At 35.6% G+C, this 66380-nt stretch overlaps 1 protein-coding gene, 1 long non-coding RNA gene and 2 pseudogenes across 2 annotated transcripts; 3 read left to right on the forward strand and 1 right to left on the reverse strand.

The window, feature by feature from the left end:
* Nucleotides 1-16017: 16017 nt before the first annotated feature.
* On the forward strand, nt 16018-19131 carry LOC113318472 (annotated as a pseudogene).
* A 114-nt stretch (nt 19132-19245) lies between these two features.
* LOC113315283 (DEAD-box ATP-dependent RNA helicase 36-like) lies at nt 19246-24100 on the forward strand (the record flags this gene model as incomplete). Its single annotated transcript, XM_026563583.1, has 9 exons — nt 19246-19707; nt 19793-19986; nt 20390-20593; nt 20713-20794; nt 20942-21061; nt 21279-21504; nt 21755-21937; nt 23504-23591; nt 23771-24100. Coding segments are annotated over 6 exons (1272 nt in total), but the record flags the coding sequence as incomplete, so codon positions are not given.
* Nucleotides 24101-38339: 14239 nt separating this feature from the next.
* LOC113317815 lies at nt 38340-38927 on the forward strand. The gene is made up of 3 exons (XR_003344034.1): nt 38340-38389; nt 38504-38551; nt 38699-38927. It is a non-coding gene; the product is annotated as an uncharacterized LOC113317815 (long non-coding RNA).
* A 10845-nt stretch (nt 38928-49772) lies between these two features.
* LOC113319795 lies at nt 49773-49872 on the reverse strand (annotated as a pseudogene).
* Nucleotides 49873-66380: the final 16508 nt, after the last annotated feature.

The following is a 66380-nucleotide window of genomic DNA, read 5'->3' on the forward strand; positions in this document are numbered from 1 at the left end:
CCATTCTTTCGCCGTTGGCTTCGTCTTTTCGTCCTCTTAGAAATGATAGTAAGAACTCTTAGATTCGAACAAGTTCCACTTGGTATTTAGCCCTTCTTCATTTGTAGCTAATTTCTTTTATTGCACAATTAAGTGCCAATTCATTCCTTTTGGAGATTCACCTAGCAAAACATAAATAAAACAAAACAAATGTAATATACAATAATTTGCAAGAAAGTAAGCAATTACTAGCATGAATTCGACACTAAAAATATGCAAAATATGCACTTAACAGTGCATTAAATCAATCAATTGGAAAATCCAACCTTTGGTTGTTGATTGAAATTGATTGATACTTGAACATTGGTCTTTGGTACTGTTCAAGTGATTTATTTTGCATTCAATTAGACTCGCAGATTTCTATTTACTTGAGTAAGTATTGAATCGAGAAAGAGAGATATAACTCTTTGATATACTTTTATTAAGATTGAGTCTGACTGTCTAGTTGATTCTCTTAAAGTATATTGGAGTTAGTCCATACAGATTGCTAAGAGAAATATTGGGTGTAGTTGTTGGACCCCCGGTTTTTCAGAAATGTCTTTAAAATTCAGACAAAATTATGGAACCAGAAGTTTCCAGAGATGAGATGATGTTAGAGCACTGCTCGGTCGAACTCGCAAGCGTTGCTATCTCAAGCTTGTTTGTCGAGTTTAGTTGCCAAAACTATAAGTCTTGATTTCTAGTCTACTTATAGCTAAGTATCGTATTAGGATCGTAAGTGTAGTTGAGCTTTAGACTTCACGACTTTTATCGAATGAAGACGAAGAACTACTCAAGGGAACTTGTAGAACTTCATCAACAAAAGGTATGTGGAGACTTGAACTCATCTATCACTCAAATGTCTATATACTCTATCTCCTATTTGAGACAAAAGTCGTATTGCTATATAGACTTCAATTATACACATTTGATATTTCGAGCCGAGTTTATCTCGCTTTTCTATCTATCGAAATATGTGTTAGTAAGCTTTCGCTTTAACCAAGTTCATCTTTTATTCTTGACCAAAGTCAAAAGATGATCATGTGAAAATCTCCTTGTAACATTTTACATGATTTGTGTGGGACAACCATTTGATGTAGACTCAGAATGTTTCGTATTGATCATTCGATCACTTGAAAATTTCCTTCAAGCTAATAGTTTGTGTGAGACAGCTATTGTCGTCTTCCAATAATGTTTCAATGATTCAAATGAGAGTTTAGAACATGTATCCATGATTGGATATAAACATAGCATGTATTCACATTTGTGTAAAGTCCAAAACCGAGAACCATGGTATGCGTACCCGTACGCGTACTGCTTGGTTATTGGAAGTCCAGGAACTAAGTATGCGTACCCGTACGCATATTGGCGGAAGTTCAAGTTCCGTGAATTTCTGCTGGAGTTTTGAAGTGTAGTATGGTATGCGTACGCGTACTGGCGTAACCAAACTCAGTCTGGCTACTTAGGTATGCGTACCCGTTTGCATACTTAAGCAGGTTATGTTCTATAGTCGGTTTGTTCATGAACTAATACATTTATATAATAAGGAATGCAATTTTTTGCAAACCGTGGCTATAATTTTCATGAAATGATTCGAGTGAATCAAAATCGATTTTTATTCAATTGTGTATTGTATACTTCTACGAGAATATGAACAATTTGAACAACTTTGTAACTAGTTTCATTTGAGTCGTTTGAACTAGTTGTGGTAAAGATGAATAAGGTTGATATGAAAGTGCTCATATGGCTAACCATTGGTTAACTATTGTTGAACCAACTAAGTGTACACGTTTAGGTACGGTCACCTTTATCTAAATGATGGTACATTTCATTTGTGTATAACAAGCTAAGTTCGATCTAACTGTTGAAAGATATTAGCTTGAATCTAATCATCTTTTCATCTAACGATGAATATTGAATGCTTTTTTACCAAGGTAATATTGATTCCAAACCCTGATTTGGAGACTATATAAAGGAGAACTCTAGCAACTGGGAAACCTAATCCCCACACCTCATGTGTGATACTAGTTGCGACTAGAGTCGATTCTCCTTTAACCTTAGGTTTTTCCAAAACCTTGTAGGTTAACGACCTGAAGACTTCATTGGGATTGTGAAGCCAGACCCAACTATTTTCTCTGTAGTTGCATGTTCTGAGCTTGCTGTTTTCTATTGTGATTGAGTACTATATTCTTTAGGATTTTCTCGACATTTATTTCCGATAGGCAAGATTGAGAAGTAGTCATAAGCATCTTCGTCTCATCGTTTGCTTGTTTCGTTAATCGATTAATATTATTGTGAAGTGATTGATAATACTAGGTTGTTCTTCGGGAATATAAGTCTGGTTTATCAATTGGTTCCTGTTCACCTTAATTTATCATAAGACGGAACAGAACTCGTAGGTTATCTGTAGGAGACAGAATTATCTATTCAATAAATTTTTTTGTGTGATACAAATTTGTTTATCAAGTCTTCGACTTTGGCTCGTAGCAACTCTTAGTTGTGGGTGAGATCAGCTAAGGGAATCAAGTGCGCAGAATCTAACGTGGTTCAAGAGGCGTAAGGAACACAACTGTACCTTGATTAGTGTGAGATTGGTTAGGGTTAAACCACATTCAGTCCGAAGTTAACTGGTAGTAGGCTAGTGTCTTTAACATCTTAATACAGTGTGGTGTTCAAATCTGGACTAAGTCCCAGGGTTTTTCTGCATGTGCAGTTTCCTCATTAACAAAATTTATGGTGTCTGTGTTATTTCTTTTCCGCATTATATTAGTTTATATAATTGAAATATCACAGGTTGTGCGTAAGTTCAATCAATTAGATAATCCAACCTTTGCTTGTTGATATAAATTGATTGACACTTGGATATTGTTTTTTGATACCGTCAAGTTATTTCTTATATTCAATCAGGCTCGCAAAGTTCTATTTGTTTGATTGCGGATTGAATTGAGAAATTGAGATATAACTCTTTGGTATACTTTTCTTAAGATTGAGTCTGACTGTCTAGTTGATTCTCTTGAAAGTATATTGGAGTTAGTCCATACAGATTGCTAAGTAAAATATTGGGTGTGGTTGTTAGACCCCCGCTTTTTCAATTGGTATCAAAGTAGGCAAACATATTTAAGACCTCATAAGTCTGTGTTTGCAGCAATCTGACTCTATGGACATAAGTTCCATCTCTATAAACGTTCCGCCAGTCTTCGATGGCTCGAATTACTTATGGTGGCAAATTTCTATGCGTGTCTTTCTTGTAGCGCGTGATTTTCAATCATGGGTTTACGTTGTTAATGGTTATAATCCTCCGATTGTTACAATAGGCATTGTAACTGCTCCAAAGGATATCGGTGGTTATGATGTTGACGAGATTCTTGCTGCAAAGCAGAATTTTGACGGATTGAATGCAATCATCCATGCCATTATCCCACATCTTCAACACCATGTGACTACGTGCACTCGGTCTAAAGATGCTTGGGATATCTTAGGAACCGTATTTGAAGGGAATATCTGTCAAAAAGAAGCTAGGCTTCAAAACCTAAATTCTGATTGGGAAAACCTTCGTATGGCAGATGAAGATTCATTTAATGAGTTTAATCACAAAGTGCCTGTTAATGCATCTTTTGCGTTGGGTAAGACTATTCCTGAAAAGGACATTGTGATGAAAATTCTCAAATCATTGCCATCTAGATAGGATTCTAAGTAACATGCCATCGTTGAAGGAAATAACCTTGCTGTGCTTTCCATAAATACTCTGGTTGGAAAGTTAAAAGTACTTGATCTTGATCAGAATACAGTCATAACATCTGCGTTCAATGCGGTGACAAACACAAGCGAATTTTTTAACTTTTCTTGGGATGGTGAATGTTGTTCCAATCATGTTGATTTTTATAAATCACTGGTAACACAAAATATCAAGGATATTGTAAAAAGAAGCAAAAGATGTGATAAACGTCTCTCTCTGGTTGACGCTTCAGATGATTCAAGACAACAAAAATCTACCCTGGTTGTCAACATCTTGCATACTTCTGATGTGTGCAATGGACTTTCATCTCTCGCAGCAGAAACCCCCACCTACTCAAATTCCGATTCAGAGGTTGAGTCTGACGCTGAGATTTTTGAATTCTTGGATAAAAATGAAGAAATTCACCAAGAAAATCTTCAACTAAAGGCTTCGTTGAAGAAACTTGAATCATCGCTCCAAGTGAAAAAACTTAGGACAGATTATCTTAATGATGAATTCACCAGAACCCTGTCTCTGAAGGAAAGAGAGATCAATACTCTTAAGGGCGATCTGCAAAGGTTATCTAGAAGTTCTGACAAAATCTCAGCAATGTTATTCGGTCAGAAGTCCTTTGGGAACACAAATGGTTAAGGTTCAAAAGCAAAACTGCGAGCACAAACAACTCCTTTGTTTCATGTGGTTGTGGAACAACGGATGTTGAATGTTGTGATAAACAATATGCAATTCAACAGAACAAAAAATCTTTATTGATTTGTTCGTTTTGTGGAAATGCAAATCATGTTCAAAGTAACTGTTGGAGATTCAAGAGGAACAACAAAAGAATTTCCAAACTTCAAGAGGACATGCAAAGAATGAATCTGTCTTTGGGTAATCAACAGGGTATTCCCAAAGATATGGAAAATTCTAAATAAACCAGAGTCATACAAGGTAAGAAGTCTGTCTATACAACAAACCTTAATAAATCACCATGTGATAAAAGGCGTGAGCACTTTGCTCATTCCGTCGGTATCTAATACTAGTGACATTTGCATCTCAATTATTAACTTGAGAATGTGAGGATTGCATCAAGGTTTCTCAAGTTTTTATTTGTTAATTTCTTATTTTTATGTTAAGAAAAATATCTTCTTAGTTAAAATATATAATGGATGATGAACCATGAAAGACTTTTTCAAAGCTTTACTAGGGTTTGGATGTCCATTGATTTATTTATATTCATTGGTGATAAAAATGCCCTTCACTTCTTTTATCTCTGAAAGATACAATTTTATGTCTCCTGTAACCAGAGGAACCACAAAAAGGGATGCAGTTAAAGCAGTTAATCTGTATCTCTATGAATGAATCAAATCCTCAAGGAAGAAGAAGGAGAGATCTACGAATGGTGAATAAGGTTCTTCCTCTAACTGCCTCTTGTTTGTTTGTCATTTTGATAATAACTTTAGAGGTATGGTGAAGGATTTCATCAACAAAAGAAATGATTTAAAATCTCAAATCATCACCTCTTTAGAAAAGATAGCTCACTATGAAAACATGTTGTCTCTAACAAATAACACCTTGTGTGGACTAAAAAGAGAACTTAGTGAGTTAACTGATATTTTTGAAGATTTAGAGGAATTGAACGATCCCATAATCAATGGGGTTTTCAGTAATGAGAAGGAATTCTCTGAGAAAGCTTAACGATGTCTAGGAAACTTCTTATGAGAATTTGTTCTTGTGTTTTAAGAAGTATAACTAGGATTTGGAATAGCCATTATTGTGAGTACACATAACTATTTCCAGCGATTTTCATCTTGCAATGTTTTTAGATTTATTTATTTAAATTCTAAAGTTTATTTGGAAGATGATTTTGAGTATTAATCTTTTAATATTGCAACTTGTTATGGGATATGTCTGTTTGCGTCCGTGAACTATGATTGTCCTATACGTGGTCAAAAGTTAAGTATTTCGTATGTCATTATGCATATATTGATAAAAGATTGAATGAACTTTTGACAAACAAAAGTTAAGCCTGTTATGTCATTACGCAAATATTGATGGAAGATAAGATGAACTTTTGTTTACAAAGATTAAGTCTATTATATGTTTTATGCAAATATTGATGAAAAATAGAATGAATCTTTGAATATTCCGCATTATTGGTTTTCATAATCCACATCTTTGTGTAAATACTGTGCGGCTCCGTAAGTTTTCTTATGTTGAGAATTTCCGATTAAATTAATCATGGGTTCTCTTGTGTCAATTTAATTGAGTATTTTGGATACAAATTCATGTTTCATGTGATTTGTTAGTGTCCAAAGAAATCCTTCGTTTCTTGTGAAAGTAAGGTCGCTCTTGTTGTTCCTGTGGGGATGACATTTTATGTCGGAGAGTTCTTAATTTAACTTGTGATTAATTACCAAATCTTTGTGGGGAGTGCGTCTGTAGAATATTATAGGGGTTATCTTGTATCTTTATAAACTCCTTGATGAATGCATTTATTTTCGGCTATATGATGGCATCTAAACAAAGTTGATATGTGGTTCTCTTTTGGTCATGAAGTATCTCTATGAAAATTTGATTCCACTAGTTTTAGTACCTTTGCCAATTTATATTGACAAAAAGAGGGAGAATTAATGTGTAGTTCACACTAGAAATACATATGGTTTGCGGATCATTATGTAAGGGGGGGTGGTTTTCATGGGAGATGAAGTATTGTCTAAGGGGGAGTGATACATATCACCATAGTATTGTTGTCAAAGTTGTGATACAATTGAACTTTGATGATGTGTAATAATACTATGACACTGTATAACAATGATTGAGAGTTATTGTTTTCTCATTGTTATAGCTACGGATCTTCAACAACTATGATGCTTAGTTGCACACATTTAGAATCGTTGGAGTACTTGGAAGTGATGAGGATTCCAAGTAACGTTGAAGAACCAAGGAGATTAAACATTTGGATGAGAAGCTACAAAGTTTATTTATTTTGTAATCCATATGTATTGATAGTTTTATCACTAAAATTGAAAAAGGGGGAGATTGTTAGAGCACTGCTCGGTCGAACTCGCAAGCGCTACTATCTCAAGCTTGTTTGTCAAGTTTAGTTGCCAAAACTATAAGTCTTGATTTCTAGTTTACTTATAGCTAATCCTTGGATTAGGATAGAATGTTTAGTTGAGCTTTAGACTTCACGGCGTTCATCAATTGAAGACGAAGAACTACTAAGGGGAGCTTGTGAAACATCATCAACAAAAGGTATCTGGAGACTAGAACTCATATCACTCAAAAGTCTATCTACTCTATCTCCTATTTGAGATAAAAGTCGTATTGCTATATAGACTTCAATTATACACATTTGATCTTTCGAGCCGAGTTTGTCTTGGTTATCTATCTCTCGAAAAATATGTTGGTAAGATTTCGCTTTAACCAAGTTCATATTTTATTCTTGACGAAAGTCAAAAGATGATCATGTGAAAATCGCCTTGTAACATCTTATATGATTTGTGTGAGACAGTCATTTGATGTAGACTCGGAATGTTTCGTATTGATCATTCGATCACTTGAAAATTGCTTTGAAGGTAATAGTTTGTGTGAGACATATATTGTCGTCTTCCAAGAATGTTTCAATGATTGAAATGAGGGTTTAGAACATGTAACAGTGATTGGATATAAACATAGTGTGTATTCACATTTTTGTAAAGTCCAAAACCGGGAACCATGGTATGCGTACCCATACGCGTACTGGTTGGTTGTTGGAAGTCCGGGAAGTATCCGTACCCGTACGCATACTGGCGGAAGTTCAAGTTCCGTGAATTTCTGCTGGATTTTGGAAGTGTAGTATGGTATGCGTACCCGTACGCGTACTGGCGTAACCAAACTCAGTCCGGCTACTTAGGTATGCGTACCCGTCTGCATACTTAAGTAGTTATGTTCTAAAATCGGTTTGTTCATGAACTAATACATTTATATAATAAGAAATGCAATCTTTTGCAAACCGTGGCTATAATGTTCATGCAATGATTCGAGTGAATCATAATCAATTTTGCTTCAATTGTGTCTTGTATACTTCTATGAGAATATGAACAATTGAAGAACTCTCTAACTAGTTTCATTTGAGTCATTTGAACTAGTTGTGATAAAGATGAATAAGGTTGATATGCAAGTGCTTATATGGCTAACCATTGGTTAACTATTGTTGAACCAATTAAGTGTACACGTTTAGGTACAATCACCTTTATCTAAATGATGGTACATTTCATTTGTGTATAATAATCTAAGTTCGATCTAACGGTTGAAAGATATTATCTTGAATCTAATCAGGTTTTCATCTAAGGTGAATATCGAATACTTTGTTACCAAGGTAACATTGATTGCAAACCCTGACTTGGAGACTATCTAAAGGAGAACTCTAGCAACTGGGAAACCTAATCCCCACACCTCATGTGTGATAGTAGTTGCGACTAGAGTCGATTCTCCTTTAACCTTAGGTTTTTCCAAAACCTTGTAGGTTAACGACCTGAAGACTTCATTGGGATTGTGAAGCCAGACCCAACTATTTTCTCTGTAATTGCGTGTTCTGAACTTGTTGGTTTCTATTGTGATTGAGAACTATCTTCTTTAAGATTTTCTCGATATTTATTATCCAATAGGTAAGATTGAAAAGTAGTCACAAACATATTCGTCTCATCGTTTGTGATTCCACAATATCTTGTTTCGTTAATCTATTAAGATTATTGTGAGGTGATTGAGATAATACTAGGCTGTTCTTCGGGAATATAAGTTTGCTTTATCAATCGGTTCTTGTTTAAGGGTGCACAGGAACCGAGCAGAAAAACCGGACCGTCTCGGAACCGGTGGAACCGTACGTGTTTTTGTACCGAACCGAGGAAGGGGGTACAGGTGCTGGTCCAAAAACTGAGAACCGCCCTCTAAGGGGTACACGTACACGGTCTTATTCATGTCCCGTACCGTACCGTACCGTTTGTACCGAATAAAATAAACAGGAAGTGTAAATCTGGTGGATATCCACGATACATTACAGTTGCAATCAAATATGCTCAACGGTTCAACAGAAACAACTCGTGAATTCGTTTTTATAGTTAAACATAGCAATTTAGAAAACGATATTACTGATTCTCAACCATCATATATGCACATGGTCACAACAAGCTCAAGTGGATATTTTTCTTATGAGTAAGTACTAAACCTTGAAATTTCGTCCATGTTTATGTCTTCCTCTTTTATGCCTTTTGGCAATCCCTATTAAAGCAGTATAGTAAATTAAATCATGGGAAGGAAACCCCTCCGGCTGCCCAAAGGTATGAAATAAAAATTTGTCCTCCAATATAATCAATTTTCAAACCTATGGGATGAATCCGTCTGGCTTTTCCAACCCAGAATTCGTCATGATAACCCAATACGAACTGATGAAGGTCTAATTCTTTTACTTCTGGATTCTTAATCAGTTTCATAATTGCCCAATCCTTTGTTGCAGAAGACGTATCTATTCCAGCAAGGGATGGGTTTCTTTTACATTTGAATTCTTTGCAGAGATATGTACAATATCTTCATCACCAGAGAGAATCATACTAACTGCTTGTGAAAAAGTCTGAACCACCACCGGTGCAGAGTCCTGTTTGTTTTTGGTATATTGATTGATGGAGGAAATTCCTGTTGATATAAAAATGGACATTTTGAAAAAGTCTGGAGTCATCTTTTAGGTCCATTACAAGTGCACCAATAGCCAAACCGAGGTCTTGGGAAACCAAGACACTGTAAAGATGAACAAATAGTGTATGGAAGAAGTTTATTGGCGTATGCTTTAGCCCTTCCATCCAGTAGGTTATGGTTACAAATATTGTGGGTAGAACAAGTACATACTGGTACCGGAACCATCCATGGTACCGTACTTGTCTAGAATGGTACCGGAACCGAGGAACAAGGTACAAGACCGGTCCAAAAACTAAGAACCGATACTAGGGAGGTACATGTACTCGGCCTCAGCAAGAACCGACCCGAACCATACCGTGTGCACCCTTATTCCTGTTCACCTTGATTTATCAAAAGACGGAACAAAACTCGTAGGTATATCTGTGGGAGACAGATTTATCTATTCAATATACTTTTCTATGTGACACAGATTTGTTTATCAAGTATTCGAATTTGGGTCGTAGAAACTCTTAGTTGTAGGTGAGATCAGCTAAGGGAATCAAGTGCGCAGAATCCAGCGTGGTTCAAGAGGCGTAAGGAACGCAACTGTACCTTGATCAGTGTGAGATTGGTTAGGGCTCAACTACATTCCAGTCCGAAGTAACTGGTAGCAGGCTAGTGTCTGTAGCGGATTAATACAATGTGGTGTTCAAATATGGACTAGGTCCCGGGGTTTTTCCTGCATTTGCGGTTTCCTCGTTATCAAAATTTCTGGTATCTATGTTATTTCTTTTCCGCATTATATTTGTTTATATAATTGAAATATCATAGGTTGTGCGTAGGTTCAATCAATTAGATAATCCAACCTTTAGTTGTTGATATAAATTGATCGACACCTGGATATTGATTTTTGATACCGTCCAAGTTATTTCTTATATTCAATCAGGCTCGCAAATTCCCATTTGTTTGATTGCGGATTGAATTGAGAAATTGAGATATAACTTTTCTTAAGATTGAATCTGACTGTCTAGTTGATTCTCTTATAAGTATATTGGAGTTCGTCCATACAGATTGCTAAGCGAAACATTCGGTGTGGTTGTTAGACTCCCGCTTTTTCAGATGATATTATTTCCAACATAATCAGGAAAGCTAAAATGCCTCCAGAAGTTGGCATGACAACCGCCACGAGAAGCTAGCGTAAGTAATTAAGGTTGATAACCTTTAAGGGTCTTCCATTTCAATCAGGGGGAGAAAAGTCACCACAAGAGGATGTTGTAAATTATGATAACCTAAAAAGGTTTCCCTCCTTAACCAGGGGAGAAAAATTGCCATTATAAGACGACACGTGTAACATCGACAAACTTACGGGCTCTCCTTGTTAAAGTCAGAGAGATGGCAAACACGTAAGGTTGGAGTAACGACATCGACAAGTAAGTAGGTTATGTGTTTACTATCCTGATCAGATAAAGTTTGGTTACCACGAGAATTGGCGTGAAGCATCTCTTTATTTTTTCCTCACACCAAGACATTTGATGTAATTGAGGTGTTAGAAACTACTCATGATTAAAACACATACGGTAGAAACTCCATTAATTAATACTCGATTATTTAATAAGCTTTCTTAAATAATATTTTTAGCTGGTCCCGAGTTGGGGATAACGTGTCAAAATAATAATTCGCGGAAATTATAAATTAATATATTTTTGATTACCTAATGTAGACCTCATATGGGATATAATATGCTAAACAGTGTGGTGGACGACCGAATTTTCGGTCATCAAACGAAGAAGAACATTCATTAATAATAGTTTGCGTTTTGCAAGGAAAAAGTTAGAAACACATATATTTGTTACAAATACGCAACACATAATCAATTTTGGTTTAATTGGAAACAATTTAGGGTGAAATTGATTGAGTTGATCCGATTTGATGGGGCATAAGTATAATTTGCGACCCCAAATCTTTGATTATCAAATCAATTTTATGGCAGGATGATGAATGGGTCCAATTTGATTGAATTAAATAAAATCGTTGCAAATTTGAATAGGCCACGGTTTTTTGAAGGTTTTTAAGTCGAAAATATTGACTACTGATTCGTGTTTTGATCGAGTTGATGGTGTTTATCGGTAGTCGGAGGTTGTACCCCTCCAATTATAAATCAATTTTGAAAATAAACGATCAATTCCTATTCAATTGGATCGATTAAAAAAAATAAAGCGTCGCATGCAACTACATTTTACAAAGAGAATACTTGAAGAGATGTTCAAAGAAGTTGTTTGACTATTAATACATTCCTTTCAACAAATACGGCTTATATAAGTTCTACTCAAGACCAACATTAACCGACTAGTTTTACAACGCATCTAGAGGAGTTTATTATCAAAGAAAGAAACAACTTCATTTAAGGAGTCTATTAACCGGGCAAAAAATTTTGGGTTATGCTTGTTTATGTGAACTGCACTCTTTTTCCTTCGTCTAGATTTTTTCCATTTCAGTTTTCCTAGAATTGTTTTAACGAGGTAGAACACAATTAATGCAACACTTTTCTAGGTTTTGTACTCTTTTTCCTTCTTTTGGAGTTTGTCCATTTTGGGTTTTCCTGACAAAATTTTAACGAGGCAATGTCGTAGTGGTGTGGTGTCATCTAAGAGGATTTTTGTAAAATAAGCATTTGGTGGATATACACCACACTTACATCACCACCTTAACATCTCCTTCTTTATCATTATATATCCTCCACTACTTTGCAACTCCCACGACTAGTATGATAACTTAGGTTTAATACCTTTAATAACCGACATGCACTCCATTATACTCCTACAATGTAAATGTCATCTTTACAACCTTCTCTTATGTTATCCTATAAATTAAGGCTCATTCTTTATTTTATTTTTACCTATTTCCCATCCCTACTTTCCCTAAATCCCATCCATAACATATATATCAATTTTTATATAACTCCATCTAAATTACTTGAACGAAACTCATCCAATTATATTCCGTAGATTATCTTAATCTTTAATAAATGTATTCGTTCTTCATGTCTAATCCTAAATTTTAGTAAGTTTTAATCAGCCGTCATTCATCGCTAAAACCAACCACCACCATTACTATCTCTTTGCAACTCAAATGTTGTAGGTACATGTTTGATTATTATTGCCCATCTAATAATAGTTTTCAAATTCATGGACTTCTTTATAGACAATGATCAAGTAGTTCAATCAACAACAGAAAAAAATGATCAAGGTAATTTATGATCTCAAACTTAATTAAAATGGTGATTCTTGTATTAGATTTCAGACTTGGTCGATTTGGGGGTGGTGATGGTGATGAGAGATCGGGGTTAACTATGAAAATAATATAAAGTGAGTTTTGTTTACTCAATTTAAAAAAACTTCTATAAAATCTGATTTGTGCACTAGGATGAGATATATGGAAAATATTTTTTTTTTTTTTGTTTTTGTTTTTTGATGCATAAGAAAAATGGGGTCGGGAAATAGGTATGACAAAAGAAAAACCTTTTCAAAATTATTTGGATGAAAAATAGATATAGGCTTGTTTTTTTCAGGGTGACAACCATAGGCCCGTTTTTTTGAAAGTTACCAATCTAGGCCGGTTTTGACCGTTTTATTGAAAAAACGGCTAACGGTGGTTATCCACTTTTTTGGCACCGTTAATGTAAGATAAAAAGAATTATAAATCCTTCAGCTCACATTTAAGTTCTTCAACTCGGTGAGTTTCATTTGCTAACTCAGTTCGGTCGGTATCTTAATGTACAGTTTATGTCCACGTAGACCATGTACTAATCACCATTAGTTGACACGTGGCACTTTAAAATGAGATATCAGATTCAAATGTATGGGATCATTGCACCTGCAGTTATCCATCCGCAACAGCATCAACTTACCACCAGGAGACCAACATCAACTTACCAGCATCAGCTTACCACCAGTTTTACTTATTCACTAATCAACATCAATTCAATAAGAAAGATTATAAAGCAAGACAATTCAATTCAGTTTACAAATTCCCTGGAAGCAAGCACCAGCACCACGCTGCAGCTGCAATGACTCCATTAATGCGACCAACGCCTTTAGCAACACCACTACTTTTCATGATTTACAGCTTCATGTTCTTGACCACGACCAACAGTTCATCTGCATCTCTTCCAGAATCTTGCCTATCTGCATCAACAAAACTGTGGCCATTACTGCAACAACAAGAAATCCACAGCAAACCCATCAAACCCTTCCCTCAAATCACCCACACTCTATAACCTACACCTGTTTGAAAATCCGTTGCAGCATCACCATCCTACCAACTCAACAACACAAACCCACTACAACATAACCTAACTTCTCTAGCTGCAACTGCAACTCTGTAGCTTCAGTTCATACTCTTAGCAGAGGAGAAACATACATCTTCTCATCCCATTCCAACAACACCAATGACATCTTTTATACAGCCTCACGCTTCAACTGCCTGCATCAACAGATTCAATCAACTCCATGTTCATCACCACAAATAACCAACTAATTGGCATCTATCATCTTCTATTGTTAGCAATAGATAAGACTTCAACAAGCCCCAATTCATCTCAGAACAACTCAAACCCCAATCATCATTCTATTAATACCCAGTATCACTGCCACAATCTTCTCAGCAGAAAATCCAACATCAATATGACCCATAATTTCCACTTCTAACACAGATCCGTGCTCTAACTTATAAATTCACCACCAGCAACAGCTCAATCTCGTTCATCCCTGTCCTTAACTTCAGAAATTATCAAACCCCCAAATCAACTCTTTCACACAGCCATCCATTCATATGTTGAGCTTCAAATTCATAACAGATTCAAACCCTACCTGTGATTCTCAACAGCAAACACACTTACCAGAATCCTCAATCCGCTCTTAACTCTGCCCATTTGAAAATCATCAAGAACCCTAATTATTCTTCTGATTCACAACAACCACCTTCAATTACTTCGAAATCAACACCTACAACCCAAATTATAATCGAAACAACAAACCCCTGTTCTGCACCACCAGCCACTCTACCAGAACAACAAAACACTGCAACCAAATTCCACACAAACCTTAAACTTCAGATTCTTCCTTCAATTGAGAGTTTGAATTCAGCCAAAACCCATGAATTCAACACACACGACCTTTCTATTCCAGATTCAGATCTCATTTAAACCCTTGAATCGGACAACACAAGATCAATTCCATCATCTTCACAGCACCAGTACAAACCCTAGACTGTTAACAATTCGACCTAAATCCATGGAAGAAAATTTCATGTCTTAACCCTGTTTCTTCTCGATTTCACCAACCTTTATTTGCTACTTGACCTCAGATTCATGTCTCAATCGATCAACAAATACCCTCAGTTCACCATTTTCTTCAAATTCTTCTCCGCCACTTCTCAAATCGATGGCTGCGATGGCTGATACATCAACAGAAGTGGGACTGCATAGTGAAAAGAAAACATAAAAGGAAGTAGTTTTAATCTAACCCGTTGATTTTTTCCGGGATTAATACTAGAATCCGATCAAACACCGAGATGATTACACGTGTATAGAGGGCAAATGAGTAATTTGAGTATCATTAACTCATCTCATCTGATGAGAAATTGACCGTGTTGACCGAGAAATTGACAAAAGTAACGGATTTGGATGGAAACATGGATGGAGGCCTAGATTTGCAAATTTGAAAAAAAACAGGCCTATGGTTGTCTATCGGGTTGAAAATCAGGCCTATATCTGTTTATAATCCAAATTATTTCATGAAGCATGGTGCACATATTTATTGGGTCCGCGACTATGTCACCTTCCCCCTAGGAGTCCGCTATCTGATGTGCCTGTATCTCATAATTGGGCGTGCTTAACAAAAAAAAGAAAGAAAAAGGACTAGAAAATCTTTTACAGCTGCTGATGTATTCATTCTCTGCCAACCAGACTTTTGTCTCTGCCCCAACTCTTACAAGGGTGCATTGGATCAAGATTTATATGGATAAAAACAGATACTAGTTTACCTGAATCTAGTGGATTTATAAGGATTTTTAAAAGAATCTTATAGATATATAATTTTGGATTATATTGGATTGAGTTAAGATTAATTTAGATTTATAAAAAGTGAAGATCATTTTTCCCTTTAAAAAAAAATACCCATCAATAAAATTGAGGTGGTATGTGGGGCTGGTGGTGTATGGTATTTGTGGTGGCGGTTGTGGTTGTTGTTGGTGGTGGTTGATGACGATGGTCGACAGTGGTGGTTGTTGTTGGCGGTGGTGCTAGTGTTGGTGGTGTGTGGTGGCGATGTTGGTGGTTAGTAGTGGTGGTGGTGGGTAGTTGTTGGTGGTCGGTGGCGATGGTGGTGCTAGTATTGGTTAGTGGTGTGTGGTAGTGATGGGGAAAGACATAGTAAAAAGAAAAAAAATTGTCCATTACAATCCGTGTAACTCTTGTGGTTTGGGTCGAGATTATAATGAGATAATAATATGCATAATTTACCTACAAATATCCATAACAATCCTGATATATCTTCTCCTCAACTATTCTAAGAAAACTTAAATGAATGGAATACCTCGGATATTTAAAGATTCTTGACATATTTGAATACCTCGGATATTTAATAAATTTTGACATATACTAATTGAATACCTAAAAGTTTTTAGGATCGGTAGATATCTATCTAAATCCTAATCCAATAAACCCCCGTTACTTTCAAAATCTCAGGGTTTTAATCTTCTCAATTGAACCAACTAGGTAATGGAGTTAATCAATCGATCTTCTACAGTAACTTGGAGTTTGAACGAACTCGATAGGTAATTGACCCCCTTTTCTTCTTTTCTGATTCTTGCAGTTAAGTTTTCAAAGAATTAGGTTTTCGTTTAGTTGAAATGATGAATGAGGTTAAAGTCTGTCTAAAACGCATGAGGTTAATAGGACTGTGAGTGGATATCAATCTGAGAAGTATCTATCAGATGTTGATTCTATGGTTGCAGGCCTGTAAATGAGACTAGTGGTAATGAGAATTTCGAATGTATGGATGATGATTCTGTTGTTGTTTTTGAAGAGGATGATGAAGAAGATATTTTCAACCACAGAAGGGAAATGTGGCTTTAGTTTGTGGGTTGGATAGTTGGGGTTTCTGTATTAAAGAAGTTAATTGGACTCTGAGTGGATATCAATAATGAGAAGTATCTATCGGATGTTGATTCTATGATTGCAGGCCTGTAATTGAGACTGGCAGTGATGAGAATTTTGAATGTATGGAGGGGGATGATATTTTCAACCACAAAAGGGAAATGTATTAAAGAATTTGCTGAGTTCTATGCTTCGAAGCTTGGGCTACTGTAACTACTTTGCAGAAGGCTTTATGGGGACCTCGTTATCTCAATCCGAAAACAAAGATGATGATCCTGGGGAGGAAGAAGGCAATTGGTGTATGAAGTAAAGCAAAGCCAATGTTCGTGCAGTTTGTGCTAGAGCCATTTTAGCAGATTTACCAGGCAGTGTACGAACATGATGGAGAAAAGCAGTGCCTGGGAAAGTTGTTAAGTCATTTCATTTGTCTTCCTTCTTGGGGACAACAAAATAAAGATAAGAAAATAGTGGCACAAGCAATCTTGTCAATGGTAGTTAAGTGTATGCCTGATCCTGTTCGCGCATAGTCTGTTCGAATCACAAGGTTGCTTCTGAAGAGAGTGGTTCTGGAATATAGGGTTTAATCTGATGTCCTTGAATAAGCAGAGAGTGTAAAGAATTCTGTTCAGGCATGTGATTCAAGTCCTGAAGCCACATGTGTTCCTTCTGTATCTAAGATGTTTTCTGTCGCTATGAATAAGTTCCACATAGAGGTTCCAACGGAGAGATTGTGAACAATTATCCAGGCGCAAGTGGGGTTGCTGAATCAGATGAGTGCTTCCTTGCGTTAGCAAGGATTTTCAGCGGGGTTCTTTTTGCAGGGAAGAAAATTTATGTGCTTTCAGTTCTTTATGATCCATGTAAAGGGGAAGAAGCAGTGCGGAAACATCTACAAGAAGTTGAGTTGCATTCCTTGTTTCTCATGATGGGACAAGGTTTGAAACTGGTGGCCTATGCCAGGGCAAGGAATGTTGTTTCCATACGAGGTCTTTGTCATCACATCTTAAAGAGTGCAACTCTTTCTTCGACTAGAAATTGTTGGCACTTTTCAAGTACGGTTTTCCAAGTTGCCCTACTCTAAGAGTAGTTGTTGAACCAGCTATTTCGAGGGATATGGATGCGCTTACGAAAGGTTTGCGGCTTCTGAACAGGGCAGACCCATTTGTACAGGTTTGTGTTTCTGCCACATGAGAACAAGTGCTTGCAGCTGCAGGAGAGGTTCATCTCGAGAGATGCATAAAGGATTTGAGAGAGAGGTTTGCAAGGGTTAGTCTAAATGTCTCAGAACCCCTCGTCTCCTATAAACAGACCATTGAAGGGGATGAATCTAATTTCCTAGATAATCTGAAGGTCTTGCCTGGTAGCTTAGATTGTATTGAGAAAACAATCCCTAATGGTCGATATCTTGTTGGGGTGCAGGCTTAAAGCTTCGCCGGCACTGACAAAGTTGCTTGATGGAAGTTCTGATCTATTCGGAGAAATTCTAAATGGAAAACCTGGGCAGGTAAACAACAAATCATTGGCAACAGGTGTAGAAGAGAAATTGATATTAGATGATAGTCCAATCGAAGCATTTAAAAAACTGACGATGACTGTTTTGCAGGATCATGCTGCCAGTGAAGAGCTCGACACAGATAATGATGATAAATGTGGAAATGTGTTCATTCAGTTCTAATTTGAGGTTCTCTTCTTGCATCTCAAAGGTTTTAGAAGATGTGGCTTTTGAAAAATCTGTAGAAACAAGCAGTTGGCTCTTTATGGAGGCAGAGAGTCCAAGAGCAGTGTTTATTTGGGTTCTGGGCCTTCTGGCCGGTATACGTTGGGCTGAAATAACAGTCCAATCACAGATTTTAAATGACTGTTTTGTCCCCACAGAAACAATAATTATCCCACAAAAGAGTGATAAACCCTACTATCATTACTCATTAGTCTTTAACAGGTATGCATTCTATCAATTCTCTTTTCTCTATTTGGAATTCACAAATCACAATTAAAGGTTCAATCTTAATGGGTTTCAAATGATTTCCCGTGGATATCTGATACATAATTTAAAATTTATGCTCAAAATTTGATCTTGGGTTATTGAAATTGCTTTAACTGTAATACCCCAGTACATTTTTAAGTGTAATACTCCAATAAAAACACAAACTTAACTCCATAGTTTGTTAAAACATACAGTAGATGTTCCTTATCTATCATGTGAACCCCAATTGTGTCAGAAGCTCACTTACTCTAGTAGGAGTCAACATTTCAGATTGGTGTTTAATGTCTACAATGACAGAAGTCGCTTACCCGAGACTTATTACCACTGTAATTTGGGCGTCTCTAAGTTTATTGATTAGCTTTTATATGAGCCAAGTGTTTGAGTTTTTATCAGTGTGTGTTTTGCCTCTGTATAAATGAATCCTGTACAGGTGATTTGAACCTTCCTTATTTTGGGAGTTTTTCTATACGGTACGTGCTACTAATTTAGGAACAAAGACTTGTAGTTAATAGGTTCTTTAACATTTGCAGGCAAAACAACTATTGAGGAAGATACTCTAGTTGACCAACCTCCTTTGTTCTCGAGGAAGAAGTTCTCTCCAAAAGTTTCCAAAAAACCACCCCCAGTTATAGAAAATCCTCAACCTAATGAACCCCTAGAAGTGGAAAAATCATGTGACCCTGAATCGTATACTCTTAGTTTCTCTGATCTTGGTTTAGCTGACTGGGCTACACGAACACTCTTAGTTTCTCTGATCTTGGTTTAGCTGACTGGGCTACGCGAACATGCAAAGAGCTTGGGATGAAGAAACCCACACAAGTTCAACACCACTGTATTCCTCGAATTCTTGCTGGTCAAGATGTTTTAGGCTTAGCCCAGACAGGTAGTGGGAAGGCCGCGGCTTTTGCATTACCTATTTTGAACTGCCTTGCAGAAAATCCCTATGGTGTGTTTGCTTTGGTGATAACGCCTACTAGAGAGCTGGCGTACCAATTGGCAGAGCAGTTCAGGGCACTAGGAGCATCCTTGCACCTACGATGTGCTGTTGTTTTTGGAGGGATGGATATGATCACTCAAGCACAAGCTTTGATGCAACGCCTACATGTTGTGATCGCAAAACCAGGGAGGATAAAAGTCCTCCTTGAACAGAATCCAGATATTCCATCTGTCTTCTCGAAGACCAAGGTAGTAACATATTTCTTTATATTGCTCTAAGCACAGTATGTTGAAATAGTCTGAGTTTATTTCATCTGTTCAATTTTTTCTGCAGTTTCTAGTTTTGGATGAGGCCGATAGTGTTTTGGATGTTGGTTTTGAGGAGCAACTGTGTGCAATATTTCAGTACTTGCCCAAAGGTAGACAAACTCTGTTGTTTTCTGCGACAATGACAGAAAACTTACAAACACTGCTGAATCTCTCAAACAATGGGTTTCCGATCTGCCATAATATTGTTTCTACATGCAGGTAAAATTCTCACGTGTTTTGCGTTTGAAGTTTCTCCTAACTTTTTAATACTCTGTTTACCAGACTTGTTTTTGTCATGTTGTTAATTGTTATGATTGACCTAGGTCTAGCTTTGACAAATGGGATTTACAGAAAGTTATTTATGCATGATTTAACCTCGTAGGAGTTGCTGAAAAATTATGATCTTATCAATTTGAGTCATTTAAAACAAGATTAATAAACTATTCTTATATTGAAAGAAATTCGCCATATTAAGTTACACATGCACAGAGTGAGAGGTTTAATAAACTCTTACCGGCGGCACTACTTATTTTATTAGATATTAGTTTCACAATGAAGTTATTCTTATAAGATTGTGAATTTGTAATCTCTTTGTGCACTTCCATTGGTGTTATTACATCAGGAGTTGTCACCTTCTTAGTTTGTTACCGGAAGAACTTGAACAACCAGCAGTGGGATTGCATTCACACAAGTCCCAGGCTCTAAGACTTTCTGCACTACATCGATTCAAATCTGGTCAGACTCCCATTTTGCTGGCAACAGACGTGGCTAGTCGGGGATTAGACATTCCAACAGTTGATCTTGTCATAAATTATGATATTCCTAGGTCAATGTTACTAGCAAACTTCCTTACAATTTATTCCTTACAATTTAGAATTTATGTAGTTCTGTTATGGAAAATGGCTGGCATAAATTCTTGACAAAACTTGATCCAACTTATTCCAGATATGCCCAAGACTACGTTCATCGTGTTGGGCGTACAGCGAGAGTTGGCAGAGGAGGGCTGGCTGTGAGCTTTGTTACGCAGGTTAGTCATAGAAAATATTGTTTGGCTCAGACTTTTCTCTTTGGGCATGTGAAAGAACATTCAGTCACTTGGTCACTTCTCATTGCAATGCCCATCTAATTTCTTTACAAGTCCTCACGCTGAGTGATTTTTGATGATTTTTTGCAGAACGATGTAGATCTCATTCATGAAATAGAGTCTGTCATCGGGAAGCAGTTGGATAAGTTTGAATGCAAAGAAAATGATGTTCTTGCTGAAATTACCAATGTAACACCCCTATCTTACAGAGTATGTGATTGCCGCTTAGTGGTCTGTCGCGCGCTTTGTGACGTATTCTAAGATTTTCACTAATTGCATTGGTCTCTGAGGGAATTATGTTCAATGTCATAAGCATCATTAGTCTTACCCATCAGAAAAGTAGTTAAGTGCTCCTTTTCACTACATTATTTGCGATTCATATTTTTAATAAACTTGAGATATCATGATTTTGGGTTCATCTATGTAGGTTTACAAAGCTAAACGTGTAGCTAGCATGAAGATGACGGATGATGGCTTCGATCAAAAAGCAGAAGAACGGAAGGCCCAGAAGCTAAAAACACTATCAGAGAAAGGACTGTTGAAAGAAAAGACTAACAAGAGAAGAGAACCAAAACTGCTTCTGCAGAAGAATCAAAGTAGGAAATTTCGTGACGGAGATATATTTAGAGAACGATGAGGATTTAAGATAAATGGTGTGTACACATTTACAAACTTTTCCTATTATGAAAAAATCTTTTGTGGATGAGCTAGCTAGCTCATGAGTCCACTGAGAGATCTATAGTACCTTTTTTTTTCTTCTGTTGCCAGAACCTCCTTATTTTGTGTATGCTGTTCTATTTAGGAGATGTGCCCAAGTTTTGAAAAAAAAAAAGATGCAACAAGGGTCTTCTTGGTTCACAGTGCAGCATATGTGCCGGTTAATGAAGTTTAGGGTTTGTGCAGGAGCTTTTAGAAAGAAAACTGGAGTTTCAAGTGCATTACTTGTACTTTGTCGTTGGGAAGAGCTTTCTGAAGATCCATTCTTTGTGCCTTATACAGAAGAAGAAATTGAAGAGTCTGGTAATGGTTCTAATATTCTTCCAAACACAGCTAGGAAGCTCATCGATACCCAATATCCTTGACCCTGTAAGTATATATTATTCATTTCTTCGAACTCACAATTTTTCCTATTTATGTTCTCATTATTGGGATTCACGATTTATCTGTCAAACTTAGTCATTCTAGGTGTCTAAATTGAAACTGTTTCCCTTAGCTCTGGGCACCAGATTGGAGACACTAGTTTGTATCAAGGTTTACGGGATTTGCTCGATGAGCTTGTGTTCTCTGTTACATATATGACTAGATTATAAGGATTCAGCAGAACATAGATCAGATAAAAGACCTTCAGATATAATACCCACAAAATAAAAGATATGGATACAAACTGAACTTTTTACATTACGGTACCAACTTTCATTAGAACCATTGGTGCAGGAGTTTGGTTTAGAACCCTGGTTTGAATCATCGATTGATTTGCCAAATAAGAACCACAAAATTCTATAAACCTATTTCGTTAGCTCCCAAAACCTGAAAACGAGAAACGCTTCATGTACTGTGTTTTGAGGGAAGTTCTGTGGTTCTGTGCATCCACCGCATTCTGTACTTTTGTGATTTTTTTTACTTTTCATTTTTAATTCGAAACTTGGTTTTGGATGTTAAAGATACTAGGAATACTTGCTGTATATTGGAGCACATTTGATGGGTCATGAGTAACCCATTCAAAACATACTTATATCTTATATAAGAAAAATGAATCTACAGCATTAAAACATTATTATTCCTCAAAATTGATAATATCGGTTTAAAACTCATCTATCTAAAGTCTATACAACCCCTGATTTATCTTCAGAATCTAAACAACCCTTGTGTTATCTTCAGAATCTAAACAACCCTTGAGTTATCTTCAGAATTAATGATCAAAACAATCTGACCAACAGCCATCAGCTTTCGAACCTATAACGGAAGACTTAGTTGAAGTTTTCTCCTATTAGTACTAAAAAACAACGGTAACAATCAACAACAAGAAGAAGAAAAACTAGTAGATGGGAAGTGTGACCGGATTATGATCATTATTTTGCCGTATGTATATTCTATATATTGTATGAATCACTACTGACTATATGTAGGTTGGATCATTCTAAGTAACACACGTACTTCACCAACCATTGTCTAGGCTTCGTATGCATCCTGGTAGCCGACTCACATACTTCACCATCCATTCTAGGCTTTCTATGCATTCTGGTAGATCGTCACATTTGGTTCTAACACGTGTCTGAAACAAAATTAGTTCATATATTACATCTGACAAACAGCTCTCTTTATTTTGTGTTTAACAATCCACACCAACACCCTGGATTGATCAAGTGTTGCTCTGTCTCTGTTGACCTTGTTTGTTAATGTCACACAAACATTCATAAATACTCAATCCTCAATTTTGAAGGAGAGACTGCATAACCCATAAGTAGGTATATATTAATTGTGAACTATTTAAGCAATGTGAACTTTCATTACCGGTTTTTGGTTCTGCTTCTTTTTTTATATAGGAAACTTTCTTGTCTTCATGTTTTAAATAATCTCTATTTATGTCTAATTCGTATTATGATCGCCTGAAGATTAGGTGCACCTCTAACATTCTTATTTTCTTCGATGCAGAACAGTGATGCGATGGTTTGATAGACATGCCTGCAGGGCCATCTGAAGTTCTGGTTATTGCCATCTAGCAGCTAATTTACTCTCTCAGGTATTTATTGATTAGTTCACTTTCGAATGTCTCATTTAGTTGGTGCTGCGAACTTAATGTAATCAATAATGTAAATTTTTGCAAACTTAATTTTCTCTTTGTCCTGCTCAATCAATACTGTCTGAAAAAGTAATCTAGTCATTGCTTGTAATTGCCTATACTGTTTTTGACGGTTTTAGGCGGAAAATGGTCCTGACATCCTGACAGTCAGGTTGTGCTTGTAATTGCTGGAGATGGAGTAGATGTGGAGGCCATCGAGAAGGAAATCAGCTCGCAGTGTTACTCTTCTTAGGGGAGATTTTGCTTCAAAAGCACTTTCCCACAGTTTGACGGTGTTTGCTCGTGATATGGTTGAGGTTAGTGCTGGGTTTTACAGTGGGGAGAGTTAAAAAGCTCCAACTTTTGTGACTTTTGGATTTTGGTGATAAAGAAGAAACAAAGGCTGTTTTAATTATTGTTTGATGGTGATGCTTCACGAAAGATTTCAAACTTTAGAACTTATTTTTTGATTCATGTGTTAAAGCAGATTGCATGAATTGTTGCTTCTTTTTTGTTGGTTGACAAATGCGTACACCACCCACAAATTTATTGATAGTAATTCAGCATTCAAGACACCATCCGCAGATACTGCACTGGTGTAGAGGGTGTTAGCCTCCAGCTGCTGGTGCTGCATTTAGGGAACCGGCTAGAGGCTATCTACATAAGTTGCAAATAGGAAGAATAACACCTAAAATAATGGATCTTCCCTCTGCCATAAAGGTTACAGAAGTCCTAAAAGGTTACACACAGAAAACCGTGCCCGTTCCAATTTAAGAGCAAAGGACTATTTTCTAAAAACTGTTGTACTAAATGTCAATACTAAAAACTGTTAAAAGCTACAATTATTCTCAGACAATGAGAGGTCCGGGCCTAGTTAGCAATTCGGGATTCGGCAAACGTACGGAACGGCAAACGTACGACTATTATACGGTTTTGTAAAATCCAAATTCGGTCCAAAATTCGATCAACGGGACGTGATTCGTCATTAATTCGGAACGGCATACGTACGTGTATAATTCGATTTATAAATGTGAGTTCGGCTCTGAAAATTCGGTATCTATATATAACAATTTTTTGTATTTATAAGGTCATAGACCAATTTTTATGCATATGTGTGAGTTATTTAAGGAAAAAATAAACTCAATATGATGATATTAATAATATATACAACATTAGTTATCCAAAAGGACGTCGTATGGTGGTTTAGATGCTTGGTTAGTGAGTTTGAGATCTCTCTCACCTTCACCTTCAAATCTCTTCAGTCGTTTTTGTTTCATAAAAATTACAACACGTCTAATATTCGGTCGTGTATGTTCGGGAGGCAGTAAAGCCCAAAAAATGGAGTCTTTGAAAAGTAAAAGCTAAAGAATTTATGGCAAATTAAGCGGACGTATCATTCGGGATACGTAAAATTCGTGAACGATTCGGGAATAATCCGGGAATGCCACATAATACGCGACTTGGATTCGGAGTTGCAAACGTACACGAATAAGACGGTAAAATTCGTGATACGGAAAAATTCGCGAATGATTCGCGAATCATTCGCGAACTTACTAACTAGGGGTCCGGGTGTTTCATGTTTTTGGTCAATGTTTTTTCTATTTTTAGTTTGCTAGGAGGAAAGACTAAAGTAAAACAAAAGAAAGCAAACTACAAGTTGCTGACACCACCACAGTAAATGAACGTATTATTGCAACAATGCTACGATGACACCCATTTCAACCGTAAGAAATCCCGTGAAGGAGACTGAACGGTCAGATGGGAGTTTAGATGTTAAACAAGCCAAAACCCGCGGGTTAACCCGTGTCCGACCCGTGAAAACCTGAACCCGGCTCGTCTTGTTTCAAAACAAGCCGGGTTCGTTGTTGGTTTCTCATCACATGATCGTCTTCCACAAGTGCTAGTCGAGGAAGAGAATTTTCAGGTTTGAGAAACTGAATGCACCACCGATCTTATGGCAATGCGGTACTCAACTTTCATCACATCGATCAACGGGATATAACCAATCAGAGCAACTGTTTATTACTGGTAATATCTAGTTTCTGAAACGGGCGGGCTAACCCGTGAATCCGCGGGTTAAACCCGTTACGGGCACGGGTTGAAGAAATGACAACCCGTGAAGAATTTCAATCCGCGGGTTTCAACCCGTATTAACCCGAACCCGTGGAATCCGCAACGGGCAAGCCCCGACCCGCCCGTTTGCCAGCTCTAGATGGGAGCCCTTGGGGGAGGGGTGGGGGCCCACTACTTTCCCCTCTCTCACGCCGTGATTCTCACGGTGAGAATTAGGGTCAACCTAGCATTGTTGCTATTATTAGGGTTTTGAGGGGGTGTGACTTTGTGGGTTTAAAATGCTATGTGGAGACTAAATGGTGTTGGGGGAGATCAGATTTATGTGAAAGTTCAAAAACACCCTCACTCATTTTCATTTAAGACACTTCTATCCTTCCATTAACTGATTTATCTAATAAAAAAAAAATGAAAATCACTAATTGAAAAAAAAACTGAAATTCATTCATTAAAACAAAAAAAACTGACTCCCCTATTCATTCCCTTCTTCTTCTCTGCCCCTTTTCTTCTTCTTCTTTTTTTTTTTTTTCTTCTTCTTCTTCTTCCATTCTCTTCGTTTAATCAACGATTAATCGTCGATTCCAAAAAAACTTATCGTCGATTAAATTCTTAGTATAAAAGCATGAAAGAAAAGGAAAAATTAGGTCAGTCTTCGTCGAATCAACCTCCTATTGAAGCAGATAAGCCAACTTCAACTAAAGAAGTGGTAAGTGAAGATGAAGAGGAATTGAATGAAGGAGATGGACCAGCTTCCTAGACTCCTGAGATGACAACAATAAGGTATGAATCGAAATACCCACTCTTTTTTAAAGATTTTTATCGATCTTTCATTAAGTTTCGAAGATTCTAGGTCTGAAAAAACAGTTTCAAAAACTGTTTACGGCTGGGAGTTCTTTGATTCCCAGCCGTAAATAAGTATCACGATTGGTATATGTTTGTTTTCCAGCCGTTTATATGTATCACAGTTGGGAGATCTAAGAACTCCTAGACGTTTATATTCTCACGGTTGGGAAATTTTTGAATACCCAGCCGTAATTTAGTTGATGCGTACGAGATAGAATAATCCCATCTGTAACAACTTAATCACGGCTGGGACTTTCCTAGCCGTATATATCCCTGTGTTCGAATTCATGTTTCAGCGGTAGTGGTTACGTCTAGGTTTTCCTATCCGTAATATGAGTAAGCAATGAGAAAAGAAAACTTCCCAGCCGTTATTGTTTTTACGGCTTGGTCGATAAATCAAAATCCCATCCGTTATTTTTGTTGCGGCTGGGACTTTTCACTTTTCCTAGACGTTTTTTTGTTAGATCTTGGTCGTTTGATAATTAACCCATCCGTAGCTGTATTTTCGTCTGCAACTTTCATACATCCTAGCCGTTTTTATGCTCTCGGCTGGGTTTTGTCAAGATTTCCCAGCGGTTGTGACTTATCTTCTTTTGCATTCTGGTCTGGTTTTTCTTTGAACAGAAACGAAAAGAGGAAGAAAATATCAATAAAAGTAACACCTTCTAGTGAGTCCACTCCGCAACCTCGTCACGGAAAACCATTAGGTGCAAACACAAGGAATACAAGTGAAGTTGGAGTAAGTGAATTTGTGCTTGCTGTTAGTGGAGGAAATTAAGGTGGAGTTTCAGGAGGAAATGATGGTCTTGTTGTTACTGGAGGAAGTTGGTGATAGAGTATTTTCTAATGTGGTACCTATACGGGACTTTTGTTTCATTCAACCGGGTTCGTCATTTTGGAATTTCGTAGAACGCTCCGCCAAATTGGTATTGTCCAGAAAATTGTACCTCAACAATCTCGTTTTCCACTAAGCGTAGCCAACTTCATATTTAAGGACAAAGATGTCATATTGAACTATGCAACAACAATAGCTCCGTCGGTCGAAGATTGGAATGCTCGTTCCCAACCGGCAAACCAAATGAGTACAAGAGCGCTTGAAGCTACTCATGGGACATCTGAAGCGGATGCAAATTACATGGAATGGTATCAAGAGTGGGCTCATCCTTATGTGGAAAATTTGGATCCCGAGGCGCGGAGATATTTGAAGAAGGCGGCGAAGGAGAGTTCAAAATCAGCGGAAGAGATAAATGAACAAAATGAATGGGAGAAGATGGTGGTACATATACTACTAGTTATATTTAAAATTGTTTTTTTTTTGTTGATTAGCTATGAATAAGTGTATTTGATATGAAAAATAGGTTGAACGAGTTAATTGGATGTCCAAGGACATCACCCGTATGATTGATTCGGGAGAGAAGTTAACCGTCCCTGAACTAAGATTACTTCGGAATCGAGTCCAAGGAATAATACTCCTTGAGAAATGAGGTTTATATCCTCAAGAATATGACCGATCAAGTAGAAATAATAGGGATATGTCTCCTTCTTCTAACGACGACTCGGATACTCCCCTCCGTGAGCAAGCTCCATCAAAGCAAGGAAGAGGCGGCAAAAAAGGAGGCCGTGCTGGAACAAGTGCTCGAGGTGGAAAAAAAGAAGGCCGTGGTGCAACAAGTGATGCTCGAGGTGGACGTGGTGGAGGTAAAAAGATTCACACTCAAGTTGGTAAGGGAAAAGGAGGTAAAAAGGCTAGAGTTGTAAAACCAGTTGTTGAACGGGACCAAGAGGACGATTTGGATGCGTTTTTACAAGAGTCTTCTGGGGAGGAATCAAGTGAATGAAAATCTATTCGCTTTTTAGTATTTTACTTCATGAATATTTTGTTATCTAAGCCTTTGACATTTTAATGTTTTCGTTCTTTGGTTAAGGATTGAGATGGATGGATTTTTATAACTTTGCATTTATGAAGTAATGTTAGTCTTTCAATGTGTTTAATCTAAGAAAAATGAGGAAAAAAATAACATCATTGTTTTTTTCAGGCATTTTCAGCTAGGTCGTTGCTTCACAAAACCTAGCCGAAAATGCTTATAAATGTTGAAAAATAAACTTTCATAGCCATAAAACTGAAAGCGGTTAGAAACTTCCAGCCGTAAAATGCACCACGGTTAGAAAACCCATCCGTGTCTTGTTCACGGTTAGGAAAATCCTAGCCGTTGTTTGGTCTAAATTCCCTGAACTACAGTGAGTCATGTTTACGACTAGATATCCGAGCCGTGTTGAAATCACGGTCTGGTCTTATATCCGTAAATTAGTTTACGTCTTGGTCGACCTAGATACTTCCTAGCCGTTATGTGGGTAACGGTTTGGAAACCCATCCTTGTGGATTTACGATTGGGACATTCCTAGCCGTATAGTACTCTGTTAAACCAAAAAAAAAGGTTCCTAGAAACGGCTACATATCCAAGCCGTAATTTCCAGCACGGACAGGAATCCCAGCCGTTTTTCTGGCTAAAAGTAAAATATCAGGATTACGTCCAGGAATCCCAACCGTTACTCTGAAAGACTACCAACTCTGCAGGTCATACAGAATTACGGCTTGGTATGCCTAGCATTTCCCAGCTGTAATGCTCTATAATTTCACTTGTACCACTTCAAATCGACTAGTTTTTTGAATTTTGAAAAATATATCCTTTTGAAGACTAATCTATAGAAGGTTCTAACTGTTCAAACACCTATTTAAACTTGAAATAACTTGTTCTCCATATAACCACCCATTCCAAATCAAAATCACACCTACAAGCTCTAGTAAAACTCCTAATAACTCAATGCAATGTACTCAAAGGATAAACCCGATTTTAATTTGGATAAAGACTTATCTCTTTGTAAAAATTTTGTGTTATGCTATCCAAATAAGGGAGTAGAACGAAGGAATGATGGTATACCAAGTCAATTTTATTGGAAGAAGATTTTTGAAAATTCTTTATATAAAAACAGAGTTTTTTTAAGCGATGTGGTTAATCGGAGCTTCTGGTTGATTCTGGCCCCACCATTCTAAATTTGAGCCAATGAAATTTCAGGAGAATCTTTTGGATCCACAAAATATTATTGGACCAATCACAATTTCCTAAAATTGTGAAATGTTATTTAATCTAAGAAACAAATATAAGCAAATAAAGCATTACCAAAATAAAATAAAATAAAATAAACTGTTCTCCATCATTTCATCATAAAATTAAATCAATCGTAAATCATCAAAATTAAATCAGTCATCAATTATATGATTAAAAAAATATTCATAAGAAAAAAAAATCAATGTGCAATGTCCATTTACAGTTTTTTTAATAAAATCCTCCTAATTACATCTCCAAACTACGGGTAAAGAAAAATGATTGCAATTACACTTTCTACTGGTATTAAATACCTATACAAAAACATAAACATGAACCTGAATAAAAGAAAAAAATAATTTACATCAACGATTAAAAGAAAATACCTGATTTGAGGGAGTCACGCGGTTTGTTAATCCCGAATAAATAAAAATAATATAGAATCATTAGGAATATGAATTCCAAGAAGAAAAAAATAATCAGCAGCAAAAAAGAAAAAAAATCATTAGGAAAAAAAAGAATCGTTAACATTAACAAAAAAGAAAATAAAAGGGAATATAATTTTGAAAGATATCAAAATAAATATGGATATCAAAATAACAGGGAAGAAAGTGATTTCCAAAGGAAGAAAATATTGGAATATGATATTGAAATAAATGTGAGTATAAAAATAAATATGAATACGTATATTATTTCCTAAGAAGAGGTTGTTTTTTTGTTCCGGAGTTTTTTTGGGTTTATCACCTCTCTATTTAAGGCCCATGCGCAGATGCGAAAATCCCATTTTTTTTCCATTTTTTTTTTTTTTTTGCATTCAATATAAACTCACGGTCATTGATTGATTTATTTGATTCCAGGAAACATGTTTATTTTTATGATCATAGATTCCAGGCTACATCACGGCAAGAAACTCAACACTTTTAAATCATGGTGAACCCATTGTTTTTCTTGGGTTTTCTTGCGATCTTTATTGTTTCATTGATTTGATTTCAGAAAAAAATTTATTTTTTGGATCGTCAACTCCAAGTTGCATCACGGTGAGAAAAACTCATCACTTTTGATCTACTATTCGTAATATCGCAAATTGACAACGTATATGTATCAAACAGGATTTGAAGATCCTTTTGATTCCATACAGTGGGATCCAATTTACAAAATACATATTTAGGATTTGAAGATCCTTTTGATTCCATACAATGAGATCCAATTTACAAAATACATATTTAAAATGATCTGAAAATAAGATAAGAATGTGATGCAGAACAGTGGGTCGGGTTCCTTGGTGATGGATGGGGGTGCCAACATTGAGGAGTGGAGTGTCCAAGAGAAAAAAATAGAGGTATTATATTATTTTTAATCTGCATGCTTCGATATTTTGTGGGTTTATAAACATATTCGTTGTTTTTTACCCTTACGTGTGATCCATGCTGCCTCCTAGAGTTTGAAGAATTCGATGAACAGAAAATGCAAAAGTATCAAGAGTACAACCTCCTAGAGTTTAGAGTACAACAAAAGTACGAGCTCATAAGGTTTGAAGAATATCAGATGATGGAAAAGAACTGGAACAGTGTAACTTTCAATGAGTTTATGAAGCTTAATTGAATACTACACAATTCAAATACGTTACACTACGGACATATGAACTCTTTATTATTTTCTCCACCAGGATTGGTTTATTATTAGGTACGTATTTGTGTTGGTTTATTATTAGTTGGTTGGAAATTTATTTTGTTTAAGTTTAATGAATAAGTATTTTGGATTAATTCGACAAGATTATAACTAACACTCAATTTTCCATCTAACTTCTTGCATTGTTAAACACGTTACATTTACTCATATACACTTACAACGAAATGGATTGCCAACATTGAACATAGTATTCCAATTTCTTGAGTAACATTAGAAATGTAAAATGCAAAGACTCAATCTGTAATCGTTCCTATGATAGAAATTAGAATACTGCATACAGGATATCAAAAAAAAATATCAATAGGGTGTTGAAAAACTTAAACAAACCCGTGTATCATAAGGACACTGCCATCCAAAATATCTTGCCTTTTTCAAAAAAAAAAAAAAAAAAGAAAAAAAAAACAAATTTTTTTCCCCTAGGTATTGCCCACATAATTTACACATATCTGTCAATCCAAAATATCTTGCCTTTTTCAAAAATAAAAAGATAAAATAATTTAAGTATAGATCATCCAGAATATCTTGCCTTTCCAAAAAAAAAATATTCTTGCATTCTCAAAAAGAAAGAAAAAAAAATTTTCTTTTTAGTAGGTGTTGCCCACGTAATTTACATATAGTGGATAATATAATTACTTCCTCTTAACATATTAGGTATATATACTAAAAATATCTATTGCTAGGAAAATAAATGCATATAAAATATTTATCGAAATTCTTATGCCAAAATTACAAATTCAATTTTATTTAAGTATAAATAACTATTCCATGTATAGAATAAACCATATATAACCATGTTTCAAAAATTATACTATATATAAGTAGGACATGAGTGATACATCTTATGTATAAGTTCCTTACGGGTTTTCCAAAATTAATTTCGTTCTCTAAATACAACACAAGGTTAGTCATTTTCTTGTGAGATTTACCTTCTTGATCGTTTAATAAGCATGATATGTTTAGATGTACCTTCTTTTCACATGATTTAATCATATCAATATAAATTGCATACAATATATAATCGATCTTTTAATAAGATTATATTTTTTGGAGTTTTGAGGGAGTTAATCATATTAATGGCTTACCTTCCTTTCACATGATGTAATCATATCAATGGCTTATAGTATATAGTCGATCGTTTAATACGCATGATGTGTTTTAAAGTTTCTGCATGAGTTAATCATATTAATAGCATATTGTTTATTGAACCACAGGTATGGAAGAAAATCAGTATTTGAGAAACATTTTAAGTACCATTAACGGAGGATCTCAAGCAGTGATTACTTCTCGGACAAAGTCCTATCTATTTCTGTCCATTGAGAATGAATTTCTCAATGTAGTAATCGCAACCTCATTAGGAATAAATTTGTTTAGATGATATTTTGATTAATAATGAGGTTTCTTCTGGGTCCTACAACTCTTATGCCTTTAAACTTGTAAACTGGTCTTCTAAATAAAATCTCTATACTCAGTCCAATAATGAGGTTTCTTCTGGGTCCTGGGCATTGATCCAAGGGGTTACTTTTTTTTTTCAAACTATTGGTGCAAAGCTAGGAGGTTTAATTCAGGTTTTCCCACTCACGGCTAATGGCTGAGACATCTCTGTTATGAAACTCAAAGTTAAAGAACCACTTTCTGTTGGTTTTTCAAAGCTTCATATCAAATTCAAGCCTTTTCCCTTCCCTGCTTCGGTCTCTCTTGCTGTTGATCAATCAGAAAACACGGACGGTAGAGATTATACCTTGGCCCACTTAGTTGTACGCAGCCAGGGATGGCAACAGCCTTGGAAACATTATGTGTACAAGCGTACGGAGCAAGGAAAATGAGAATGTTAGGGATTTACTTACAAAGATCAGGGTTGATTTTACTTGGAACAGCAATACCACTAACCTTAATCTCTATATTTGCAAAACCATTACTGTCATTGATAGGTCAAAATAGAAATATTGCAGCCAGCTGTGATACTCAATTGTTTATGTATGCGTTGAATTTTACGATGCAAAGATTTTTACAAGCTCAAAGTAAAGTATGGTGAATGACATGGATTTCATTCTGGGTGTCAGCATTTCATATACCATTAAGTTGGTGTTGTATCATGAAATGACGTTTAGCCGGAGCAGCTGAGATTGTGCAGTAAAAGGTTTTGAGGCTGATCATAGCAATTGGGAGCACTAACCATGGAAAGTACGGGCCAGTGAAGAAACGGGCCAACAAAGACTACCCATCGTAGGGTTATCAATATTCCCATCGTCCTTTACATGGTATGGGATTATTACCATATTAATTTAGATATTTTCTGTTGTAAATTTCGATAGCTACATTTTCCAAAAAGAATTTCATGCAAAAAAAAATGGCTTGCTTACCCTAAATAAGAATTAGGGTTTCTCAATTTGGATAAAATTGTGGAAACAAAATAAGATATCTTCATAATAAACCCATAATTTAGATAAAATATGGAAACAAAATATGGAAAATAAAAAAAAAATTACACCCTAATTATACTCTATGTATATAAGTATCACTACTTACACGCGGTAATCTATGATCTTTTTTACTTCCTTTAGCCCAAAAAAATCCACTTGATGAAGCAAGAAAATCTTCTTAAACGATTATCACTACCTATACGAGGTAATCAAAAAGAACAGCAAAAATGGCTAAAAACAACAAATTCACAAAAACAAGAACAGGAAAGACTTGCAGAACAATATTAAAAGGCAAAGTATATTTATCTCTACCTTGAAAAACTTCACAACAAAAGAGAAAAAACGAAGAAACATACAAAGACCGCAAAGAAACCATAGGCGAAAGGGATGTGAATCTTCGGTTTGATAAGAATGGTATGGTTTTATTCGACCAACCAAAACAACTTTAATCATCTTCCATTTGATGATAAGAATGGTATTCTTAGATTTGATAAGAATACAACTAAAAAAAATTTATTGCTACAAATAATTTTGGCCCTTTTTGGTTCATTTTATTTTTTGGCACACTTATTGGGATTACTTTGGTTTTTTTTGCACACTTATTAGGATTATTTTATTGTTACTCCAGGATACTCCCACAAATTGGTAGATACTTCAAAAAAAAAAAAAGAATGAAGTAATACGAAAACCCCTTATTAAAATAATTTTGATGAGACTTCATAAAAAGAACATTCAATTTTCCATAAGCAATGAAAAGACCCGTGCATCGCACGGGGTGACCAACTAGTTTTTGTAGTGAAACAGGTAACCCTAACAACCGCGATGGGATTGAATTGTATCTTTGATTCTCACATACGCAAAAAAGTGGAAGAGTATATGGATTTACTTTGTATGTGCAAGCAACTTCGACTTAGAGGTGAGACTGATGAAGAAGTCGTAGCTCAAGCTAACAAGGAATGGAGGAAATGGAAAGGTTATAATTTCAACTTCGAAGCTCAAATGACCATCATCAAAGATTTATTGATACATCGGAAGGGATGTTATTAAAACCAACTTTGTAATGGCGATATATTAAGCATGTAATGAGTTTTATTATGGTATAGTTAATGAAAGTATTAGTAATTATCAATTGTATTAAGAATTCATGTTAAATCAAAAAATTTCTCAACTTTCAACTATAATTACGGCCGAGAATGTTTTGTAAACCCAGCTGTTTTGCAGACTCAGGTTATTCATGGAAGAATAACGTCCAGAAGTTCGTAAATTCCTTTCTGTTTTCTGTAATCACGGCTGGTTTTGTGGTGTTACGTCTGGGAATTTCTAATATCCCAACCGTTGTGTTGATTTTTGGCCGGGTCGACAAGTTTACCCAGCCGTAACAACAGAAATTCCAGATTTTTTTTCCAGATTTTCGACGGATTTGAACTGATAAAATTGATGTTGGGATTTGATTATAAGGTTATCTTGAGTTTTGTAATGAAGGGTTTCGTCATTTGTCTTCAAAATTTGTCAAAAAAAATTTCACCAAAATCACCATTTTTCCTTCTTTAAAACTTTAAACAATCAAGTTTAGATTTACAAAAAATTAATGTTTGGATTAGTCTAATCGATTCACTAAGACTGATTAGTTAGCTTAATCAATTTAATTAGCACTAATCAAATTAAGGTTAGATTAGACATTAAAGAAAAATATAGATAAGGGGTCTGTTAGAATAAGTGCATCCAAATCAAAACCAATTGGCAATGAAAGGAGAGGTCCTAAGAGATTATAAACCGCAAGATCTTAGATGCCCAGACAATGTGGGACTAATAATCTCAACACGTCTCCTCACGTGTAGCCACGTTGGGTCTAACACGTGGACAATTAAATCGGGTGACGCGGAGTAAAGGCGTGGTCAAATAACTCGTCGCAAATAGCCTGATCTGATACCATGTTAGAATACGGGCATCCAACTCAAAACCAATTGACAATGAATGGAGAGACCCTAAGAAATTATAAACCGCAGGATCTTAGATGCCTAAAAAGTGTGGGACTAATAATCTCAACAGGGTCATATAAGTTGTTATTTCATGACCCAAAAATCCACCTTTTTTAAGCCCTAATAATAGGATTCTAAATGAATACTTTCTGTTTTGGATAGCGATCTGTAAGGCTCACTTAGTTTGCTTAATAAAATCTTGCTTACCAACAAAAAAAAAATGAATACTTTCTGGATGTTGCATGTTTTACTGATTTCGGCTTGGAAATTCACGCTTGTTTTATGGGTATGCAATCAGGTGCATAATTTCAAAATTAGTTTCAGTCATTTAATTACTTTCTATTTTTATCAGCTTAGTTAGCTGAGCCATTTTCTTTTTAAAGATCTGTGCTACATTTCTTCCACGACAAAAAGCACGATCTCACTTGTAACCTGATAGGATCATCATCTTGTTCGCTTGCTCTTCCTAGTGCTTACTAAATATTTAATGGGATTATATGTAGAAGTAGGCCTGGTCTGGACCCTCACTTTCATTTCTAGGCCAGTTTTTTTATTTCTTGCAAAACTAGGCAAGTTAAACGGATTCCATCCATTTTAACCATCTCGGTCAATTTATCGCATTGACTTGTCAATATCTCGCCAAAATATCATATAGGGATATCTCATGGATGTGGTAAGATTACCGAAATAACCTTTTTGTACGTGCATCACTGCTTTAGTGATTCTCGTCCATTTCTTCCTTTTCTCTCTAGTTCTCTCTGGTTCTTCTAAATCAAATTTTTTCTTTTGCTAAAATCAAGAGATAACTTAGGGTTTTTTTTCCACCTGCAATGGTGTTTTCACAATAGGGAAATTCTTATACGGAATTCGTCTTCCTATCAATTTCAGTCTCCTCGTATCTTTCTTCTTCCTTGGATTAACTGGGTATGTAAATCATTCAAAACCCCCTTTCTTCAAATTTGTCAAATTTTATGAATTGATTGTGATTTCAGCAAAACCCATTATTCAATTTTGTTAATTTCATGACCAGGGTATTTGGGAACCAGCTGTTGTTCTTAATGGGGCTTGGATATACAAATCCAACATATGTTGCTGCTGTTCAGCCTGCAATCCCTGTGTTTACTTGTAATGTAGACTAAAAGTTTCTCGTTGTAATTTCTTGTAATGTAGACTACAAGTTTCTCTTACCAGAGAAATTTCACATCAAAAGCAAATTTGGAACCAAAAAGATGTCGGTTGCCGTACAGGAAAGAACTTGAGCTACCACCATTGATTTGAGCGATGAATGGTGACTGATTAGTGAATGTATGTGTATTTGAGAAGGTACACGAGAATGGGTTTATCTCCAATTCGATTGCAGGTAAAAGGGGAGCTCATACAACAGCAAAATATCCATCTCTGAGTTCCCGGTTTCACACACACAAAGGTGTTCCACAGAAAGCCTGAACGACAGTTCAGGTCTTGAAGTAGTCAGTTCACGTCTCTTCTCTTTGCCACTGCTCTAGCCATGGGTTAGTTGGCTTGCATCTCCACCAGCATATACCACCTGTAGTTCCACAATATTACCAGCATCCACCTGCATACACCACCACCGGTCGCAACTTCATCCACAGTTCACAAACTTTATCTACAGTTCAGGTCCCCCTACAACCATCAGTATACCAATAGCAGTACTAATTTTTCCTTTTATTCTCTTCCCTGTACTGTGTGTTTAATAGGTTTCAGAGGTGGTATATCCTAAGATTGATCGATTGTTCTCCACATCCTTATTGATAGTTCCATAATATATGATTGTTATTTACCTCATTGTAGGTAGCAGATATTACACATTCATTGCAACAACCTGCAGGAGAGAAGGTCAGGCCTTTTTATGAATGCAATTTTTCTTAATTGAGTTTAGGGATACAAATTATTGGAATATACAGTCACTGAGGTGACAGAGGTGGTTAGTTAGCATTTGCAAGACTAAATCGTACATGATTATGTAATCTAGCTAGTGACCCCTGACTAGGAAAACTAAAACTTATCTAGCTAGAATACACAATTACTAGATGGAATCTGTCGTTCTATATTGTTTGGGTTCTTTAGTAACATATATATGACTGAATTTCCTAATTAGTTGGAGGGTGGAGGAGTTTCAAGTGGAGGACTTCGCGAATGAATACCATGTATAGCAAGGACTTAAGTTGCTGTGGGGGTGGATGGTATCTTTATGGATGTATATACTTGAAACCATTATACTTTACGTTTTCAAATTTGGTTTATTTTGGTATCTCTATGTTTATTTCCCTTTGCATGTTAATGTCTGGTTAGTTAAGTCATAACTTCTAATATAAATTGCCATTGGAGGTAACATGAGCTGCAGAAAAGAATACATGATTTTCTTTGTTTCCTTTAAACATGCATCTCACTGTTCTTCCTTGATTTACTTCATGTTCTTGTAGACTGTAGAGGGTTTCTTGATCCGTCTTTCTTCTTTGCACCATTGTAGCTAATATTTTTTTCCTTGATTTACTTCATGTTCTTGAAGACTAAAGAGGGTTTCTTGTTCCGTCTTTCTTCTTTGCTCCATTGTAGCTGATATGCTATTTTTTTTGACCGATTAGGTGCATGACGATCCCCAAAGTGCACCTGTTGATGGTCCAACGCAGTGGGTGAGTTTCGTTTGGTCAAATTCTTTTAGGAAAAATCTAGTTCTCGGTACTTCAGTTCTTATATCTATTAAGTTAAGATATTCTTACCAACGATGGCTACGCTTTCTTTTATAGCCATTACGTAACTTGGATGAGCTATTACAAGAACTGGTGGCGATTGCTGTAAGACTTTTTCCATCTTTAAAATGATAAAATAGTCCTTCAATTTGGCAAAATTGGCACCCTTCTTTTGAGTAATTACTGGTCATCATTAAGAATTTTAAAAACGTGCATGGTTTCTTATCCGCTTCTTCTCTTTTTGTCATTCAGAGAGTTAGCAAAGGAAAACAACAATTCAAAATAGATCTCACACCATTTCGTGAAGATTAGTCTTCAATTCACGGGAAAAGGTAAAGCAAGAAAAGCGATGCAGCCACCATTTAGTGATAATGTTTTTCCGCAGTTTAAACTTATCTATGCATCAACAGAAGGAAATATTGATAACTGTAATTTCTGTCTATCATAGCAGTTTCGACCCCATATAAGTAATTCATTTACATGACCTTTCCAGTTTTGCGTTTGCTGAAGACCTTATAAAGTTTTAATGTCAAAGTCTGTTTTTTCTATTGGACCGACTGTCACTCAGTTTTTATGTGGCTAGATCTCCTACACGTGTACTCTATACGGGACATCTTAGTCGTTCTCTTTATTATGCAATCTGTGTCGTTGATGAAGATTTGAAGGACTAAAACGTCTTTTTAGCTAAGAAGATATGGACAGCTGGAAGATAACTGCAGCTAACTTTCCATCCATCATTTTTGGTCAAAACTTGCCTAGTCTAGCAATAAATAAAAAAAGTGGCCTAGATTTGAAAAGCACCAAAAAAACAGGCCTATTTTTGTAAAAAGCCCTATTTTAATTTCATACAAATCGGTAATATTGGAGTAGCTAGATCTCATATATTATAATGTATCCGCACATCCGATTTTGGTACCAGCAAACGGTAACTACACAGGTACGCTTCTATGACTGACTGTAATTGGATAGAAGCACTACAAATGACAGACTAGCTACCCTTCATGGTACAAGCAAACAGTAATAACTAATAAAAGGTCCAGTGGGATACTAGTGTTTCGGTAAACTTATTTCCCAAAATAAAACTAAGAACAATTCTAGGTTGACCAAAGAATTGCACCCAAAGATTGAACTGTGACGGAATCACACGATTCCAACTGTGCATTCTCAACATTTGGATAGGAAAGATCATGAATGGACCCACCACCCTTCTCACACGGTATAAATTTCCGTTATTTCCTTCCATGCATTAATCATTTCCGTATAACTAATGAGAGAGGTGGCTGAACAGTAAGTAAGTGTTTAATAAATCAATCCTAAGGATACCATCGATTAGATTAGCATTATTCAATTGTAGACGGTTGAATTGGTTGCCAAATTGGGAAATTGTCGGTTAAGAAGTACATCCATGATACTTCAACGACATTCATAAAAGGACCGAGTTAATTAAAAAAAATATATATATTTTTTTTGGTCAATCAACAACTTCAACTTATTCTATCAAAATCGCGATTACGTAATCACTTACAAGAATAACAAAAACGTCAAAATACAAGATAATCAAAACCCTAATACACATAAAGATATCAATTACAAGTAAATTGTGAAGAGAAAGAACCATAAACCGATATCCAATTTCTGAAAATGTAATAAGGAAGAATGATGGTATAATACGGAATCGATTCCGACCATTTAATTTGATTTTCTTCTTCTTCAGTAAGAGATGCTCCTAAAAGAAAGGAGTAATTTGCTCATAATCTTGTAGATCCAAACATACCTGGATGCCCTAAAATCCCTTTGATTGAATATGGATTCAAAGCAATACCGTGTTGAAACATCGATGTTTTTGAATCAGAATAGCAAGCCACTAACCAGCGGTCAAGGTTTGAATAAATCGCCCTCAAAGCGACGATAAAATCGTCCCAATGGCGAAGAAATATGTCGAAAGACATAAAAAGTAATAGAACATTAGATTATCCATAATATACCTACTAAGGGAAATTCCTATGGTAATAAACAAATTCAATTTTTTGTTGAGCCAGGTGGATGGCCAAACAGGTTTCTCCACTGTGGGAACAACAGTGCGCGGTTGATCATCAAGCGCCAGGGCTAGGGAGCGTGTGTAGGTCAGACTCGGCGTTGGTAGCGAAAACGCTGGCGTGCAAGACATAAACGCTGGCGTTGGTCACTCAAACGCGGGAGTGAGAATCAAAATCGCAAATGGGAAATTATCCAACGTTCATATTTTCAAAGTTATAATTTTCAAAACTATAAATTCCTTCAACCCAATTCATTTTCAGTCACACTACTACTTTTTCCTTCTTCTAAAACTCTTCTAAACCAAAATTTTTGGATACAATATGAGCAACTTAATAAGAAAAGCGGTCAATTCTGTAAAGAAGAAAAGAGATCGAAGAAATGAACCGGTACCGCGGCCTGCCACAGATGTAGATTATCCTCAAAATCGGGAAGCAGAGTTTGCTTCATCGAGTATCGTTGCTGCTCCATCATTAGTCTAAGGTCATATGTCGGGTAATCAAGAACGGTCTCAGGTTTATTATAGAATGAGAGGTGGATTTTCAGACTTAAAGGTTGTTTATGAAGGTCTACCCCCTCGAGTCCGAGAAAGTGTTGACAGATATCCCTGGCGTGCGCTTTATAGTGTGAAGCCTAAAATACACAATAACAGAATTACGACAACAATGATAGAAAGGTGGTGGCCGAAGACGCACACTTTCCATTTTATGGATTTTGAAATTGGTAAGCTTGTTTAACTTAAGTTAAATTTTATTTTTTAAATAATTATTAAATAATCAAAAGAATTAATCATAGTTGATATTATTCTTGTAGTAGGAATTACGTCCCTTGATTTGTACTTCATTTGTGGGATCCCAAGTGGGGTGGGAGATCCGGTACCATAAAACCAAGACGAATGGATATCAAATAGTAAATGGCATACGCTTATTCCCTCGTTTATAGAAGCAGATATACGTGAAGATCATAAAGAATTGAAAGGAGGTGGGATTGATACAACCCAAAAGATTGCTACACTATTACACCACCACCACAACAACAAACATTTAATGTTGGTAGCTGGAGACCGGGTGCTTTCCAATCGCCTAATGTTGTTCAACCCGTTTTCCCCCTATGGAAATTTAGTTAATATGTTGGCAGCTGGGGATATCCCAGGTCTTAGAGAATTCTTGAATCCAAAAGATAACAATGAGGAAGTTAGTAATGAGCGATGTTAGAGACATTGTAATTTTTAATTCTGCTACACTTGTAATTCTAGTTTTAAAAGTACGACGGTTTGACTTAAATGAAATTACATATGTTTAAAATTAAGTGTTTTACATTAGCTTCACTGAATTGCATATGTTTAAAATTAAGCATTTTACATTAGCATGACTGGTGAGAAGTTCTAGGTGGAACAACAACTATAAAGAAGGGGTTGAAATTATTCAACACCTTAAGGATTTTGAAACATTTTTTGAATGAATAATCCACATTTTTCCATCTTCTTCATTCAGCCAAAGATCTTGTTACCATCTCAGTATCAGTTTCACCTCTCAGTGTATATCGATTGACTTGCATAGTTAAAGCTACAAACTCATTTACTTCTTTCTTAATTGTACCAAAACTATTTTCTATTTCGCATATAGCACGACGACTCGGATTACGGGTATCACTGCAGAAACCGTCGTGAATAACCGCCCAGAAATTCACCCATGGATAGTTTGCTGAAGCAAGCTAAGTAAATAAAAAAAACATAGCTTCTACAATAGATTCATCTTCTTCTTCAGTATACGGATCTCCCCAACTAACAAGGGCCGAGACATTCTCTTTCGACAAATTTGTTGAATTCAAGAATTGAAGATTTTTTTTAAGCTCAGAGAAGAAGAGTAAAGAGGACTAGATGTGTGAATTTGGATTTGAAATGGGGAGTATTTACAGAACTCAAAATTCTAATTGTTGGATGATATTGGTTTACAGCCGTCCGGATTTAATTGTTGGAGATTTTGTGTCAAACGCTGGTGGTTTAAGAACAGACGCTGGCGTTTGACGGAACAACGAGCGTTTGTAAGACACATGCCAGTGTTTTTAGCTAAAACTCCAGCGATTGTGGCACGGTCGCCCGACCTTCCATCGAGCACACGCCTGTTCTTCCATCTCACTCAAGAAACCAACAAATACACACGGTCGCCCGGCCTTCCATTGGTTTGTTTATCCGATTTTCATGTTTGTTGAGTCGATAGTGGGATCAAAATGAACAAATCCTTATTTTGTTTAGTCCATAGGAATTGATCTAAAACTTAAAAAAAAGAAAAAAAAAAAACTCTTGCTCGATTTAGTCCCAAAAGGATCAAATCTGAACAAAATGTTAATGGAGACTAGAATTTTTTTTTTCTTATTCAAAAAGGGAAAGATAGGAAAGAGAAATAGAAAGAGAAAATTCTCATAGAATATGTTCTTAATTAGTTTTCTCTTGATGCAACATTACCAATGGCAACATTGTCTTCTACTAAACGAGGATCAATTTAAAAAAAGCAATCAATCTATAAAAAAAAAAATAGTATTAGACAAGTCTAAGTTAATCTAAAAAGGTGAGAGTGAGACCATATACAGCCGGGGTAGTATTATTTTGTATAGCCGTATAGAGGATAAGCATTAATAACACGGGTACTGTTTTTCCGATTATACAATATTCTATGTTGGGACTGTAAACTTCGTGGAAACTTTCATATCTAAAAGCTCGCCCTAAGAGCGTCCACAGTGGTGCGAGTATAACCAAAGACCAAAGACTAAAAAAAAGACCAAATTTGGGTTTAGTCCGTCATGTGGCGTAGTGGGAAAAGAGTATATTTGGTCGCGCGTTGATAAACATTATGCCTGGGATCAGGCGTTGGTAAAGATAACGCCCGAGTGGGGCGTTGGTAAAGATAACGCGTGAGTGGGGCGTTGGTAAAGATAACGCGCGAGTGGGGCGTTGGTATAGTATACGCTTCAGAAACAAAAAAAAACAAAAAAAAAAATGGGGCGGAGGTATAAAGCCCGCCCCATGCAAGTTTCATAAATTGTGAAAGAGGGGCGTTAAGTATATGAACGCCCCATTTCGCGCGTTGTCTTTACCAACGCCCCATCGGGCGTACATTATATCAACGCCCCGTTTCAGGCGTACATTATATCAACGCCCCTTATGTAGCGGACATTATATCAACGCCCGATGAATGGCGGAGATTATATCAACGCCCGATGTGTAGCGGAGATTATATGAACGCCCGACTATATTTGGATTTGGTCTTGATCGCAGACCAAATTTGGTCTGGATTTTACTCTTTGATCAAATTTTGATCGATGGTCCGTCCCACTACGCCAGCCCACTCGACTGAAAATTTGGGTTTACTCGTCCATTGCAGTTGCTCTAATAACTATTGTATTTTTTCCATCAAGTACCCTTAGTGTTTAGGGATTTTCTTTATCATTTTTCTGTGTAGACCCTACATGAAATTGTACGACCACGATTTATGTATGTATCTTGTAAGTTTCGACCGTGTCCTCTTCTCTGTTCACCATCATTATGGAACCGAAACTCGTTTGTAATCTAAACAACAAATCATGTTGAAAATCAATCTTCTGGATTCAAAATGCTACCTTAACCTTATCACAAAACAAATTGATAACATGATATTAAACGAATTTCAAATCTACAGATGTTCAAATTAACACCAAGATTTATGATTTTAACTTGATAAAACCCTAAGAAAAATTAGAGAATTAATGATTGCAATTTTTCTTCATCTACTATCAGCATCCATTGATTTACTCATTCACCTTCACAATAGATCATCTTGAATGAGAAAATTAAGCCAGTAACCTTAGTGGCAAATTGGGTAATGAATTAAGAAACTCTGTACTCATCCCCTCTCTTTACACATATAATGGACACTAACAGGGATGAATTTAGTAATAATTGTTGTTACTGTAATATTTTAAAATTGGGTATAAATATTTTTTTATTTTAGAACCATTAGAGTAATAACGGAAAGGAAAAAAAAATCTGCGTATTACGATTTTACAGTTGATAAAAATGGAGGAGGAGAAGACGTAAGAGAAAGAAGAATGAGAGATGATGAGAGAATTTCAGGTGAGTTTTCAAAGGGCATCAGTGGAACGTTAATTTTGGTTTTAGAGAAGAATTAATTATGTTTATTCTACTAATAGATTTATATTTCCCGTATAACTGAAAGTCTACTATACCTGTTACCTTGTATACGGATATACAATTACTGTAATATACCACATCATCATAAATATGGGCCATTAGATTATCGTCATTGGATGGTATATGGGAGATTTGTGGAAAACATTTGTCACTCCTTTGCGATATGATCCTCACGGACCTCACCTGATTATTAGTCTCTTTTAAGTGGTGATTGGAAGTGGAATTATATACGTAATTCATTGACTAATGAGAAATTTATCAACTTCATAACGGGAACATTTTATCTTAAGCTAAAAAAACATCCTTTTATTTCTTTCTCTCTCGATTTTAAAAGTTCCATTGATGATCATGTGTTTGTGGTCGAAAAGTCAAAGACTCGGCTCTGTAAATCGGAGTCAACCCGGTTTTTGATTTCTTCCTTTATTTCATTGATTCTCTATCTACTACTCCCTCCGTCCCACCATTAAGTGACCTATTTGGTTTTAATTTTGTCCCATCATTAAATGACCTATATCACTAAACAAGGAGATATTTCTAAAATTATCTTTTTAATTGATTATAAGAAATATAAGAAATATGCATAATTTGATTGGCATGTTTATATTCGTTACGTAGGTGTTTTAAAATGCTTTTCAATGGTATAAAGTTTGCGAATATCCGTGGTGTAGTTTGAGAGATAAATCATTTCAAAATTTCATTAATTATTATCCATAAGGATATAATTGTAAAAAATGCTTAAAAATCTCTTTTTCCTTGCTTGCCTTAAAATTTGTGCAAACTTCAACTAGGTCACTTAATAGTGGGATGGAGGGAGTATTTCTTTAGAACTCTATTATTTTTCTGTATTCTCTTCGCCTTTAATTTAGCTTTTTCTAATTTAAATCCAACAAATCTGGTTCCTCTTCTTTTCGGAAGTTTTGCAGGGGGACACTTTTTAGATTACTATTACCTTCTGGTTTCTTTAACCTAATTCCTTTAAATCTTTGCTTTATTCACTGTTTTTAGATTTAATTCCTTTTTATACCCTGATTTCAAACCATTTTCTAATTTTAGGTTTTATTTTAGTTAGTTATGTAACTCATCTTATCTTTTGTTTAAGATTTATCTCAGTTTCTCCTTTACAGTTTTTCACCCTCTATTTATCAATATGAATTACTCAATTATCATCATTCTTTTAGTTTTCTTGTATTGCTGGGAAATTGTATTGGGAGCTTTTGCTCAGTGGAGACTGATTCAGGTCAGTTGCTCAAATCAGGGAAAAAAAATTAACAGTCGATTCGTCCGATTCAACTCCAGTGACGTATTGGATATTTCCTCAAGTAAGGGATACCACACTACAAGACAATGATACTAAGACAAATATTCCTTCATGTATCAAAATAAATATAATATGTGCCGGTTGGGATATTGAGGTGGAAAAAAGTGGTAGCAATCTAGAAGAAATAATCATTATGTCAGTAAAAAAAGTTTCAATATAATATCTAGATATATCATAAATTCTTCACAAGTGGCAAAATATAACAAACATCACAGTTATTGAATAACATGCAAACATATAAAACTTGCTTATCTGGAGGAGGACGTCAACTCAATTAGAAACTTGGCAGTTTTTTCTTAAATAATCCACAAGTGTCAAAACTCAAAAGTAGATTATCAACTCTATTTACATCCATTTGTGGAAGATATAAATTCTGCAACATTATTTCTTATAAGGTACCATACTCTCAGTTGAAACATTACTCTCAGAACAAAAAACTTCAACTTTCTTTCAAAAACTCTCAAACCCTTACCTTCAATCATCTTCAAAATACAATGCCTGATATCCCAACAAACGACTATATTGCTCATCTTACAAATGCTTTGAATGATGAAAATTTAATTGGATCTATAGGAAAGCATGTTGAATTTCTAAGCAGCAGTAATGATTGATAGACATATTTTTGTGTCTACCTTGTCCTTAATTTCATGTATTGTTGGTACTCGATTTTTTGTACTTATTATGGTATTTTATGTGTTTTTAGGTATTTTTGGAAATAAACATCCTTGGAAAAATCGGCTCGAAAAGTCGTCTAAAGCACCGGAAGGAACGTGTTATTCAGACTCTCACTTGTGGATAAGGGGCGCCCAAATGATAAGGGGTACCCAAAGGATATTTGCACCCAAGCAGCTGATCAGAGACACCCCTCATGGTATCTTCTATTCGCACCCCAGGACCGGATAAGAGGCACCCATCTTCTTCTTCACGGGAAAGATATTTGGCGGGAAAAGAAATCTGAACTGTGTGAGATTCTGGTCATGATATTATGGGGATATTTGTGTCTTTAAGACATGATTATCTTCTTACCATGATAGTAAGATTTTATACGTGCCTTGAATGGAAAGAAATCGTATATTTTTGGATATTTTCGAAAACAGGGAAGGAATTATTCACGGAATTAATTGAAGATATTCTCTTCATTATTCGGCTCAATTAAATGAGAAGATTTGGATAAACCATACAACTCAGAAGACGTGTGAAAATGGAGAGGAAATATTCCCTTGAAATACTTTCATTAACTGCAAAGATCTTTTGGAGTAATTGAGATGATTGTCGACCTAAGATTGGCTTCGCATTATAAATAAGAGTGTCTTGGCTATCCGTGAGGAGATAGAGAGTTTGGGAGAGTTAAAGAGCATCACAGAGCCGAAAAATCGAGTTGTAGAGAACACCATTTCTGCTGTTGCAGAACTGAAGAACACGAAGATAGTGGTTTATCAACAGCGATAACGACACAGAGGCGGGGGTCGTAGAAGCTGAACATCGACATTTGGCTTTTATCGATTTATGTAACAGCGTTTTGCAACAATTAAAAAAATTGCAAACACCCGATTTTTAATAGTTTTTCTCCAATTCATCATTTGTAAACACTTTGAGCAATGAAATCAACTTTTGAGCGCGTTTCCACAATGATGAGCTAAACCCAATCCTTGGGGCGACGGAGGATGCTATCTTTCCAATGAAAAAGTGGTAATTCTTAATTATTTAATTTGTGCAACTTTTATTTATGATTATTTGCCTAGATTGAAAATAGATTTTATGGTTTTTGTTAAACAATTGTATTTTCTTTTGATGGAACATGCTTAGCCTAGGGTTTTGATGTCTCATGCTTTGGATTAACATTTGTTGTTTCTAAAAATCTACTTTTGCAATAGTTGAGAATCAATTTGAACATGTGAAATTGCATGATTATAATTAGTATCACTTCGGAATTGGTAAATAGTGGAATCCTAGCCCCAGTCTCTCCATAATTCTCACAACACTTTTTATTCGAGTTTGTTATATTTTTTTTATTTATAAAAATTAAATCTAAAAAAATCTTCCTTCACAAGTATCAACGTACCTTTTTACTACAACAACTTTGAAAAAACATCAAATTTTTGGCGCCGCCGACGCGGACTTGTCTTTAGGCGAGTTTTTAGATTATTTTTTTAGGTTTTTATTTTTATTTGTTCTTCTTTACGTTTTTGGGTTTTTGTCTTTTTCTTTCAGATTTTGGAATTTGGAGCGAAAGAAAATTTTGCCAAAGCTTTTGGTGAATACTTAAAGACTGGAGTAAAAGGCAAAGCGAAAGAAGCGAAAGAAGAAGATTTTTTTTTATAAAAAAAAAGAGAGAAAAAAAAAGAGACATTTTTATTTTTGTAGATTTTTATTTTTTTTAGACTTTCTTTTTCTTTTGCACTTTATATTTTTGGACTTTGGACTTTAAATTTTGGGACACTATTTTTATAACCCTACGGAAGGGTAGTTTAAATATAAACTGTTTGCAGAGAAGGACGGTGATTACGATATCACCTCGGCCCCTCGGGTTCGTACATGACATAGGAGTCGTGGCCCAAGTCGACTACAAAGGTTCATCCCCCGTCTGGTACGGGAGGTAAGTTTGTCGAAACACTCGTGAATCTACTGTCAGCGAGTTACTGTCTTCCTTCGTATGCATATATGTTGAGGACTTGAAAACGGCTGCTTTAATTTCCTAGTAAAGGGCAAGGAATGGCCATACAAGATAAGGTTTCGGATTTCATCACCGTTCTCTTCTTGCCCTCCTTAGGAAAACGACACCAAACGCGAACCTAATCCTAAAATTTTGACTAGAACGAGACCGATAGGGTAACGAGCTTAACAGGAAAGTCATTCGAAAAATATTGGTTACTCTTTTAAGCATACTTCAAAGTTCTTGACGGTTTATGTAAGTTGAATGCGTGACTGCGCCGCCTTGTAATACCGGTGAGGCCTTGGGTATCAAAGCTCCACCGAGCTTCCCTCGCCTCTATTCAACTTACTTTAACTCGGATTGATTCCAGAGGGGTTTGCTTAAATTGTAACGAATTCCCGTTCGAAGGATTAGAAGCTGGTCTAGAAACAATCTAAGTGGAGCCATCATGCTTTTTGTTTGCTAGAAATCAGTAGGTTTGCTGTGGTGGAGTCAGCCTTGATTGTGTTTGCATAGAACATCCCTTCCTTTTTAGGACTTTTCTAATTGATTTTGTTTTTCTAGTGTATGCCCGAAGTTTTTAAACGGGCTTGGAAAAGAAACACTCTAGGTCGTTTGATTAGTGAAAAACCTAGTAGTTCTTCTTGTGAAGACGGGGAGCTCGAAGACTTTTCTTTTGAGAGCCCCGTTTTTGGAAACTTCAGTTTTGAGAATCTGTCTCTTTGTGAGGAAAGTACCCCTATTACTCCTAGTCCTTTGGTAGTGCCATAAATGGTAACTTTGAAAGCTTTGCTAAACCCAACTAGGACCTCTCGTCCGTCTTGTATCAAGTTAGCTGAAACCGAGGCAAATTATGAACTGAAACCTGGGACTTTACAGATGCTCCCAATGTTTTTAGGGAAGGAGAATGAGAACCCCTATTTTCATGTTAGGGAATTTGAGGAAGTTTGTAGTACTCTGAAAATTAAAAACCTAAGTGATGATGCGTTGAAACTTAGGTTATTCCCCTTTTCCTTAAAAGATAAAGCCAAATCTTGGATGTATAGTTTGGACTCTGAGTCAATTGAAACCTATGACCAACTTACTTCTGCCTTTATACATAAGTTTTTCCCAAGGAATAAAACATCGTCTATTAGGACACAAATATGTACTTTTGCCCAACAAGAGGGAGAATCTTTATATTGGTCCTTAGAAAGGTTCAATGACTTGATATCTCAATGTCCTCATCATGGTTTGGAGAAGGTTAGGTTAGTTCAGATCCTCTACGAGGGTTTAGATTATTCAACAACAACCATGGTTGAGTCCTTATGCACAGGTGGGTTTGAGAATAAAACTGTTGATGAAGCGATGACATTTTTGAATGAAATTGCCGATAAGACCCAACAATGGGAAAATAGTAGGGAACTCCAGAAAACAATTCTTCTAAGTAGAGGAAATGTTAATAGGGTAGAAGGATCTTATGAGTCAGATGCCAAAATAGAAGCTATAGCCAAAAGGTTAGAAGCCTTAGAATTAGGTCATTCTAGTGGTAGTAGTGGAAGAAATGAGCTTTATTGGGAAGGCCATGCTGTTGAAGAGCAAGCCAATGCTCTTTATAAGAACACTAGGTTTGATAACCAACAGAAGTTTGACACATATTCAGAAACCTATAACCCTGTCTGGAGAAACCATCCAAACTTTATTGGTCCAAGGGCCAGAATCAAGGTCAGTCTAGTAATGCTCAGGTTCCCCCAGGTTTTGGCTATACTAAGAATCCTTCAGCTCCGACACAGTTTCAGAACCCTTCGAATAAGAAGATTATGAGTTTAGAAGAGTCTCTTGCTCTGTTAACTCGTAACACTGTGCAGTTTCAGCAATCTGTTGCTCAAGGTTTAGAAGAAAATAAGAGAATAGGTCAGGCTAACTCTCAGGCTATTCCCGAGTTGAAAACCCAGGTTAGTCAGATAAATAAGACATTGAGAGAAAAAGGAAAGTTTCCTAGTCAACCACAACCAAAACCTAGGGGAGTCCATCAAATATCTTTAGCTGGTGAGAAATCATCAAACCATGTGAACTCGATAACAACCCTTAGGAGTGGTAAAACGGTAGACAATAAGGTAGCCATGCCTAGTGGACATACTGTAGTTCCACCTTCTACTTCCCAAGAGGAGCCCGTAGACGAGGAAACTGAAACAGTTTTTAAGGATTCCCAAGAAATTCCTGATAGGTCTACCTTTGTGCCTAGAGCCCCATATCCACATTTGTTAGCCCCAACAAAGAAGGAGTCGACTTTCAACGAGATAATGGAAACATTTAAGCAGGTGAACATCAACATTCCGCTATTAGAAGCAATTAGGCAGATGCCTGCTTATGCCAAGTTCCTTAAATATCTTGTACACGAAAGCGTAAGCTTAATGTCCATAAGAAAGCTTTTTTGCTGGTCAGGTAAGTTCCATTCTTCTGAACCAAACACCCTCTAAGTATAAGGATCCTGGATGCCCCACTATATGTTGTGCGATTGGTAATCACATGGTCGATAAATCTTTACTTGACTTAGGATCTAGTGTTAACTTACTCCCGTGTCATGTATACACCCAGCTAGGTCTTGGTAAGTTGAAACCGACTAAAATGACACTACAATTAGCTGATAGGTCTGTCAAAGTACCTCGTGGTGTCATAGAGGATGTTCTGATTGAGGTTGATAAGTTTATTTATCTTGTGGATTTCGTTTTTCTAGACACCCAGCCTGTTCAGGACCCAAGTCGTCAAATTCCAGTGATTTTAGGTCGCCCATTTTTAGCCACAGCTAACGCTGTCATCAACTGTAGGACTGGGCTTATGAACATATTCTTTGGTAATATGACCACTGAACTAAATGTCTTTAATGTTACTAGACAACCTTCTGAGAATGATGATTTAGAATAAGTGAATATGATTAGCACTTTAGTTCAGGATTTGGTTCAGGATAATTGGCTTGACACTTTACTGGTAGATTATTTAGATGATTTTGAGGAAATCATTCTCTTAGATCAGATATGTGATCAATCTTTTGAAGAAGCTCTTGGTATTTTAAAGATTCTATGGACCCAGAAATTCAAGCAATAGTTAGGTTTTTCTGAGAATAATGATGACCCTAAGTTTGGGGGGTAGAGAACTAGAAGAATCTCTTGAGTATTTTAAGGACTATGAAGATCCGAAAATTCTAGAAATAGTTAGAGGTTTGTCTGTGAACCCTAAATTTGGGGGTAGTGATGGTTCTTGTGATTGTACCGTATCCCTAATTAGAGTCCCTAACTTGGGACTCGAGCCTTGTACATCTGAGATATTACTTGAGTCATTTCAGACTCCGCAACCCGATCCTCTTGATACTCTCCAGGAGGTAACCCAAGTATTAGAGACCCTTTTTTCGGATGAATCTATTTATCGAGACACACATATGAAGTTCAATTACGCGCCGCAGATAGACCCAGTTTTCTTGACAGAAACCTTAGATGAGGACGTGCTCCTTCTTTTCATTTTTCTGAATCAGTGCAGTTGTCTCATACTGGTGTCAGCTCTATTTGGTCTTATGGACCCACAATTGTTTCGACTACTGATATATGACTTTGGAAGGTGACAATCCTTTTTGAGGTATTTGATGTCTAGCTAAAGACTTTAAATTTAACATTTCCTGGGAGGTATTCATGCTTATGGTAATATCCTTCCTTATTTCTTTTTCCATCCATCAAGTGGTAACAGTTTCTTATTGTTCATGCTTTTAATTTCATATTTAGAACATTGAGGACAATGTTAGATTTAAGTTTGGGGGTGGGGAAAAAAATTTGTTAACTCTTAGATACAACAAATAAACTCCAGAGCCTAGAAATTTATGCTTATTAAGGTTGGCACTAACCAATCTAAGTGGATGGGAACATCTTGGTTGTAGGAGTTGAGGAACCAATCTGATTAGATGGAAACATCTAAAGAGTCTATTCATAAAAGCACAGAGCTCAGGTGTTAGAATAAAAAAAAACATGGTAGTTTCTCCATGTCTCGTTGAATCCTAATCCTTCTGTTTTTATTTTTTAAGTGATTTGGTGGGGCATACGATTCAAGTTGTTACCTTTGCTAGGGTGGAATAGAGTGATTGAGATACCAACAAAAAAAAAGATAAAAAAATAAATAAAAAAATAAAATAAAAAATTTAATAATAATAAAAAAGAGAGACCAGACCATTAGACCAACCAGAATAAATTAATAAAGTCGACCACTGGTGCCCTTGTATATGCCAGTTGTGTTGACCTAGAGTTAGGTTTATCGACCACTGGTCCTCTTGTATATGCCATATGTGTTGATATTATTCAGACCGGTATCTCAGTCCATTAGGATAGGTTCACCTTGGCAGAGGCCTTCAGACAGATACGGGAAACACCGTTCACTTTTAACCATCTATTTATCCATCTTCTTAATCTTTCCATGTGATTGGTTGACTCCGGTTATGATGTACATAAACTATCTGAGTAGAGCTCCGTCACTTATATATGAATTTTAGTATGCTGAGTGCAAACTCGTGTAGAACAATTGGAATTTCGCATCAGGGTACTTCCTCCTATAGTCAATGATTGTATGCCAACCAAGGAGATTCTTTAGTGCCTTCCAAGGTTCTGCATAGATAGCTAGGGTCTGGAGTAAAGGTTTTGTGGGTACACCTCTGGTAAACCTTCCGGAGACAACACTCCGCCACTAGGGCCACCTAGCGGTTTAACGGCTTGCTGCACGTGCTAAGTGTAGTCATTTTTATTTTCTAGATTTGCTCGAGGACTAGCAAATAATAAGTTTGGGGGTATTTGATAGACATATTTTTGTGTCTACATTGTCCTTAATTTCATGTATTGTTGGTACTCGATTTTTTGTACTTATTATGGTATTTTATGTGTTTTTAGGTATTTTTGGAAATAAACATTCTTGGAAAAATCGGCTCGAAAAGTCGTCTAAAGCACCGGAAGGAACGTGTTATTCAGACTCTCACTTGTGGATAAGGGGCGCCCAAATGATAAGGGGTATCCAAAGGATATTTTCACCCAAGCAGCTGATCAGAGACACCCCTCATGGCATCTGCTATTCGCACCCCAGGACCGGATAAGAGGCACCCATCTTCTTCTTCACGGGAAAGATATTTGGCGGGAAAATAAATCTGAACTGTGTGAGATTCTGGTCATGATATTATGGGGATATTTGTGTCTTTAAGACATGATTATCTTCTTACCATGATAGTAAGATTTTGTACGTGTCTTGAATGGAAGGAAATCGTATACTTTTGGATATTTTCGAAAACAGGGAAGGAATTATTCACGGAATTAATTGAAGATATTCTCTTCATTATTCGGCTCAATCAAATGAGAAGATTTGGATAAACCATACAACTCAGAAGACGTGTGAAAATGGAGAGGAAATATTCCCGTGAAATACTTCCATTAACTGCAAAGATCTTTTGGAGTAATTGAGATGATTTTCGACCTAAGATTGGCTTCACAGTATAAATAAGAGTGTCTTGGGTATCAGTGAGGAGATAGAGAGTTTGGGAGAGTTAAAGAGCATCACAGAGCCGAAAAATCGAGTTGCAGAGAACACCATTTCTGCTGCTGCAGAACTGAAGAACACGAAGACAGTGGTTTATCAACAGTGATAACGACACAGAGGCGGGGGTCATAGAAGCTGAACAGCGACAGTTGGCTTTTATCGTTTTATGTAACAGTGTTTTGCAACAATTAAAAACATTGCAAACACCCGATTTTTAATAGTTTTTCTCCAATTCATCATTTGTAAACACTTTGAGCAATGAAATCAACTTTTGAGCGCGTTTCCACAATGATGAGCTAAACCCAATCCTTGGGGCGACGGAGGATGTTATCTTTCCAATGAAAAAGTGGTAATTCTTAATTATTTAATTTGTGCAATTTTTATTTATGATTATTTGCCTAGATTGAAAATAGATTTTATGGTTTTTGTTAAACAATTGTATTTTCTTTTGATGGAACATGCTTAGCCTAGGGTTTTGATGTCTCATGCTTTGGATTAACATTTGTTGTTTCTAAAAATCTACTTTTGCAATAGTTGAGAATCAATTTGAACGTTTGAAATTGCATGATTATAATCACTTTGGAATTGGTAAATAGTGGAATTCTATCCCCAGTCTCTCTATAATTCTCACAACACTTTTTATTCGAGTTTGTTATATTTTTTTTATTTATAAAAATTAAGTCTAAAAAAATCTTCCTTCACAAGTCTCAACGAACCTTTTTACTACAACAACTTTGAAAATACAACAATGATTCAGAAAGGTAAATTCTCAAGAGTGATAATCCTAGAGGACTTAGAGTTGATGAGATGGATTTTGCTCTGAATAGAGATTGGTCTACTATGGGGCGGCTTATCATCAGAAAAAAGTCGATCCAAAAATTTTCATTATTCTATTTACTCATGCGAGGGATTTTGCTTCCGTTATTTTCTCAAATCCAAACAGAGTTCATGGTAAATTTCTAAGCATGCTTCTCTATAATGGTGATGAAAATATTCATGATATTGTTTTCAATGGTCAGGATGTATGTATTTAATTTAAACTAAGAAGTGATCTAGTAGAGAAAGGATATGTGGCAAGAAAAGTTGTAGAAAAGGTGGGATATGTTCTATCTTTATCAGGTCCTCTAAGTAAGAAAGGTGATTACACAGCGCATGTCTTAGTTAACTTCTCAAAATCTTTCGTCCATCAGATCAAGATAATCCCGTTGAATGGAAGAGACAAAAAAACTATAAAATTTAGAATCTTCTATGTTTGTATTCCCCACAGTACTTGTAGAGATTGTTGGCATGTTGATCACATTAGAAGTAAATGTGAGGCTAGAATTATGTAATATAGAAGACACTTCCCAAGAATCTTCATCAATAAAGAAGAAGAATAAATAAGAGTTCAGCCAGAAGGAAAAGACAAAAATATGGAGTCTTTGGTCGAAGCAGCAACAACTTCAAGGATCCATGAAAGTCAGTTAGACAGAGATGAGCACATGGATAGAGGAATCAAAAGGAGGAGAATATCAATGGAGGAAGAAAGTACTGAAAAGATGAATACTGAAAAAGAAAAGAAAAAGGAAGAAGAAAATAATATCAATAGGGAAAGGAGAATCATAACAGTAGAGGAGTTGAGGAAAGCTATAAAAGGAAAGTCACCTGTTATTGATAGTTTTTATAATGATAAAGAGACAGAAAGGAAGCAGACTTATCTCAACAAAGAAAAACAAATGGAGATGACTAAGGAAAAATAAATAAAAGAGGAAACAAGAGGAATGGCTTAGACTCTTAGGTTAACGCTCAAGTATATCAAGAAACAGAAGCATTGTTATTGATGAGGAAAGAGAGCAGTTGAACCAAAACATATTGAATGAGCAAAACAAAGAATGCATCCCAGTCGAAGTAGCTGCAAAAAATTCTAAATGATGATTCTGAAATGGAGAAGGGGAGAAAGAGAAATAACTTAATAAGAATGTCTACAAATACTTGTTATGAATAATGAAAAGATTGATGAATTGGTTTTTATGGGAGAAACAAACCCACTAGAATGGAGCTTGGTTCAACTTGATGAAAATGAAAATCCACAAAGAGCAACTACTGAGGAGGTCTTCAATGAACAAGGGAATTCTTCACAATTTCCAATGAAGCACTTGGAGGTATGGACAAACAAACACTTTTACTTTAATCCTGAAATATTTGAACATTTAATTTTTAGATAACCAATTCATGATACTTTCCTCCAGATGTATACTATTATGGTATCTTCATATCATGTTAAGTTTTACCAATGTTGAAAATAATTATTTCAAACAATATCTTCTCTCAAGTATTAGGTATATAGTCTTGTTTCTTGACATTACCATCTGTAGCATAACTCCATTTAATTACAAGAATGCATGTTTTCATGTTGTGATGGAAGAAAATAATATTGGGCATGACTTGAAGATTTTATCTTGGAATTTGCAAGGAATTAGATCAAAACTAAATCAAGATCACTTTAAGCATCTGAGTAAAACACATAATTTGGACATGATCTTTCTATCTGAAACAAAGGTCCAAAATAATATGGTAGAAAAGGTGTTACATAAACTTCAGGCTAAAGACTGGTTCATTTATCCATCAATTGGTAGATCTGGAGGCTTTGCCATTGTTTGGTTCCAGGGATTATCAGCAAACCTTATCTCTTTTAAGGATAATATCTTTAATTTTCATGTCATTAAAGATAACATGAGTTGTAATATTTACTTATATATGGTGCATTGAATAGTAATTTGAGGGCTAGCCAATGGGAATTTATTAGTAATCTTAGTGACCAACAAATACCCTGGGCTATAATAGGTGATATGAACTTTATTCTTCATAAGGATGAAAAGGAAGGAGGAAATGAAACATCTACAAGTAGTTTATTTTATATGTATATAGTTGTATACAAAGCTTAGGCTTGGTTGATTTAAACTTTACTGGATTGCCATTTACTTGGACTAACAAGAGAACAGGAGACCAACAGGAAAGAACCGATCGTGCTATAGTTAATCAAAATGGATTCCAAAATAAAGTACTAAACATTTAACTAGAATTGCTTCCGATCATGACCCAATCATGCTAGAAATTAGGACTAAATAGTGAAAAGGGGAATAGACCTTATAGGTACATGGGATGTTGGATAGAACATAAAACTCATAATGACACTATAATAAAATCTATAGAAGAAAGTAGAAACATAAATAATATTATAAATGGATTAATTAAGAAAATGGAATATGATCTTAGACTTTGGAATAAATCTGAATTTGGAAATATATTTAGAAACATATCAAATATAATCGTTGAAATCGACACTGAAAATAGTAAACCATATAATGTAGACACAAAAAAGAAGAAGAATATCTACAAAATGAACTAAGTTCTTGGTATGAAATATAAAAAAATATATTGGAGTCAACATGTTTAGGAAAAATGGATAAAATAAAACGATCATAACACAAAAAATTTCATCATAATGCTTCAGAAAGAAAGAGAATTAACAATATCTATACTATTATAGTTAATAACGGATTGTGGATAGAAGGAAAAAAGAAGTTATTGACATAATAACTAAACAATTTAAATATATAACCCAAACTAGCAATAGTAGTATGACCCTGTTTTTAACAGTATTATAGATAATAAAATTAGTCAAGAGGAAAACCTTAAGCTGTGTTCTATTCCAGACAGAGAAGAATTTAAAGAAGCCTTATTTTCTATGAACTCTTGGGGAGCATCTGGACCTGATGGTTTCCCTCCAGTCTTTTACCAACATCATTGGAACAACTTAAGTGATGAGATTGTAAATTGGGTAAAAAATGTTTTTAGGAACAAAACCTTAGAACAAAGGTTAATCATACTTTCATTACCTTAATACCTAAGAACAAAACTCCTAAGACCCCTAACGATTTCAGACCTATTAGTCTAAGCAATGCCCTCTACAAAATAGTTGCTAAAATAATATCTAAAAGAATGAAACCTTTACTAGATAATTTAATTTCACAAAATCAGTCTGCTTTCATACTAAAAAAAACAAATAACTGATAATATTATAGTAGGTCATGAAATTCTGCATACAATGAAAACTAGTAAAAGAAAAAGTGGTCATATGGCTCTTAAATTAGATTTATCTAATGCCTTTGATAGATTAGAATGGATTTTATTACTAAGATATTAGAGCTATTAGGTTTTTCTGTTGATTTCTGCAACTTAATATATGCTTGTATTTCATATGTATATTATGTTGTTATTGTAGATGGAATTCCTGGAGAAACCTATTATCCTACTAGAGGAATTAGGCAGGGGTCCTTTATCACCTACAAACTTCATTATTTGCATGGAAGCTTTATCTAAACTGTTATTGCATGCTGAAAAACTAGGACATATTTCTAGTGTTAAGGTTACTAAGAATAGTCCCTCTGTTTCACATTTATTTTTTGTTGATGACTCTTTTCTCTTTGCATCAACAACCATAGTTCAAGCTAGGAATCTGCTTAAATACTTTATAAAAAATAGTGAATTCTCGGGACAACTTATTAACTACCAAAAATTAGGTATATATTGTAGCAAAAAATTGAGAGTAAACACTGTAAATTACTATCTAGAATTCTTAAAGTAGGTAGAATCACTAAAACTGATACTTATTTAGGTACCCCCTTGTTTTTCAATAGAACCAATACTTTTAAGTATCAAAACATGCTAGATAAAGTTTATAGCAGAGTCTAAGGATGGGAAGCCAAACTTCTCTCACAAGCAGGGAGAACTACTTTAATTAGTTCAATTACTAGTGCTACTGCTATGCCAATATATCAAATGGCGTGCTTCTCCTTACCAAATAAGACTTTAGATAGGCTTAATGCGCTGCAGTGGGACTTCCAGTAGAAAAATGAGAAAAACAAATGAATTTATATAAAAGCTTGGGATTCTTTTTGTATTAGTAAGCAATATGGAGGACTGGGTATTAAAAACCCTCATAAGTTTAATCTAGCATTGTTAACTAGGCTAGCTTGAAGATTACTAGAAAATCCAAACAAACTTTGGAGTATTATCCTAAAATGTAAGTACTTCCCTAAAACTGACCCCTTAAACTATAAAAAGAAGGCAATTAATTCTTGGGTTTGGAAAAGTATTTGCAAAGGCTTAGAAGTAATAAAGGAGAATCATAGTTGGAAAATAGGAAATGGTGAAAATATCAACCTATGGAATGATAGATGGATACCAAATGGAGGACAACCTAAGCCTAGAGGAAACAATATTAATTCACAATTTAATAGAGTTTCTAACATCATTGATAACAATGGTTCTTGGAATATTAATCTTATTGAACATCTGTTTGATAATAATACATTAAAAGAAATAAAATGTATGGAGCCTTTTTCTTGCACTGATGGTAAAGATAATATAATATGGTTAGGAACTCAAAATGGATGTGTTTCTGTAAATTCAACATACAACTATATTGCCAATAAAAACAACAATCAGGAAAAAGTTGATTGGAAATCAATCTGGTATCTTAATGTTATTTCTAGAGTTAAAATTTTCCTTTGGAAAACTCTCAGTGATTGTTTGCCAGTTAGAGAAATCCTAAGTAGACATATTCCTATTGATACTATATGTTCTCTCTGTGATAATTCTACAACTGAAAGTATAAATCACTTGTTCACGAAATGCATTTTTTATGAAGCTATTTGGAGAGGCTTATCTCTCACCACAATTTTTTTTAAAGATGCTAAAATGAGTTATAATGATTGGTGTGTTCAACGGCTAGGAGATAAGGAAAATAAAGATCTCTTTGCATTTGTTCTTTGGCATGTCTGGAAATATAGATGTAGAGTTGTATTCGATAAAATTAAACCATGCCCTGAAAAACTGATAACTCTGATTAAAAAAGATATGCTTGACCATGTAACCTGTAAAAATTCTTGTGAAATCAAGAAAAAGGAAAAAACAAGGTGCAATGTGTACCACCCAGACTGCAAAATGGAGCAGAAAGAAAACAAGAGTAGCTGCAACTACATCTTATTTGATGCTGCTTGCCAAAAGAAATCAGGAAATTTTGCATATGGTATTATTTTTATGGACAATAATGGTGATATGATTTTGCAGGTGGATCAGGCAAATGTTGCAGTTCCATTGAAGTTGAGGCAAGATCCTGTAGAGAAGCTACCAGATGGGCAAGAGGAAAGGGTCTAGATAACTTAGTATTTCTCAATGATAATCAAAGCATCATCAATAGCATGAAGAACAAGCTTTTTTCTTTAGACTGGAGAAGTAAATCTTACATATTGAAAGCTTGGGAAGATAAGGAAATTTTTGCTAATCTTTCCTAATACTATATAACTATAATTTTCTTGCTGATAAACTAGCTACATACTTGCTAAAGGTTAAGGGTATTGTAATAGACTCGAAAAACATGATGATCAGAGGAGAGCTACATGGGTAGCAAAACTCTATGATTCGAACAATGTTCTCTTTTTTCCTTAGTTTAATAAAATTTTCCTTTTATCAAAAAAAAATAAATAAAAAAGATCTTTCTCTCTCGAGGGGGTGCTTTATTGTGCCAAGGAAGCTGGTGTGACTTATATTTTTAAAGCCACGGGAGCTCATGTACTATTTTGTTCCGTAACCTTTATTAAGCACTACATCTAGAATAAATCCTTCTATTTTGTATAGATATACAGTTTCGGATGGAAACACTAATATCGATCTTTTTTTATGTATGCAGACCATTTCAGCCATGCGTGGTGGAATTCATCTTGTCCTAAGGTGCTCATCTTCTCCAACATTTTCATTAGTTTTATAGAAATTCAACTTAGTGAAAAGTTTGATGGGTGTTCATCTGTCAGAGACTAATTGTTATGTCAGTTTCTTATTTATTTAGTAGGTGGAAAAACAAATTGGACCTGGAAATCAGTTTATCACGGCTGCAAAAATGATTCTTCAGGTATTCTCATCATCTTCTGTATTTAAGCACTGAGAAATCCTGTTACCGTTTCTAATTCTGCTTTTTCTTCTTATACTAAACTTTTCTGTCATCACGTTTTAAATATTCTGTACCTATGTCGAATTCTTATTATTATCTCTGGAAGCTTAGACGTATCTCTGACATTGTTATTCTCCTCGATGCACAACAACAAAGTGATGCTTTTAATAGACATGCCTGGGGACCCATATGAAGTTCCAGTTATAGCTTACAAATATGACAACCCGGCTCATATAACACCCGATTTACTGTTTCAGGTGTTTATAGCTAACCCTATATTTCTGGATTTTTCATTTAGTTGGTATTGTGAGCTTCATGCAAAGTATTGAAAAATTCTGCGTTATCTTTGTCCTGCGCAAAATATTTATGTTCATCTAAGTATTCTATTTCTAGTAGGCTACTCAGTGTGGCTTCATCTTCTAGTCATTTGTGTAACCCTTATACTGCCTTTGGTTGCTCAGGCATAGCATGGTCCTGACAGTCAGGTTGTGCTTGTAATTGTTGGAGACGGTGTAAATATGGAGCCCATTGAAAAGGAAATCAACTCGCAGTGTCAGTACTCCTAGGTGAGATATTGCTTCAAAAGCACTTGCCCACAGTTTGACTGTGTTTACTTGTGATATAGTTAAGGTTAGCATTTATTATCAACTTGTTTTAGATCATAATTCCTTACATACCCTCTCAGCTTGTGATATGAGAGTTTAGCAAAGTAGTGGATCTGTTATCTTCACTACTAGATATGAGATATGCATTCTTCAATGCATATGTTATATTAGGACTAAAACCTATGATATAATAAACCTTCGGGGCATCTTCTTTTCAGATTTTTATATCGTGGAGCATCTGATAATGAATGTCAAATAGATAGAGAATTTGGAGGAATTGGTCAAAAATGCAGGTAATTACACTCAATTAGTTTTGGAGTTGTTCACCACTCTTATTTTTACATGCAAAACCTTTATTCAACATGAATTTTTGTAGAAGATCAGCTCAACTTTTTCCTAATATAACAACTTACTTCAACAACTTTCTGCATTTGTTACAGGTTCAATATTTTTAGGACCTTGGACCCACGAGAGTAAGGGAGATTATGAAAGTGGATTAACTTAGATATCAGACATCTGAACTGTTGTAGGATATAATCTTGAGTAACCAAGTCTAGGGGAAACTAGTCCAACATATTGGTTTTTGAGTTATCTCGATAGATTTCATCATCCACGAAACATGCTGAGTAAAAAGAGAAGTTATGATTGGATTCAAGAAAGCCAATGGAAAATAAAATACCATGTATGAATATGATGTGAGAGTAAACCGTGTATGAGAGTAACAATAATTTGGTTAGTCTCAACTTGGTGAGTGCCTCAGGGACTGATGGAAGCTAGCTTCTCAGATCCAAGCTTGCTAACTCTTTTCTATTGGCAATATGTTATCCAACACAATTTACTTATAAAATTATTTTTCATATTTTACTTTCCGATGTGGAGTAATATTTGTTTGTAATTAATTTATTTGGGATAGAATTCGGTGTGGGCCATCTATATACTGCCCTATCTTTATTCTAGAAGCTCAGTAACCAAAGTAACTTGCGCCAAAAAAGAACCTTAAAGTTAAAGATGTCCATCCCCTAGTTAGCAATTCGGGACACATGAAAGCTTTCGGGACGATAAACGTACGAACATTATTCGTTTTGGCGGAATGAAAATTCGGTCCACTATATGGTCAACGGTTCGTGATTCAGGGATAATTTGGAACGACATGTGTACATATATAATTCGTTTTACGAATATAAATTCGGCACAAAAAATTCCATACACAATAACTTGTAAAACAATGATATTTTAACGTGATCTCGCCTTAGGTACTGTAATTTGTGATCCAAACAAACTATACATATGAATATATGCAATATAATCATCAAAAAATATATACGTTGTTGGAGTAGGGCTAAAATTAGTTATCTAAGATTTTAAAACTAAAAAATGTGATAGAAAATGGTAATTTAGTGATAACGTGGCAAAGTGTTGGGCCATATAGCTCGGTAATTCATAAATACACAATATAAAAGTAAAAGTATAAAAGTACTTAAACTCATATACGAAATGCTAATTACTTAGGTATAAAAAATGGGGCAGGATCCAATGACATGGTTATATTGACATAATCATGACATGATTTGGTTATTTTTTCTATAAAACTCAAACGAAAATGTGTATGAAGTTAATTTTTTGGTGACATGTTCCACTTATATAGCTCTGCATTCCTGCCAAAAAATGAGAACATTCCGATATACGAAACTTTACCATCCACAAATTTTAATTTCAACCGATAATCTTCGACGGTTGATATTCAAAATGGTAGATGGTAGTTTTATACGTCTCGGAATGCTCTCATTTTTGGGAGGAATGTAGAGCTATATAGAGGAACATGTCACCAAAAGGTTAGCTTCAAATACATTGTTGTTTGAATTTTATAAAAAAAATGATCAAACCATATCATAGTTATGTCAATACAACCATGTCATTCAAATACAACCATGTCATTGGACCTGCACATAAAAAATTCACATAATATATAAAAATCAACCATGAATCTATTCACATATTCGATATTCAAAAATAAAAAACGAATCGTGTTAGGATTCACGATTTAATAACATTGATGGGGAGAATAGCTCCAACTTTTTTTGACTTTTGGTGATAAAGAAGAACACGAAGTCTATTTTAACTATTGTTTAATGGTGATGCTTCGCGGAAGATTTCAAACTTGAGAATGTAAAGCAGATTGCATGAATCGACACTTATTGCTTCTTTTTTGTTGGTTGACAAATGCGTAGACCATGCACAAATTTATTAATAATTCAAGACACAATCGCCGGATACTCCTGGTGTAGATTGATTTTGTTGCCAGGGAATTGGCCAAAGGATTTTCTATAGCTGCTGGTGCCGCGTTTAGGGAATTGGCCAAAGGATCTTCTAAATACTCCCTCCATACCTATTATATATGCGGAGTTTAAAAATTTTGTAGTATCATTAAATAGGCGGAGCTCCACTTCCAAAGTTATTTTTTCCACGTACACCTTTATTAATGATGCATGGATATGATACAATCTATTTTTACATGTGAGATAGAGATATATAAAATAATATTTTTATTGAAATAAGGAAAAATAACACTTAAAAGAGATATATAAAATAATATTTTTCCACGTACACCTTTATTAATGATGCATGGATATGATACAATAACATTTGAAAAGTAGAAGTAAATTTATGAAAACTAAACATTTTCTTATTCTAAGAGAATACTATTAGAAGTGAAGGTTGTACATTTTCTTATTCTAAGAAAACTAAACATTTTCTTATCCTATATAATAGGTACTGAGGGAGGGAGGGAGTAAGTTGTAAATAGTAAAAATAACACTTAAAAGTGAAGGTTACCGTTCAAAAGAGCACATGTTAAAAGAAACTATTTTCTAAATACTGCTAGCACAGGAAACTATACCAAAAGTTTTATGTGTGTAATTCATGGGGTCACGTGGCCCACGTGGGGTTCTTAAAAACAACAATTATTCTCGGTCTCAGACGATGAGAGAACTAGGTGTTTCATATTTTTTTTTGGTCGTTGTTTTTTCGGAAAATGGGTCATTTGTCTAAAAAAATTTAAAACATGGTAAATGGACAAGAAAAAATTAGTATGGGTAAAATGAACAAAAGAAAAATAGTAAGGATGAAACTGGATTCATTGCGGCTTAAACTTAAAAAATAGCAAGGATGAAACTAGAATCTATATGCATCCTCATATAAATTAAAAATAAAAAAAAATATTTGAAAATGGTAGGATGAAACTGGTTACATCCTGGCTATTTTTATATTTTTGTCCATTTGAACAGTATCTTTTTAATTTTTGTCCATTTAAACAGTATCAGAATGTACAAGTCTTTTTTATCCAAAAAAAATGTTGATTTTGATCTTTTTAACCAATTTTATGTTGTTTTTTCCTATTTTTAGCTTCCTACGAGGAAGTGGAAAACAACAATACTTCTCTACATACCTAGAAATAAAATCAGATAAATACCGTCTCTCATATTCTTTTTTATTTATGGGTTTCAATGAACCCAACCCCTCAGAAGACTGTATGGACGGTTAGTGTACGGCGGTTTATTTCTCCGCCTGCAAAGATTTTTTGAGAAAACAAACTACAAGTTGCTGATAGCCTGACAACACACTGATTTAAGCAATATTTTAAACTTATTTGAAGAAATGTGACAATTGCCCTAAATGACTTTTTTTGTTTTGTTTTGTTTTGAATGTTGCATGTTTTACTGATTTTGGCTTAGAAATTCATGCTCCGTGTATGGTTATGCAACCGGGTGCACAATTTCAATTATTTTACTTCCAACTGGGGCAAGTAGTGCTCATGTGATGTCGTCCACTATGGACACTAGTTCCATGTGTTCCTTAATACTAAATGAATGAACCAATATCCGGAAAGGGATTACCTATTGACAAATTATTATTGAAGTACTGTAAACAATATAATCATCTAAGTCAATGTGATTTCTTACATTAAAGCTAGATAAATGTTAGACTAATCACTGTCTAGCGTCTTAAATCGAAACACGCCCGAGCAAATATTCCATTTTCGGTCTAATGTTTAAGGCCTATTTTTATGCGCATGTCAAAAAAAATAACATGTTTGGCATACTAAGGGACATGGTAAACGAGTTGCGTCATTATGGAAAAACCACGGAGCGACAAAGTTTCTATCAGCTGTTATTATCCAGAACGCTGGCGATACTCTGAGTATCGCTGGTGTCATAGATCCGATCACGCGTCATAAATAGTATCGTTGGCGATATTAAGATTATCGACCAGAAGTTATTTTGCAACGGCTATTTCCCCATGCTGGTTCCTATATATACGCCCTTGTACTTCTCCAAGTTACTCACACCTATTTCACCAATTTCTCTATCTCTATTCTCAATTTTAAATTTCATAATCATCAATGGCGAGATTCGATGAAGACAAGAATGTTATTATGAATCGGTTTAGATTACAACAAGAAATGCATCAACGGGGGTGGCAACAACTTGATGATAAGGAAGATGACGATAATAAACTAATCGACACTTTGATGCATGTACATAAGGGCCAAATACCTAGAGTTCCATAGCCACAAAAAGTACTCTCAAGAAGGTATACGTATCGAGGGGGG

This window comes from Papaver somniferum, chromosome 10 (assembly GCF_003573695.1).
Source record: "Papaver somniferum cultivar HN1 chromosome 10, ASM357369v1, whole genome shotgun sequence".
Classification (NCBI taxonomy): Eukaryota; Viridiplantae; Streptophyta; class Magnoliopsida; order Ranunculales; family Papaveraceae; genus Papaver; species Papaver somniferum.